The sequence below is a fragment of the Amblyraja radiata genome, chromosome 2, assembly GCF_010909765.2.
Source record: "Amblyraja radiata isolate CabotCenter1 chromosome 2, sAmbRad1.1.pri, whole genome shotgun sequence".
Taxonomy (NCBI): Eukaryota; Metazoa; Chordata; class Chondrichthyes; order Rajiformes; family Rajidae; genus Amblyraja; species Amblyraja radiata.
In genome coordinates this window covers 17,741,487-17,813,575 of record NC_045957.1, presented here as the reverse complement: position 1 = coordinate 17,813,575, position 72,089 = coordinate 17,741,487, and the positions used below count along the sequence as shown (strand labels likewise).

The following is a 72,089-nucleotide window of genomic DNA, read 5'->3' as shown; positions in this document are numbered from 1 at the left end:
CCTATAGGTTCAAGGAACAGAATCTGATCTTCTGTCTAAACACAGTCCAGCTCTCAGGATGGGGTGGAAGATTGCAACCTTCACGTGGTCCGCCCTGTTTCGACTAATGCAATCAACTCGACGTGCACACACGGAAGATCAAATAGAACAAGTTGTCCAACAACTTTAGGCTGTGCACGCCACACGAAAGAAGAAGAAGAAGCTCTCAGGATTCAAGAATGATTTCAACATTTTGGATAATCAGCCTTTCCAGTTTGCATTAGAATTGGCCATTTTGGCAAAAAAAATCATCAAACTGTAATATTAGCTCTTTTTTTTAAATCTCCTTGCAGATGCTGTCTCACCTGAATATTTCCAGCATTCTCATTCACTGCAAATTTCTGGCATTTGCAATGTTTTGCATCCTGCAGTTCCAGCGTTGCTCCTTTTCTTGCTCCTCTGTGCTCACTCATCTGCTAAATATCCTCCAGAGTAATGAGTTATGATAAAGAAGCCTTCCTCACCCTCTCTCATCAGGCCACTATTTGCATCATTTAGTCTTTCTTGATCTCCTTCCTTCAACAAATATTTCCTTTGTTCTCATCAGCTGTCCCAAGTCTCAGCAAGTTAAAATATGTTTGACTTCCAACATTTCTTAGTTTTAATGAAAATCTATTTCTCCTTACACAGATGCTGCCGGACCTAGTATTTCCAGTAATTTCTGATTTTGTTTCTGACTTTCAGCACTTGCATTTTGTTTTGCTTTTCAATACATTTCTTTTTTTCTGTCACCCCCTGTCATAATGTAATTTACACGTATCAAGCTTTCACAAAGTAATAATGACCAAGCATTCCTTTAATAAGGAGGGACCAATATTTTTCAGGTATATGGAACAAGCTGCCAGAGGAAGTAGTTGAGGCAGTTGCTACAATAACGTTTAAAAGACACTTGGACTGGTACATGAATAGGAAAGGTTCAGAGCGATATGGGTTAAGCACAGGCAAATTAGAATAGCTTAAATCTGGCTTGGGTGCAAATGGCCTGTTTCCATGCTATAGCTCTCTAACACTCTGACTATGACTTTATTACTCAAATTAACAGGCCCCTGCTTTTCCTCAAGGTATGGCATGGCAGTTTTAATGTCCATCTGTGAGAACCAACAGGGCATCACTTTGACATTTCATCCAAAATACAGCATCTCTAAGAGCACTGCATCAACTGAGTATTCGCGAGGCGAGAGTGTTGGCTAGATTATTTCTAATTTAGAGACAAGAATGCTTCCAACTGAGCCACAGGTGGCAGTACAATAGTGGAGATGATTCTGTGGACTACTCAAGCTGAAATCTTTGACAAATCATATTCATTCAGCATTTTCCTGGAAAGTGGGGCCCGTTGGGAAGCCTGGTCCCCCAATGCAACCCATTCCCCAATGCAATATTCCACCACTCACCTGGTCCCCCAACGCAATATTCCACCACTCACCTGGTCCCCCAACGCAACCCGTTCACCCAACGCTATATTCCACCACTCACCCATAGCTCCTAACTGCGCAGACATGGCTCATTTCCCCTCATCCCCCAGCACTGCCTCCCCCTCCTCTTCATGTGTGGGAGGGCAGGGAAGGGGGTGTGGTGGGGGGGTGTGGGGCGGGAGGGAAGGAGGGGAGAAGGGGAGGGTGTGTGTTTGTGCGCAGGGGGATGTAGGAGGGTGGGGAGGGAGGTGTGTGGGCGAGGAGGGCGGTGTGTGGGCAGGGAGAGTGGTGTGTGGGCGGGGAGGGGGTGTATGGGCACGGACGGGTGTGGGGCCGGTGGGGGGTTTGTGGTGGGGAGGGGTGTGGGGGCAGAGGGGGCTTGTGGGGGGAAGAGGGTGTGGGGTGGGGTGGGGTGGGGTTGTGGGGGGGAGGGGTGTGGCAGGTTGTGGGGGAGGGGGTGTGTGGGCGGGGGGGGTTTGAGGGGGGAGGGGGTTGCGGGTACGGAGGTTGTTGGGGGAGGGGAATGTGTGGGCGGGGGGCGGGGGTTGTGGGGGGAGAGGCGTGTATGGGTGTGGGGGAGGGGGGAGGGGGAGGTGGGGAGGGGGGAGAGAGCTCGGAGAAAAGACGGAGAAGAGCCATGAGGGGGAGGGGGGTATCACGGGAGGGGGGGCAGGAGCCAGCAAGGGGGTTCAGAGGGGAAGCTGGAGCTGGCAGTGCGATGACTCACAGCGGGCGCTAGTCGCTGGCCGTTCTCGTCCGCCAGGATCAGAGTGTCCACTTTCCGTTTGCCGACATTGGTGACATCTCAAACATCTTCGACTTTGCGGCGCTTCCGGTCCCTCCAAAAATTGTGTCCGGTTGGAGACCTCCGCCGGCCATCCTCAGCTCCAGTAAGGATGCGATGGCGCAGGAAGGGGCGGACCGTCCCGGGGAGTAACAGGAAAAGAGACCAATCTGCGCGCCGCTGACTGGCAGGAGAGGAGATCGATGTGCGCACACGCGGTTTTTAAGGTTTTTAAACCTCGCTAACTTTTACAATATAGCACCGATCGGAACAAAACTTTTCGCACTACAGCACAGGTGAACGGTGAGTGAGCTAGCAAAAATATTGTAGCGTTATCGCGTACCGTGTTTGCGCAGATAGAAAAACAACGCAAACCGGAAGAGCATAAGATCAGAGTTTTAGAGATAGATAGATAGATAGATAGATAGATAGATAGATAGATAGATAGATAGATAGATAGATAGATAGATAGATAGATAGATAGATAGATAGATAGATAGATAGATAGATAGATAGATACTTTGTTAATATGTAACTTTACTCTTGGGTTTAATGTATTGTTGTTGCTTTTATTTGTGTTAGACAATAGACAATATTTTTTTTAAATTATTATTAAAGCTTTATTACAGACACAGGTCCATATAACACATCAAACAGAAAAACAAGAAGATACAAAAATACATTAAAAAAATTGCATATTAGCCTATAAAATATACAAGCTATTGCACCAATGCAGTCTTAGCCTAGAAGTGAATCTATAGCAGCTTTTCAAAGGGCTGACTAGGGCTTCAATTATATGGTTCTCTGACGTCCACTCGACACATAAAACTAAACATTAGCTGTCTTAAGAGTGCCTCACAGGTTGGCACTCTAGTGGACACGAACAATTGACTGGTACTATGCCACCTAGGGACACAAAGCAGCATCCTCATTGCATCATTGACAATAGGTGCAGGAGTAAGCCATTCGGCCCTTCGAGCCAGCACCATGGCTGATCATCCACAATCAGTACCCCGTTCCTGCCTTCTCCCCATATCCCCTGACTCTGCTATTTTTAAGTCCTATCTAGCTCTCTCTTGAAAGCATCCAGAGAACCTGCCTCCACCGCCCTTTGAGGCAGAGAATTCCACAGACTCACCACTCTCTGTGAGAAAAAGTGTTTCCTCGTCTCCGTTCTAAATGGCTTACTCCTTATTCTTAAACTGTGGCCCCTGGTTCTGGACTCCCCCAACACCGGGAACATGTTTCCTGCCTCTAGCGTGTCCAAACCCTTAACAATCTTTGGAGTTGGAGTTTTGTATATTTCTAAACTATAAAAAACTTGCACAGCAATTACTAAATGAGCTATGGTTGGTTTCTGTTTTAGACATAATGAATGCTCTGCCCAACTGATTAATCACTATCATTAAATGTTCACTGGCCAACTGACTGCTGGTTCTATTACAATCACACTCATAAACTGGTTCATTCGCACTCAAAGATTTTCCAGCCACTTCCAGAAAATTAACTTTTCTCCCAAGTATAAAAGTTGGTGCACCAAAATAACATTTATTCCTCTAATGTTCTTAACATTTATGTTAATAGCTACAATATATGAACAGTTTTTGAATATTATTTCTTGAATAATGTAATAGGATATGGTTATACAATGTAATTTTATGAATGGCCAATGTTCTTAGAAAGTACCTTTCACCAAGATTTTTCTTTAAAAGGAGTAAAGTATGTGAAACAGATAAGCCAGTTTGTTCAAATAGTTTGTGAAAGAATTTTATATATCTATTACTACATTAATATTTCACAAGATCATTTATTCCCAGAATAAATTGTTGCCAACTCACTCCTTTCTTTAAATGTGCAAATATTTGTGATGTTTTTGTGACATAATACTTAAAATGTAGTGCAATGCAGACCTTATGGTGGGTGTTAATAGAACAATGCTCTTGTTATACGTTGAAAACAGTCATTTATCAGTATTTGTCATTTAGATTGCACATACTAAAAATAACCTAATTTCAACAAACATTGCTGAGAGTTTTGGTATTAGTAATAATTTTCAGCTTATTATAAATAATATAAAATGTTTATTAAATATTTAGCTATTCAGGGTAAAGGCTCACTATGGAAAATACAAAGCCATTTTTGAGAACCTAAATTATCTAAGAGAAGTGATGTAATTTACATGCCATTATGTCCACATAGATGACAGATGAAGAATAGAAAGATATTGAAACTCTCTGCTTTGCCACTCACTTAAGAGTTTGATGAAGGATAAGCACTTAAAAGTGTCAACCAATGCCCTTAGGACAGGGAGCTGGATGAGTGCACCCAACTAAAAATAAAATCCAATTATCTAAGCCTGCACAAATAGACATACTTTATTTTACTTTCAGCCATGTCATCTCCACAAGGTGAACTGAACTATGTACGGATTCCAGTGTTGAAGACAAGCAAAGGGACCCCAACTCTTTATCATTCCTTTGGAAATAAAATTCTATCTTCCCATTTGGAGTAAAATGAAAACAGAATCTAGTTGTTTATTTGTCTGGTCTGTAATTCAAAACAAGATAAATAGAGTTATATCATGTTCATTTCAAACTTTTGGAGTTTTGTGGTTCTATGCGATAGATTTATACTGTTCTTTGAATTTTATTGAGTTGTAGCTTGCAACACTTTAACAGTAGTGCTGATTTTTAATTTTGGACCGATTTTGATTGCTCCAGCAGAGGTGAGAGTTTGAAATTTCAGAAATTTCCAAAATGAATACCCAGGATGCTTTAATTCCAGTCCTGCTATAAATTTCACCAGCCAGCGTGCTACCCATTGCAAACATAAAACTGCAAAACAAAATTGTATGTTCCAGAGACATGGTTCAGACAGCAGAAATCTGGAGGAGTCTGATGAAGGGTCTCTGCCTGAAACATCACCCATTCCTTCTCTCCAGAGATGCTGCCTGTCCCACTGAGTTATTCCAGCATTTTGTGTCTATCATTGCTGGAAGGACTCAGTGGTCAAGCAGCATCCGTGACGGTAAGTTAACTTCTCGGGTCGAGACACTGCATCAGGACCACCTTTTTTCAGATTCCAGCATCTGCATATAGCAGGACTATCTGCAGTCACTTTTATCTTCAGCCAGCTGCTTGAACAACCCACAAGAATCGGGTAAGTGATGGTACACAAGATCAAAGCAAGGAATGAGTTAGTTTGGCAACTATCTAGAAACAGAGAAACATAGAAAAATAGGTGCAGGAGTACCTGTGAGCCAGCACCGGCATTCAATATGATCATGGCTGATCATCTAAAATCAGTACCCCGTTCCTGCTTTTTCCCCATATTCCTTGATTCCTTTCGCCCAAAGAGCTACATCTAACTATCTCTTGAAAACATCCAACAAATTGGTCTCCACTGTCTTCTGTGGCAGAATTCCACAGATTCACAACTCTCTGGGCGAAGAAGGTTTTCCTCATCTCAGTCCTAAATGGCCTACCCCTTATTCTTAAACTGTAACCAATGGTTCTGGACTCCTCTAACTTCGGGAACAATTTTCTTGCATCGAGCTTGTCCAATCCTTTAAGAATTGTATATGTTTCTATAAGAATCCCCCTCATCCTTCTAAATTCCAGTGAATACAAGCCCAATCGACCCATTCTTTCATCATATGACAGTCCCGCCTTCCCGGGAATTAACTGGGTGCACTTACGCTGCACTCCCTCAATAGCAATAATGTCCTTCCTCAAATTAGGAGACCAAAATTGCACACAATACTTCAGGTGCAGTCTCACCAGGGCCCTGTACAACTGCAGTAGGACCTCCTTGCTCCTAAACTCAAATTATCTCGCAATGAAGGCCAACATGCCATTAGCTTTCTTCACTGCCTGCTGTACCTGCATGCTTACTTTCAGTGACGGATGTACAAGGACACCCAGGTCTCGTTGTTCTAATCTGACACCATTCAGATAATAATCTGCCTTCCTGTTTTTGCCACCAAAGTGGATAACCTCACATTTACCCACATTATACTGCATCTGCCATGCATCTGCCTACTAGCCCAACCTATCCAAGTCTCCCTGCAACATCATAGCATCGTCATTGCAACTCACACAGCCACCCAGCTTCGTGTCATCCGCAAACTTGGAGATGACACATTAAATTCCCTTGTCTAAATCGTTCATATATTTTGTAAATAACTGCGGTCCCAGCACTGAGCCTTGCGGCACCCCACTAGTCACTGCCTGCCATTCTGAAAAGGACCCGTTAATTCCTACTCTTTGCTTCGTGTCTGCCAACCAGTTCTCTATCCATGTCAATACCCAATACCATGTGCTCTAATTTTGCACACTATTCTCTTATGTGGGACCTTGTCAAAGGCTTTTTGAAAGTCCAGATACACTACATCCACTGGCTCTCCCTTATCCATTCTACTTGTTACATCCTCAAAAAATTCCATAAAATTAGTCAAGCATGATTTCCACTTCATAAATCCATGCTGACTTTGGCCAATCCTGTCACTGCTTTCCAAATGCGCTGCTATAACATCTTTAACAATCAACTCAAGCATCTTCCCCACTACCGATGTAAGGCTAACTGGTCCATAATTCCCCGATTTCCCACCCCCTCCTTTCTTAAAAAGTGGGGTTACATTGGCTACCCTCCAGTCCACAGGAACTGATCCAGTCGAGAGAACATTGGAAAATGATCACCAATGCATCCACAATTTTTAGGGCCACCTCCTTGAATACTCTGGGATGCAGACCATCAGGCCTTGGGAATTTATCTGCCTCCAGTCCAAACAGTTTACCTAACACCGTTTCCTGACTAATGTGGATTCCCTTCAGTTCCTCCCTCTCACTAGATCCACAGTCCCCTAATATTTCTGGGAGAATGGTTGTGACTTCCTTAGTGAAGACAGAACCAAAGTACTCTTTTAACTGTTCTGCCATTTATTTGTTTTCCATTATAAATTCACTTGTCTCTGATTGTAAGGGACCTACATTTGTCTTCACTAATCTTTTCCATTTTCCATACCTAAAGAAGCTTTTAGAGTCAGATTTTATATCCCCCGCAAGTTTTCTTTCATGCTCTTTTCCCCTCTTAATGAACCCCTTTGTCCTCCTCAGTTGAGTTCTAAATTTCTCCCAGTCCTCCGGTGTGCTGCTTCCTCGTTTGTGCTGCCATCCCCGTTTTATTTTTTCGCCAGACAGGGATGAACAATATTTGGAGTTCATCCATGCGGTCTTTAAACTTTTGGCATTGCATCTCCACTGTCAACCCTTTAAGTATTATTTGCCAGTTTATCCTAGCCAATCCCTGTCTCATACCTTCAAGTCTCCTTTCTTTAAGTTCAGGACCCTAGTCTCGGAATTAACTGTGTCACTTTCCATCCTAATGCAGAATTCCACCATATGTTTCCCAAAGGCTTTGCACAACAAGATCGCTAACTAATCCTTCCTCATTACACAATACCCAGTCTAGGATGGCCTGTCCTCTAGTCGGTTCATCTACATATTGGCTTAAAAAACCATCCCGTCTACATTCCAGGAAATCCTCCTCCTCAGTGCTGCTACCAATTTGGTTGGCCCAATCTAAATGTACATTAAAGTCACCCATGATAAATACTGTACCCTTTCTACACGCATCCCTAATTTGCTTGAAATTGTACTCTTGTATGCACCACAATGAAAGGCAAGTGACAGAATGTGAAGATTTACACTTGTGATTCCATTCCATTTTTAATCTTCTTTGTCATTGTGTAAGCATTGGTGTTAAATCCACTTATGCTTTCACTCATGAAGCCAGATCAAAACATCAGTCAGGTCCTAAACATGTCAAAACATGAATTTATGTTAGAAAATGTCTCTGCCAGTTTTAGGCTATATTTGCTGCCTTCTGAGAACAGTTTGTGAAGATTCAACCTGTCACCAAAGTGACTTAGAAACTTGAGCAATTTTATTTCCATGCCTAATTGACTTTCACCGGACACATAAGTTCATCAGTTCTCAGAGCAGAATTGGGCAGAATTCAGCCCATCAAGTCTACTCCACCATTCATTCATGGGTGATCTATCTTTCCCTCTCAACCCCATTCTTCTGCTTTCTCCCCATAACCCCGGACACCCATACTAATCAAAGACAAAGACAATCATAGAAAGTCTAGCATCATCATCAGCGGTACTTTCTACAATGTTCAATTTATACAAAGATTAGGATTTATTGAAAAAATTGTCATGCAAACTTTGACTTGGTTTCTTCACATAATGTGATGAATTGAACTTGATTGTGTTGACAGAATGAAATGTGTTGATCAAAGCAAAAGAAGGCAGTGCCATAAGATCGGGGGGAAATAGGAAAATACAAAATGAATTTTAGATAAAATTAACCAATGTGGTTTCATTTAATTAAATTTGTAATGATAGAATAGATGAAACTTTTAGCAAACGTTGCAAATTTTAACCAACAGCAAATGTGATAATGCTAAACTCTCATTTATTATAAAATTGGGGTCCATTGCAGGTCTGGGTGAGTCAGGCCATTCTTTCTCTCCAGAGATGCAGCCTGTCCCGCTGAGTTACTCCAGCATTTTGTACCTATATTCGTGATAATACTAAAAGCTGAGTAGATATGTAAACACCTATGTATGATAATATCGTTGCATCACTGAACAGCAAAATAAATGCCACTCCATTTTGGAGTTTCGACATCAAAGTTCTAGGCTTCGGTGTCATCAGTCACTCCTAAAAATCATAGCATGTTAAAACTCCAATAATCTGTCACCTGATCAATTTGAAATTCTGATGATCTGACATCGGCCTCACTTATTATGAAACAAAGTCCTGGATTAACTCAGCGGGTTAGGCAGCATCTCTGACCCGAAACGCCACCTATCCATGTTCTCTGGAGATGCTGTCAGACCCGCTTAATTACTCCAGCACATTGTGTCATTCTTTTGTAAACCAGCGTCTGCATTTCCTTGTTTCTGCCTCACTAATTAGTTTGGAATGTGAACCAGGAGTCCAGATTGCAAGCAGTGTGTGGAGCCAGAGCCAGGAGACTGGATTGCAGCCAGAATCAGAGTGCAGACTGCCGGAGCCAGGGTTGTGATATTGAACGCCAAGGGCCAGAAACGTATGTAAATCTGTAGCTGGAGCCTAGGTATGCAGAGCTCTTTCATTTCCTGCCTCTTTTAAACTCAGGTGCGCTGGAAAATCTATTATGTAACATGTAGAAAAAGTAAAATTAAAAATGTTTTTGGCTATTAATAGGTGTGACATCCAATAATGTGGAATATCTAAGCCCCCAAGGTGTTGAGTATATGTTTTACTGCAGTATTCTTTTTTATCTGAAGGAATAGCTAGGTAGGGAAAAAATGAAACACAAAAAAGAACCCTTACTACATACACCAGCTTCCAGAATGTATTATGTTGATTGTTTATTCTTGAGAAAGTGGGCTGAATATATTCATTAGATCGAGGACAGACCTTTAAATCAACATATGGTTTAATTTAAATAAAACAAATAAGTTGACAGTCAAAGATAATAAGCAAGAATATTTCAATTCACCTGTATGCATAAAATAATAAAAATGCTCCTGTCTGTCTCTCCTATAAAAATGGAGTATTACGTTATATCCTATGAAACATACTCTAGCTTTTAACTCGAAACCCACTTTCAACACCAAACCTAGTTCAACAATAATTTTTAATGTAAATTAACGCCAAAAAAAAGGCAACACGTTGGTGCAGCAGTAGAGTTGCTGCCATACAGCCCCAGATACCTGGGTTCAATCCTGACTACGGGTGCTGTCTGTACGGAGTTTGTACATTTTCCTCGTGACCTGTGTGGGTTTTCTCCAGGATCTCTGGTTTTATCCCACAATTCAAAGACGACAGGTTTGTAGGTTAATTGGCTCTGTATAATTGTAATTGTTCCTAGTGTGTGTAGGATAGTGTTCGTGTATGGGGATCGCTGGTAGGCGCGGACTTGGTGGGCCGGAGAGCCTGTTTCCACTCTAAACTAAACTAATTACCAGGAGAATATGGCAATTCACACAGGTTGATGCAGATGGCCAGACTTAACATTTAAGGGAAATAAGGACCATCACAAGAGTGAGAATCACAGCACACATAGTGTCATAAGGACAAAAATAAAGTAAAAAATGTAACTGGTCATTTTCTGGAACACCAAGCAGTTGCTGGAAATCATGGGAAATAAAGTAATTATAACTTATTGCTCTTCCAAAGCAAAACAGCTGTTTCATTAAAAAAAAACAGGAATCTCTGTCTGAAGTAGCCCAAGTCTGGTTAAAAAAAGAACTGCCAGAAATAGAGAGTTACAACAGCAAATTCTTGGTCCTTCATGTAAGCCTGAGCTTGTTCTAAACCTGACAAACTACGTCCTAACTCTTGATATACCCTCTGCAATCCACTATTTCATTTTTTGATCTTCTCCCATCACCCTTAGATAAAATATCCCAATTTGCCAGTTTCCCCTTTCGCAGATTCTGCTGCACAAATGCAAATATTCAGAACTGTTTTATTTTCCCACAGAGAGCAGTTTGCACTAATACATTTAAATCCAATACATCAATCATCTCTGGGAATGGATTCATGTCTTCCTGCCAGAAGTTCCAGTCGACATTTCTTTTTAGCCTCCATGACTAGAACTAAATTTGGATTGTTCAATGGAATTAACTTTGATTGTGAACTGCCAGATATTATCAAAAATCAAAGTAAAGCACATTATTCATAGTATTTTAAAGATTCTACATTTTTCCACAATTGTATGACAATTAGGTCTGAGTCTGTAGGTTGTGGAGTTAAATCCAACAGTGATTTGGTATTAAAATGTCCAGGTTGATGTTCCAATGCATTGCTGAGGATGTGCTGCACTATCGGAGATGCTGTCTTTCAGATCGGCCCTTTCAGGTAGACATAAATAATTGGATGGCTGTATTCAAAGAGAAGGAGAGACAAATAAACCATAAGACCTTAAGACATAGGAGCAGAATTAGGTCATTCAGCCTATCGAGTCTACTCCGCCATTTGATCATGGCTGATCTATTTGTTCCTCTCAATCTTATTCTCCTGCCTTCTCCCCGTAACCTTTGCTTGTTCATACTCTGTCCAATATTTATCTATCACTCAATAGCATTAAACTGTATCTCATCATGGAGGGTAATTGCTGGGCACAAATTGGCTGCTGTGAATTCCATATTGCAGCATTCACTACACTTCAAATGCATGGCATAGTGTGGACATTTCATTATGTCCTGAGGTTATGGTGTCTGTCTGTCTGTCTCTGTCTGTCTGTCTGTCTGTCTGCATCCCATCCCTGTCTTCCTTCCTTCTTATTTTAACCTAGTCAGAATGGTACATTGAAATAATATGCTGGAGTAACTCAGCAGGTCAGGCAGCATCTCTGTATAGAAGGAATGGGTGACGTTTCAGGTCGAGAATCATTTTCAGATTGAAGAAGGGTCTAGACCCAAAACATCAACCTTCCTTCTCTCCAGAGATGCTGCCTGGCCTTCTGAGTTACTCCAGCATTTTGTGTCTATCTTCAGTTTAAACCAGCATCTGCAGTTCCTTCCTACACATGGTACATTGAAAGACTGAGAGAAGTTTAGACTGAGCACATTTATGAAGAAGGAACCACTTATATCACTGCTCTCATAAAACAGTGCAGGAAAGTGACTGTTTAGTGAACTGCGTTTGCTAACAAGTTCCAACCTACCAGCAAATTCAAACGCAACTCTGTTGAGAAACAAGGAACTGCTGATGCTGGTTAACAAAAAAAGACACAGAGTGCTGGAGAATAACCGAGAGTTACGGAGAGGGGAGCAGTTAAGTCATTTCTGTTGGTCTTTGTGTTTTCAAAGTTTAGGGATAAGGACCATGACGCTGTATAAGGGTTGTAAAAGTTGCCACCTTTGTGATTTAGATCCCAGTTACATGGGAATAGTTGGCCTTTTTAATTCACGGTTGAGCTATGAGTGGTGGTTAGGCGGTTTTAAAGCATGGTTGGACCTTTGCTGGGGGGTCCTCCTGTAACGCTCTATTGGTTCCTCCATTTGAAATGTGTTCGATAGAGTATTTCTAAACGGATAATTAAATGGCAATAACGCGTGCGGGTTTGTCCTGTCCTGATGTTAAACTTTTTCAAGAGTTAGGCTGGAGTCACGGATGATTCTCATTCTAAACAGCCGGTGTCGACCTGCCTCAATAGAGAAATGTATGCAGAAATGCATCGAATCCTCTGGTGCAGCATCGCTGGAAATCTCCCTCGCTTCGGAACGTTTCACTCGCTCAACTTTTTAATGACGAGTTAATTCCACACCGCAGGGTCTGAAATTAAAGAGTTTCTCATCGTTGAAATTCCGGCGACCTTCCGCATTTCGTACAATGTCGATATTGTTTAATGTTGTATCATTAAATATATTGGGTTGCAAACAACATTTTAAAATAGTTATTTTGTTTCAGTTGGCTTCATCAAATGGTCGCACCTGGCCTGCTCTGTCTGAGGCTGACCTTTTGGCTGATGTATCGCTGATGTATAGAGGCACAATCTTTCTGCGGACGTTGTTGAATGATAGAACATTCACTTAACTAATCGGACTCTTAAGTACACTCTTCAAAGTAAAGTGACCCTAGAAAAGACAGTGCAATTCTACAAATGTTAAACGGCCACGAATTTAACGACGAAGCCACATCACGCGGGTGATGTAATGAAATGTTGGAGTAAGTAGGGCGTTCCAGGTGGATTGGGGCCGGGCGGCGGGGGTTTATCAGTGGGGAAAACCTGAAGTACATTGTTACATCGGGGGCGTTCCACCCTTGTGCTGAGATTGCATACCAGAGAAAGCGAGCCATCAAATTTAAATTAGCGAAATTAAATACATATAAAAATAATTAGACCCAAAGCTATGTGAGAGTTTATGGATTCTTTTTTTTGTGGAATAGCTGCAAAAGATAATGGAACTGGATTAATCTGGGAAATCTCTCGACCTGATGGAAACCCGGCCTCTTCAAACTTCACAAAAATGTATTAATGGCGAGCGGTAAATTATGGTCGACCAGATCACATTTTAAGGATTGTTGGTCAAATCCTGTAATCAGCCAATACTTTTAAACTTATGTTAAGTTATAAAAAGTTAAACTGATGTTCTTTGACCTAAATATAATTCTTTCCTCAAAACCCTTCTGAATCTCTGGTGTAATCTCTGCGGTTCTGCATAAATTAGCTATGTAAACTGTGAGAATATATGTGTATTCTATGAAAATGTAGACGGGGTGGCCGTTTTAGATAGAATCTGTGATAAGTTATTAAATATAATTTTGAACCTCTCTCCTCTAACTCCGTTCCCACACTATACGTCGCTGTTGGTAAGGGAAGTACTTTCAATGTAATGTTCTGATTCCCTGGATCTCATTTCACTGCCGCTGATAGCATTCATCAGCAATATGCTGCTAAAACAAAATATGCAACTTAAACCTGATCATAACTGGGCTGTTGAGAGCGCTGGGGAGGAAAGTGAAGGATTACCCGGAGCCTTGCAGCACACATCCCAGATTGTATTGTCATTGAAGACTAAGCCTGTTGGCAAACTGTACTTCAAGCTTCAGATGACAGGGCTTTTCAAGACAGGCAGATGGAAAATATGAAACTTAAATTCTTCATGAAAGATGTCGTTGTTGAATGAAAAGCGCTGCACAGAGAAATAATGTTATTCCCTCCATTAACGATGCGTGCTCATTTTATAGAATATGGCGAGGTTTCAAGATAAGAAAAGTTATTTAAACCCCAGATGTTTATTTACACGGTTGTGCGAGCCGATCAGCCTTTATGCACATTGAAAATACCATCTATAAGATTCCGAACAGCAGACCTCAGTTTTTATATAACCCACTTTTTGCACTTCAGATTAAATATAATTGTTATTCATGAAAGATGTTTCCTGGAAGGGTCCTAGGGACTGCTGATTTCTGAAGACTAAACCGCGGCGCCATCCAGTGAATGCAGATTATTAATTAGCCTATTCAAATCCGTGGTGATAGTTAGATTAATCCCAATCAATATTTAGCAACAATAAATATTTGTTCCCTACTTTCCGTGGGGAGGCGACTGCCTACAATATAAAAAACACACACACACACTGGAATACATGTTTATTCTCTCGTGAAAATACAATCGAAAATGGCATGTGGCAACTTTATGTGTCAACTTGGCTAAATAAAAATAAAAGTTTTTTTCATCTCGGGCCCTAAAATAATACCCAAATCTTAAAAATGATTATTAAGACATTTAATAAGACATTGACACATAGCCAAGACCTTATAACATGCTGCCCTCGAAAACTTTCATGCATGATGTTTGATATTGTGGTGTTGTTATATTAAAGTATGTTTTTCCATGGATCCCAGTTTCAGGGATGGGGAGATGGGGCTGGAGCGCATCAATTGGTCTGTTGAACGCGTTGAAGCCGGGTTGCAGTTTGTCCCGTGGCCAAAGGCAATAGACGCGTTCGCTTTGCGCTGCGTGCCCCCCTCTTTCCCCGCAGAGGTAACCCCAGCCGGTGGGAAGGGTGGGAGGTGAGTGCTGACGAGCTGGCCCGGGGGTAGGGCGGGGGTCAAGGGGAGATTGTGGCCGAGATAGGAGCGAGAAGAGAGAAAGCACCCGCCCCCTCTGGGACTTGTCATCGTGGTCTCCGAACCCCTCGCTGAGGGAATCAGATGGGCCGGCAGCTGGATCCCATGAAAGCTAAGATGAGTTGGATCAAATGCTGGGAGACAGGTTGGGCGGCCCGCTGTCTGAATGCGAGGAATACAGGCGCCACCCTGTAACAGCAGCCACAGGTATGCCAAGCAGCTACCCTTCATTCCCAGCACTGACGTTTGAACAAGTCTATTATTAACTGTTACCTACAGTGGAATCAAAGAAGCTTTTTTTTTTCCCTTTGGGAATGGGGGAAGCGATGTCAACGACTCCGCAGGTTAAAATAAGTAGAGGGTTTCTAAACCAGTAGCAACGAACTGAGTTGGGAGTGTAATTATATGATCGTTCTCTTTTTCAGAACACTACCTAATATGTAACAAGTCAAGCCCATGAAAAGTCCCTTCTCAGAGACCTCATACAATCTGTTCTATGGTCGACTATCTTCAATTATATTTATCTACTTCTAACGGTACAACATATGCGAAGTGCTTCACGGGTGTGATGATAAAAAAAAACGAAACCTCCTGAAGTCGTGAAAGATTCCGATTTGAAGGATATATTTCTATCAACTTTTTGGGCTTAATTATTCCATCATTTATTCAAAGATTCTTCTCCCAACATAAGAAAACCGAGTACACTTTCAGCATTTGATTCCCTTCATGGGTTTCAGCTTTAAAGTGAACTTTCCCAACCAAAAAAATCGAAGGTTTATACACCTGAAACCAATAAGAAAACTTTCTTTTAACTGCTTTACATTTCCCTCACAATGTTATCTGGTGAAAATTAAACATGCTCTTTCTTATTTTATTTCTCAGTCATGACTTAAAAAGAATACCTTATTTCCATGCAATAAACAACTTATTGCTTTTATATAATCTTTATGGTGCTACCTAATCCAGAAAATAGTAATGCAATTTGGTCAGAAAATTGGAAATTATCAGAAATTTTCTGTTTTCAAGCAACATAAAGGCATCACATTAGATCACAAGTTCCAGGAAACTTAGGTATTAATTTAAATAATTAATTGTCGGACAACAAAACCATTCTTCAGATTGTTTTCACAAGTAAACCATTAGTGCTTGCAATATCTATTTATACTACCCATGTCTAATTTTATGCAATTCTGCTGGGACTGGTCATTATTTCCTGGGTTCTTTTCTTTGGTGTATGCTGTTTGTTTTTTATTGGTGTGGGACACTGGTGTCATTGGCAAGCCCAGCACTTATTGCCAATCCCTAAATGCTCTTGAGAAAATGATGAATGTGCTGGCTTTGTTAATCCCACAGTCCTACAATGCTTCTGGATAGGGAGTTAACATAAGAACATGTTGTTAAAAATGTATTAGGTGATTTAGCGTGCTTAAAGGTGTGGATAAATCCCCATGGCCTAATAAGGTGTATCCAGGCTACTCCAGGAGGCAAAGGGCAAGCAACCCAACACAAATCTCTGAGGCAAACCATTGGTTAAAGGAGATGATTGTTGGGACTCAGAGAGAGATTTTCAGTTATTTAAAATACATTTGGACAGGTACATGGATAGGAAAGAGGAATATGGGCCAAAAGCGAGCAGGTGGAACTAGTGTAGATGGGGAATCTTGATCATCGTGGACAAGTTGAGCTGAAGGTCCTGTTTCTGCACTGTATGACTATATGACACTGGCCACAGATCAGAAACCAGATGTCTGACGAACTGCCAATGGTGCCCCATTATTCAAGAATGGCAGCAGAGATAAACCAGGTAATCGAACATCAGTGACAGGAAAGTCAAATACTCTGTATAGGAATCACCTCCATCTAGAAAAGCAGAGGATGTTCAGCAATAATCAACTTGGCCTACTTGAAGGAGGGAATCGTGTCTGATCAATTTGATTGAGTTTGATATGGTTTATATGGACTTTGGTGGGGTCATGGAAGGAAGGCTGATACAAAGGGTTCAGAGTACCTGAGCAATTCAGGGTAGAAATGACCATGTCACCCAGTGCGCAACAGGAATATCGCATCAACACAGCTGTGGTTGATCTAAATAATGCAATTTAATGCCATATCTTCAAATCTCAGATACAGCAGCCTCTCACCCCATCCCATTACTTCCATTGGTGATAGAAAATGCCTGCTATGTTAAGTTATTAGCCACTCTTTGTTCAAACCACATGGTCTTGGCAGATAAACAGATAAGGCAAGTCTTCACAGATTATGTTGACTACTTCTTCGGAATGAAATGACTTCAAACTTCAACAGAACACTGTTGCTGCCAGACAAGGATGCTCCAGTCACAATTCCATCAGGAATGCAGCAAGAACAGGAGAAGTAGGAGATGCCAAACAGACCAGGGCAACATGGCAAAATAGGAAGATGGGGAGGGGGGCATAAATGTAGTAAGAATTTCAATTCATGTGTTCAAAAGGGAACTGCAGATGCTGGAATATCGAAGGTACACAAAATTGCTGGGGAAACTCAGCGGGTGCAGCAGCATCTATGGAGCGAAGGAAATAGGTGACGTTTCGGGCCGAAACCCTTCTTCAGACGAATTTCAATTCAGTCAGGTAGTTTAATGAGCCTTGGTCAGGAGCTATGTTTTAGGTGACTGCCTCACTGACAGAGATATACCATATGTTCAAACCACAACTACAGTTGTAGAACAGGACCAGAAACAGTGTTACTGGCAGTTGTGAACGCCACAGCAGTCATCGATTTTCTGTCCGCCTATACCTTTCCAATCTGGTGCAGGGAAATTTTGTAATATTTCACACTGCATTAAAGAGATTGTTGGTGCGCTGAGCAATAATCGGAGTAGGACATGTTTCCTTCTTAACAGAGTGTGTGCATTCACCAGAATTGAAGCTCCCCAATATGTAGGGTGCCATTGACCATACACTTAATATTAAGGGTGGTATATTCAAATGAAAGGAAGTTCCATAATCACAATGTATCCGTGCATGGCTTGCAGATATACCCAAAGATGCAAAAGTTACTTCCTAGTATCAAACAGTAGCTATATAATATTTTAATTTTATCTTTGCTGTGCTCTCTCTCTTTCGTCTCCATGTCAGACCAAAAAGTAACTATGGGGAGACATCAATTCATCACTTGGCTCTTGATTCCAATGCAAAGCTATTGACTACAAAAAGAACATGCCTGCAATGAAGACTATAATGCAATCTAAAATTCCATGTAGCAGATCATGATTTAGCTGCCAAGGTTGTTCAAAAGACATATTGTATTTCTTAGAACAGTAGGTCCAAATTTTTATGGTCATCTGTTGTACACTGCATGACCTGACAATAATGCAAGCTCAGCCCTTGCTTGGAACAGGACGTAGAGGAGGAGGACGAAGTGAAGAATAAATGTAAGGAGCCCATTTCTGGATGACCAGGAGTTCCTTTTGACTGAAGATGGGTTCCGACCCAAATCGTCACCTCTTCCTTTTCTCTTGTGATTCTGCCTGACCCGATGAGTTGCACCAGCACTTTGTGTCTGTCTTTCTTTTGACTAAACTGGACATGACCAACTATTTGGCCTGCAATTCAGTGCCCTTAACTCCATTTTTCCAATACAGTACAACCATCATCTTGCTTTCCATCTGTTGTTAATCATTCTCATTTGACCACAATAAAAGCCAAAATCAATCTGAGCTCATACATCTAATCAAGAACGAAATCCAGCATCTGCAAATTCTTGTGTAACTTTTGTGCCTACGTTCAGTATGTTTTTGTCTGTCCTGGTGGTCCTGCACAGAGCATCTTTTTAGCTGTCTGAAAAAAGACTATCTGCAGCATCAGGAGAGATTAAAGACTGAGTGGGAGTTAAGAAGTCAGCAGATCACAAACAAGAAATTGTGGGTTGAAGGAACAATGGGGGTAGATGATGCTGATGATTATGGCAGGGAGGTAGCTCTGTGAACAGCAACAGTAAAGAAAATTTGCTTGAGGGGGCAGGAGGAGCATTCCATCTGATTCATAACTGCAGCTGTATCTGATGCAGCCTACTGCACCATCTCCATTAAGCTGCAATAACTTAGTTTAGTTTTGAGACACAGCACGGAAACAGACCCTTCAGCCCACCAAGTCCATGCCGACCAGCAATCCCTGCACACTAACACCATCCTACACACACACTAGGGACAATTTATAATTTTACCGAAGCCAATTAACCTACAAACCTGTACATCTTTGGGGTGTGGGAAAAAACTGGAGCACTCACCACGCTGGTCACGGGGAGAACGTACAAATTCCAGAGACATTTTTCCATAACTCAGGATCGAACTCAGTTCTTTGGCACTCTAAGGCAGCAACACCACCTTCTTCTTCTTGCGTGTGGTGTGCACAGCCTGAAGTTGTAGGTCAACGTGTTCTATTTGATTGTGCGCGCCGGGTTGATTGCATTCGTCGAAACAGGGTGGACCACGTGAAGGTTGCAATCTCCCACCCCAGCAACACTACTGCTGCACCACCATGCGACAGTCTGTGCTCTAGTCCAGGAAAATTAGCCAGCAAGCATTAGTTGAAACCGTTCCAATTTGTGCAGGAATTCTAGCCTGGTTTCAATGTTACAATGAAATGCCACTCCTCTCCAATTTAAGGCATTAGCATGATGCAAAACCAGCTCTGCAAATGGGGGCAAATGTGTAGTCTTTGGGTTGTGCTGTCTTTTGAAATTTTTAATCCATGTGGAAGATCAACTGTCAGGCCACGGCTATCCAAGCTTGGCTCATCTGCCGCGGAACATGAAGAGGGATGCTACGGGGCCCAGACCCTGCTCCTTCATGAGAACCAGAGAATGGAGGGAGTTGGCGACGGCGGACCCAAGATCAAAGGGCAGGTGGGTGGACCCGGGGACTTATCCCCAGCGCCCTCAAGGTTGGCCGCGGGAAGCATCTCCAGAGCACAAAAGCTGAAGGTGGTCAGGCGAGGAGAGGGATGGCGATTTTCTGGACGATCTGGATCGAGGCAATGGCTGGAGGCCCTGCAGCTAGGACAATGGGCCTTTGTGACAAACTGCAGCTTGGGTTTACTAAATGGCGTCAAAACCTGGTAACCCTTGTATACTGTCTCAGTGGACTATGTACTTTGTACATAATCTGGGATTGTGTTTATGTATAGTAATAAATTACTGAACTGTATGCAAAAAATGAATTTCCCTGTACCTCAGTACATGTGATAATAAAGAACCATTGACCATTGAGTGACCTGATCATTTACTTTGTGTTTCTAATATCAACACCAACACACTCATAGTTATTTCAGAAATGAAATCCTTGGTTTTAACCTACTGTTGATTTGCATTGATTTGAAAGTGAGGCATGATTTAAAACAGGCTCCTAGCTGATATCTTGCTGAATTACAATTGGGGTTTATTTTTCATCATCATCAGAAACCACGTCTATGCTACTGAATTCCATGGTGCATGCCCTTCTTCTTCTTTTGTGTCCATCTTCCATGTTTCAAATGTTGACATCGCTCTCATCGTCCATCCTGAAAAGGACGCAAGCTTCCGGCGACAATCAGTGGGAGCCATCACTTGTTGCAATAGATGATGGTGGTAGCAGAATTAGCTCGGGATACTTCCAGTTTCCAGCTCCGCGACATGGACGCTTCTGCTATGTGGGTAAATTCGACAGTAACCCACTCCTCCATGGGACTTTTGCTCAAAGGGAATGCAGGTCACAGACAGGTGGCAGTAGTTGAGATACAGCGCGGAAACAGGCCCTTCGGCCCACCGAGTTCACGCCGACCAGAGATCCCCGTACGCTAACGCTATCCTACACACACTAGGAACAATTTCCAATTATAGCAAGCCAATTAACCAACAAACCTGTATGTCCTTAGAGTGTGGGAGGAATCTGGAGAATACCCACCCAGGTCACAGGGAGAACGTTCAAACTCCGTACAGATAAGCACCCATAGTCAGGGTGGAACCCGAACTCTGGCGCCGTAAGGCAGCAACTGTACCACTGCGCCATTGTACCGCCCGTGTGGAAACTCTTTGCGTGCTTGTCCCAGAGGAGGACCTATTATCATCTGATACAATCTCACTACTCTTCTAAACCTTTCTTCCACTTGTAAATCTATCTCTTTGCCTTTTGTACCTGTGTTTGACTTATTCATTGTATTCATGGATTATATTATTTGATTTGGTGGGATAGCACGCAAACAAAAGCTTGTTGCTGTACCTCGGTAAATGTGACAATGATAATAAAAATTCTAAACAAAACCAAAAAATATCGTCTGTCCAGTTACTGGAAGTTCTATGGAAAATTAGTAAAATTAGTGTAATTCAAGTCCTGGGTGAGTATGACACATAGCATAAAGCCACTGCTCATTTGGCATGAAGCTGACAATCTCCCTCAGAGAGACCATAAGGAAATATTATTAAGCACTAAAAAAGTCATATAAATAAGGCTTTGGTGCAGTCTTTTACAAAGCGCGCCGTGCTTCAGTGTCTTATTCCATTATTAAACAGCATTCTTACTGCCTATTGTAACAATGAATTGGTTGTTTACGTGGAGTTCTAAATGATGTTCTGTTTCCAACTCCAGTTTTCTTATCTCCCCCCACCACCCCCCCCCCCCCCCCCATCCCCCATCTTCAACCAACCACAATTAGCCTGATGAAGGGACCCGACCCGAAACATCACCTATCCATGTTCTCTTGATATGCTGCCTGACCCGCTGAGTTACTCCGGCACTTTGTGTCATTTTTGTAAACCAGCACCTGAAGTTCCTTGTTTCTACCCTGTCCAGAATCTCTGTTTTTACTTTTGATTTCCGGACTATTGCTTTTTCTTGCTCAATATTTTGCTTTTGCAGCAGGATGCCTATTCTGATAGAAAGATAAAACATTTGGACTTTTGGGAATCAAGGGTTGTAGGATCAAGCAGTAAAGTGGAGTTGAGACTATCAAAATCGTTAACTAATTGAATGGCTATTCAGACTTGTCAGGCTCTATAACCTACTCATGCTCTTTTTTCTAACGTCCTTACATAATTGCCCACACATCATGTGGTGGTATTTTTTCGGGCAATTTTCCCAATCATTACCGTGTTTAATGTAATATCTGCAGAAAACCTGAACAAATAAAACAAAGTCAGCAGATCTTCTGTTGAAATTATACCGGAATTTATTTTTATTTCTTTACATGTACACTCAGCACCTCCTGAATTGATTGCTTTGCTGGGTCATTTCAGAGGGCAGATAAGAGTCACCACATGGGCAGGTCTGGAGATACATATTGGCATGGCCAGCTAAGGCTGGGAAATTTCTTTCAAGGATACTTTTAGACTAGGTTGATTTTTAACAACAATCTGGAATTTTCACATAACAAAATAAGAGTGATAATAGCTATTACTAATACCAATTTGCTTTAAATTTATTTCATGCAATTGGTGGGATATAAGGATGCCTCTGCATCAGTAGCCCATCCCTGGATGCTTATCCAGGAATTCAATTACAACACTAGTGCATTAGTGCATCTGAAGTTTAATCTCCAAATTTCTAATCTTAACCAAATTGCATTTAAATGTATCATGAAGGTGAAATTCTTCCACAGAGAAGTGGAGAAGAAAATCAGCACACAGATTTGTAATAGGACAATGGATGCTTGCAATGGATACTTTCAAGAGAGAGCTGGATAGGGCTCTTAAAGATAGCGGAGTCAGGGGATATGGGGAGAAGGCAGGAACGGGGTACTGAATTTGGATGATCAGCCATGATCACATTCAATGGCGGTGCTGGCTTGAAGGGCCGAATGGCCTACCCCTGCACCTATTGTCTGTTGACAGCCTAATAAACATTGTTGACCGGGCACAGGAGCAAGTACAATGCTCGGCTGAACCATAGGTACTAATTTCAATACAAAATGCTTTGCATTTGCTTGGACAGTAGAGGTAAATGTGCATACATTTTACATACTTACTCTGTAAAGATGATGATCACAATTAGTAACCAAAAAGCACAGACCTCGTGCTGATTAAAAGAACACCCAGCCTCTACCTTAGGCCTTCACATTTTGCCAGCAAATGCATAGACATTTAATTGAGTCAATAGGATTGTGTTCTGCAGCACCATTGATGGTTCATTTTTATTTATAAATCCAAATCTGAATTATTCACAATTGAATTCAAAGTCACATGAGGCTAGTGGACATTGTAGTGCTTAACATTATTGTAGAGCACCATAAACTACCTAGTTCCATAAGGCTGATTTTACCTCTTAGATCGATATAGAGAGGTACTAGATAATATTGGCAGCACAGTGGCGCAGCTGGTAGAGTTTCTGCCTCACAGCACGGGTTCAATCCTGAACTTGGGTGCTGTCTGTGTGGAGTTTGCACATTCTCCCTGTAATCATTTGGGTTTCCTCCAGGTACTTAGATTTCCTCCCACATCTCAAAGATGTGCGGACTTGAAGGTTAATTGGGCTCTGTAAATTGTCCCTAGTGAGCAGGGAGTGGATGAAAAAGTAGGAGAACAGAACTAGTGCGAACGGGTGATAAATGGTCGGTGTGGACTCGGCGGGCTGAATGATCTGTTTCCATGCTGTGTTGCTAAACTAAACCAATGACTGAAATTTGGAAGATAGCGCAAGACATCTTTCAATCGTTCAGGAACAACAAATAAGCATTTGCATTCCTGGTTTCCCATCCAATAAGGATCTGTGAATATGATGATGGTCCTGCATGAAGCAATCCAAAGAGCAAGTTCAAGCATTTCTAGTTGCTGTGAAGAAACAAAGTACTATTGCAAGTCATGCTGAACAAATGCTGTGACCTGCTCAAGGAACACTTCCATGGAAATTTTGCTGGGAATGGTAATGATGATGAAGGAGATGGTGATTTGGTCAAGGTCAGAAACAGGTTTGTACAACCACAGTAAAGATGCAATGTCAAACATGCTTCAATTATTTCAACAAGGCAGAAAAGTTAAGACAAAGAACAAAATGATGGTAAACTCAGCACGTCAAGCAGCATCCGTGGAGGCAAAAGGTGAACGTCAATGTTTTGAATCAAGACCCGACATAATGACTGAGAGGGAAGAAGAAAGACTGCCAGTGTATAGAGAGGGCGCAGGGGTGGGATAGAGGATGGCAGTTGATAGGGAGGGACCGGATTGGGCGAGGAAATGGGGAGAGGGGGATGAGGAATGTGAACAAAGAGGGAAGAAAACTAAGGTGACAGGTGTTTGTGTGTGAAAGGAAAAGAACAGGGGTGTAACTGAAATTGAAAAAATATATTGTTCGGTCCAGTGGGTTATAAGATACCCCAGTGAAATATTAAAGGCAATTGGCTCACTTTGCCATATCCTTTTTACATAAAGATACTTTATTCACATCCAGTGACCACGCATTAGTGAGTTAGCCTTTTTGCCCACCACATCCACACTGACCTATGCGCACCTATCTGTATTCATTCTATTTTCCAGCATGCCTGGTAGTCTTCTCTGCCTTGGCAATTTAAGTATTCATTTAGACACTTTTTAAATGCTGTTCGTGACTCATTTCCACATCTCTCTCCAGCAACCTCATATTGCAATTCTCTGCAAGCTCATCACTATCATTATAAGAAACATAGAACCTAACAGCACAGGAACAGACCCTTTGACCCACAATGTCAATGTCAACTAAATAAGATGCCAGTTTAAACCAAATCCCATCTGTCTATGCTTTGTCTATAATTCGCCATTGCTTGTCTATAGATGTGCCTTTCTAAGTGCCTCTTAAACATTGCTCCCTGATTTGCTTCCACCACATCGCCAGGTAGTACACTTCAGTCTGTGGGGGAAAAAAGCCTTATAAATGTCTACATTTTCTCCGACTTACATTAAAGTTATGCCCTCTAGTATTTGATATTTCCATTCTAGGAAAAAGACTCTAACTACCCCATAAATATCTCATAATTTGATATCCTTTTTCAGTATTCCTTCAGCCTCAAGCATTCCAGAGAAATTAAATCAAGTTTGTCCTTATACCTTTTCCTTATACCTGATACCCTTCAATCTAGGCAACAAGTTAGTGAATGTGTAGGAAGGAACTGCAGATGCTGGCTTAAACCGATGATAGACACAAAAAGCTGGAGTAAAAGTGCGACGGGCAGCATCTCTGGAGAGAAGGAATGCGTGACATTTCGGGTCATGACCCTTCTTCAGACTCTGGTTTGCTTGGGTAGGCATGAGTAAAATTGTTTGTAAACTTAAATGACAATGACAAAAAAGAACATCAGGCATTGCTGGGATCTGTGCAGCCTATTTCAACTTTGATGAAGCTACAAGCGTTGACATTTGGGAGCACAAGTGAAAAGCTAAGGATCTATAAGTTCACTATGGAGTGCTCCTGGGTGTCATGTGTAGATGTGCAGTTCAGTTTGTGTTGCCTATCTGAAGCATATAAATGTATCCCTTTTCACCAGTTCCTTGTTCTTCCTCTTTGCAGTTTCTGGCTGCCAAGTGATGTTCTCCATTATGACCATTCTGACAACCATTATCTCTCTGAACCTCTGAACCCCTGCCACGCCAACACAATCAACCACACTACATGCCTTTATTTTCTATTAGTGAGCATAGGGGAAACACCTTTGTCAATAAAATTGCAACTAGAATCTTTCCAATTGCAACTTTCCTCCCTACCCTCATCTACTTGTTGTTCTTAGCCAATGAGAGCATGAAGATGAGTGTTATCTGGGTCAATTTCCATATGCAGAGGACAACAGCTTTATTGGTCTTTTATACCTCTCAAATTTCAATCTCTTTTTTATATCACTCTAAGTTGTCAAATTGGCCGCCCAATATCTCGGCTCACAATGCAGCACAGGGCAGTACAGTGGCGCAGCGGTGGAGTTGCTGTCTTATAGCACCACAGACCGGGGTACTATCCCGACTCTGGGTGCTGTCTGTAAGGAGTTTGTACATTCTCCCTGTGACCATGTGGGTTTTATCCGGGTGCTCCAGTTTTCCCCCACACTCCAAAGATGTACAGGTTTGTAAGTTAATTGACTTTGGTAAAATTGTAAATTGACCCTAGTGTGTAGGACAGTATGGGGCGATCTATGGTTGGTGCAGACTTGGTGGGCCTAAGGGTCCATTTTCACACTGTATCTTTAAACTAAAGTTTAATTCATTCATTTAAATATTTGAAAGACTGAAGTCATTAGAAACATAGAAATTAGGTGCAGGAGTAGGCCATTCGGCCCTTCGAGCCTGCACCGCCATTCAATATGATTATGGCTGATCACCCAACTCAGTATCCCATACCTGCCTTCTCTCCATACCCTCTGATCCCCTTAGCCTCAAGGGCCACATCTAACTCCCTCTTAAATATAGCCAATGAACTGGCCTCAACTACCCTCTGTGGCAGAGAGTTCCAGAGGTTCACCACTCTCTGTGTGAAAAAAGTTTTTCTCATCTCTGTTTTAAAGGATTTCCCCCTTATCCTTAAGCTGTGACCCCTTGTCCTGGACTTCCCCAACATCGGGAACAATCTTCCTGCATCTAGCCTGTCCAACCCCTTAAGAATTTTGTAAGTTTCTATAAGATCCCCTCTCAATCTCCTAAATTCTAGAGAGTATAAACCAAGTCTATCCAGTCTTTCTTCATAAGACAGTCCTGACATCCCAGGAATCAGTCTGGTGAACCTTCTCTGCACTCCCTCTATGGCAATAATGTCCTTCCTCAGATTTGGAGACCAAAACTGTACGCAATACTCCAGGTGTGGTCCGCCATATCCTTGTTCCCCATGATCAACTCACCTGTTTCTGACTGCAAGGGACCTACATTTGTTTTAACTAATCTCTTTCTTTTCACATATCTATAAAAACTTTTGCAGTCAGTTTTTATGTTCCCTGCCAGTTTTCTTTCATAATCTATTTTTCCTTTCCTAATTAAGCCCTTTGTCCTCCTCTGCTGGTCTCTGAATTTCTCCTAGTCCTCTGGTATGCTGCTTTTTCTGGCTAATTTGTACGCATCATCCTTCGCTTTGATACTATCCCTGATTTCCCTTGTTATCCACGGATGCACTACCTTCCCTGATTTATTCTTTTGCCAAACTGGGATGAACAATTTTTGTAGTTCATCCATGCAGTCTTTAAATGTCTTCCATTGCATATCCACCGTCAACCCTTTTAGAATTAATTGCCAGTCAATCTTGGCCAATTCACGTCTCATACCCTCAAAGTTACCTTTTTCTTTAAGTTCAGAACCATTGTTTCTGAATTAACAATGTCACTCTCCATCCTAATGAAGAACTCAACCATATTATGGTCACTCTTGCCCAAGGGGGCACGTATAACAAGACTGCTAACTAACCCTTCCTCATTACTCAATACCCAGTCTAAAATAGCCTGCTCTCTCGTTGGTTCCTCTACATGTTGATTTAGATAACTATCCCGCATACATTCCAAGAAATCCACTTCCTCAGCACCCCTGCCAATTTGATTCACCCAATCTATATGTAGATTGAAGTCACCCATTATAACTGTTTTGCCTTTGTCGCACGCATTTCTAATTTCCTGTTTGATACCATCTCCAACTTCACTACTACTGTTAGGTGGCCTGTACACAACACCCACCAGCGTTTTCTGCCCCTTAGTGTTTCGCAGCTCTACCCATACCGATTCCACATCCTCCAAACTAATGTCCTTCCTTTCCATTGCGTTAATCTCCTCTCTAACCAGCAACGCTACCCCACCTCCTTTTCCTTTCTCTCTATCCCTCCTGAATATTGAATATCCCTGGATGTTCAGCTCCCAGCCTTGGTCACCCTGGAGCCATGTCTCCGTGATCCCAACTATATCATAATCATTAATGGCTATCTGCACGTTCAACTCATCCACCTTATTACGAATACTCCTTGCATTGAGACACAAAGCCTTCAGGCTTGTTTTTACAACGCTCTTACCCCTTATACAATTATGTTGAAAAGTGGCCCTTTTTGATTTTTGCCCTGGTTTTGCCTGCCTGCCACTTTTACTTTTCACCTTGCTACCTGTTGCTTCTACCCCCATTTTACACCGCCTGCCTCTCTGCTCTTGTACCCATCCCCCTGCCACATTAGTTTAAATCCTCCCCGACAGCACTAGCAAACACTCCCCCAAGGACATTGGTTCCATTCCAGCCCAGGTGCAGACCGTCCTGTTTGTACTGGTTTGTACTGGTCCCACCTCCCCCAGAACTGGTTCCAATGCCCTAAAAATTTGAATCCCTCCCCCATTTTTCAAGCCACGTATTCATCTGCAATATCCTCCTATTTCTACTCTGACTGGCCCGTGGTACTGGTAGTAATCCAGAGATTATTACCTTTGAGGTCCTACTTTTAAGTTTATCTCCTAGCTCCCTAAATTCATCTTGTAGGACCTCATCCCTTTTTTTACCTAAATCGTTGGTGCCAATATGCACCACGACAACTGGCTGTTCACCCTCCCCCTCCAGAATGTTCTGCAGCCGTTCAGTGACATCCCTGACCCTTGCACCAGGGAGGCAACATACCATCCTGGAGTCTCGTTTGCAGCCGCAGAAACGCCTATCTATTCCCCAGAAACGCCTATCTATTCCCCTTTCCTGTACTCACCAAATGCAAACACAGTATACCTTGATCACTAAAATGTTCCTAACACAGAACAGAGATGAGATTGTGGATCTTTCTCCCTCCAGACTGCTTGAATGATTTTAATCTGAGCTAGAACTTCTTAAAACAAAAAGTCATTCTCCTTTTACCCTTTCCTCTCTCAACATATATTGATAAGGCTAAGATTACTTAATCAATGGTTATTTTGAAACATGAGCATTGTTGGTAAATTATACTTAGGATATTACTTTTCTGTTATTGCCAATACAATTAAATTGTTGTGAATTTCAAAGACCTTGATTTTCCAAATTAACACGAGTAAGACATTCAGTTTCTCAAGTTTTTTTTCTGTAATTCAAAAGGTTTCAGTCTAATATTCTTGTGTCAAAAATCAGCTAAACACATAAAATCAAAATTTTCTAGGGTTGGTCTGAGTTTCAGTGGATCAAAAATGCATGGCAGAGTTTGGTTCAGAATCTTAAAACAGAGTTCTGCAAAGTAAATTTATCCTACACATAAATTAATGGCTAAACGTAAAGTACAATCATAAATATAATTGGAATGAAGGGTTACAGGATCTATGTATATTGAATGCTTCTGTAGCCATGTATATATTTTATTCTTCCGTTTTGATCTTAATGTTCTCAAGTTAGATTGCCTGAACCATCTTCCTGGGCTGCATTTGATACTCTGTGTAACTGTTTAGATATAGAGATGTCCGCACTTTGATCTAGACTCTTGTCTTCAAAGACCATCAGTCCAAACCACAGCACTCAGACTTCAGATATAATTATTGAACTATCCATTCTAGCTTTTGATGTATTAAAAATAGTATCAAGTATCATTTGACTCCATTTTCTACAATTTTTTGTTAGATTTACGTTTTAGATATACCCTAAAATGCAACAGATTAGATTTCACATCCCCAAGCTTTCTTTCAACATCTTTATGTTAGTTGAGCATATAAATAAGTTATTTTTGAAATCTCTGTAGAAAAACTTTACTGTGTACTCCCATCACATTTTTTTAACACATCTAATAAACATATTACATTGACATAAAAATAAGAAGAAATATTCACCTTCCTTATTCTAAACATTATGAAAAGCTTTCTAGCTATGGATTTCTAATTTTCAAATGATCCACATTCACTGAAACTAGTTTTTTGAAACAATAAATTTAAAACGTCTTTCATAGGTACGACTGTGTACATGGAATTAAATGGATGATTTTCTTAATTACCAAAGACCACAAATTATTGGAATTTATTCCAACCCACATGACACTAGCTCCATGAACAATAAATCCAACCACTATGAATAATCTCACCACATTTTCTGTTACAAAATAGAATTAAATAGCATGCCATGTTCATATCCTTTTCCGCAAGTCTATTTATATATTTTTTTTAATGGAATAAAATATAGTTCCTAGATAACATAGTGATTCTCATTGGTAATACTATTAGCTATCCTTATCTCTAGCTTCTTAGATCCAAAATTATAGTTCCTAGATAACATAGTGATTCTCATTGGTAATACTATTAGCTATCCTTATCTCTATCTTCTTAGATCCAAAATTCATATTTGTATTCTTCCTGCCAAAAAATCAAACTACTTTCTTGCCACTTATGCAACTGTACAAGTATGTTCTCCAAACAGCATTTAAAGGGAAACCTATAAAATACATTGCTATGTACCTGCATTAAAACCTATTTACAAATAATGAATACAGCAAATAAAAGATCTAGATAAAAACATTCCAGGTTCTAAACTAAGATAGTGAATCACATGACAGTTGCTAAAGAGAGAGTCAAAAATCTAGCTTGGACTACCAGGGAAGCCTTTCAAGATATTACTTTAGATATACAGCATGTACACAGGCCCTATGGCCCACAGAATGCACGCTGACCATCGATCGCCAGTTCACACTAGTTGTTATCACACTTTCTCATCCACTCCTTGCACACTAGGGGCAATTTAAAGAAGCCAATTAACCTACAAACCCGCACGACTTTGTGATGTGACAAGAAACTGGAGGAACTAGAGGAAACTTATGCGGTCACAGGGAAAACGTGCAAACGCCATAAAGCTAGGACGCAAGCTCAGGATCGAACCTGGGTCTCTGGAGCATGAGGCACAATGCTACTTGCTGTGCTACTGTGCCGCCCACATATATATGTGTCAAGCGCTCCATAGCTTTTCAATTGTATTTCTGCCCAAAATAAAAAGCTGATTGTTTTGAAAATGCAAATTTTATCTATCAAAATCTTTCTGATGAATTTGAACATGAAAGCAAGAAACAAATGGATTTAGATAAAATATCTTTTGTCAACTTTTTGTCTATGTGGGTGCATGGGCCAATTTGTATTCAAAGCCATGAATAAATTGGCCCAACTTTCATCACAGTTTTGAGGTCAAGGCATTAAAGGCTGTCATTTGAGAAGTATTCAAAGGATGGATAATAGTTGGGCAAATCAAGGGAATGGATGAATACAAGTCTGATGTAAAAAAATGTCATTCCAGTCAAATAATTTATATGTTTATTCACTTTTTACTAATAGCCAAAATTGTAATTCCTGCTCCAAAGCTGAATTTATATCTGAACACAAGAATCGGTTATATCTGAGCGCAGAATCGGGTCTACTACAGTCATCATTAAATCTCATTTGTGGTGAAACAGAACAAATAAATTAGTGGATCCAAAGGACTGTGTAAAATTACAAAATCGCACACAAACAAGAAAAAATAAGGAATCGACGTGCCAAACCTGCAGCTCTGTATGAAATCCTTTGGAATAGAAATATTTTATATATATATATATATATTGTGAATAGTATAGTATAGTATATCTTTATTGTCATTTTCCTGAGTACTCACATACCCAGAGGAAACAAAAAAACGTTGCTCAACCAGTGTCCATTCAGTGTGCAGTAAAAAATAAATAGAAATAAAAATACATATATTATGAACAAATTAAACACTCTACTCAACATCAACAGGCGTTCCGATCGGCAGCAGCACGACAGTGGCTCTGCTGCAGTGTGTCCAGGTTGGTGGTTGGTGCGCGATACTTTGGCAGGGGGCAAAGTCCGTTTATCAGTCTTATAGCCTGCGGGAAGAAGCTGAGGAGCATCCTGTTGGTTTTGCAGCTAATGCTCCTGTACCTCTTCCCAGATGGCAGGATGGAGAATATGTGATGCGATGGGTGGTAGGGGTCTTTGATGATGGAGATGGCTCTGCTGATACATCTCTTCCTGTATATGTCCAGCAGGAAAGGGAGTGGAGCACCAATAATCCTGCTGGCGGTCTTCACAATCCTGTCTAGTTGGTGCCGTTCGTACGCCTTGCAGCTCCCGAATACATCTAAATGAATTAATGATTATTGATCATTTCTGACAGGGCAAATCAAAAATATATTTTCTTTTAAGGTCCCACATTTTACCTTTAAGAAGATTGTCAGACTTATAGTGGAGATCATTTTTATGACAACAGTTATTATAACTTGGATTTGTAAACCAACTGCTGTCAGGGCAATAAAAGGATACCTTTCTTTTTTTTCTTCATTCTATGAATGTTGCTATTCTTTTCTTTAGATTTTGATTTTACCTCAATGTTGTGAAGATTGATAAAAATGCAAGAAAAAAATAGAATGCTTTCAGAACGTTGACAGCTTCTAAAATAATTAGGATAAATACATAATATTTTTTAAATGGGCAATTTCCACAGATAAAATGAAAACTTGTGCTCCAGTGCTCCAACATTGATACAGTTTATGTAAAACCTGGCAACCATTGCACATTTTTATAATGACAGAGTTAATCAACATAAAAGTCATTACATGTAGGTCAAGGAAATCTGTTGGAGCTCATTGTAAAAAGGTACCAGAATGTATAATGTATTCATACTCCAACACATAATTACTAGGATCAAGTCTCATTATTGCGTTAAATTTATCTATTTAATCATTCATAATTTCTTCAGTAATACATAATTCTTGCAATTTAATTATTAGCAAACTGTATTAGTGAATAATTATTTCACGTATTTTAGATTATAGCGTGTGAATTATTATGTATGTCAGGATGTTGAACAATAAATAAAATGTATTTTCCAGGCAGTTTCTTATTATACTTAGTGGACACTGCATTTCCTATACTCAGATAAGACTATAGAATGACAATGTAGTATATCTTATGTTTTTTTAGTTTGAAATATAACATCCCTTCCTATTTGTAATTTGATTTTTTATTCCTTTGTAAAATGTAATTTACCTATACTAAACACAATTTTTATACAATGTTGTGAAGCGGTAGACAATATCAGAAGGGTATGGTGGTACATAGAACACAGAAAAATACAGCACAGGAACAGGCCCTCCGACCCATAATGTCTGCCGAACATGTGCCAAGTTAATCTCATCTGCTTGCATATGATTCCTACCCTTTCATTCCCTGCAAATCCACGTGCCTATCTAAAAGCCTTGTAAATGGCATTGTCATATCCGTCCCCATCACAACCCCTTGGAAATATATTCCAGGCATCCACCTCTCTCTTTATAAAAAAAGGTGCTGCACATGTCCTTTAAACTGCCCCTTTCATCTTAAAGCTCTGCCCTCTAGTCTTTGACATTTCCAACCTTGGAAAAAGGTTCTGACTCTCCAAGCTATCTATGCCACTCATAATTTTATGTATAAGAAGGAACTGCAGAAGCTGGTTTAAACCGAAGATAGACACAAAAAGCTGGAGTAACTCAGCGGGACAGGCAGCATCTCTGGAGAGAAGGAATGGGTGACGTTTTGGGTCGAGATCCTTCTTCACACTTCTATTAGGTCTCCCCTCAATCTCCGGCGTCCCAACCTATCCTTGCAGATAATATCCTCTAATCAAGGCAGCATTTTGGTAAACCTCTTCTACACCTTCACCCCTGTAATGGGGTGACAAGAACTATATGCAATGCTCCAAATGAGGCCTAACCAACGTCCTGTAAAGCTGCATTATGACCTACTGAGTCTTATACTCATTGCTCCGACCAATGAAGGTAACCTTATCATTCGCCTTCTTTACCATTCTATTGACCTGTGTTGCCACTTTCAGGGAGCCATAGATTTGGATCCTAAGATTGCTCTGCACATTAATGCAGTTAAGGGTCTTGTCATTAACTGCATATTTGTCCTTTACATTCGACCTACATCTTAAATTTGCTCGGATTAAACTTCATCTGCCATTTCTTTGCCCATTTCTGTAGCTGATCGATATCCGTTGTATACTTTAATGGCCTTACCCACAGTCCACACTCCTGTAATCTTGGTGTTGTCCGCAAGCTTACTTACCAACCCATCTACCAGCATCTGCAGTTCCTTCCTACACATATGTCTGTCACTTACATACATGCATGAACAACAGAGGTCCCAGCACAGATCCCTGTGGAACTTCACTGGTCTCAGACCTCCAGCCGGAATATCTCCTTCCACCACAACCTTCTGTCTTTGATTAGTAATCCAGTTTTGAATCCACACAACCATACAACTAAGTCACTGTGAATCATGTGCATCTTAATCTTCTGGATCAATCGGTCATGGGGTACTTTATAAAATGCCTTACTAAAATCCACATAGACAACATCCACCGTCTTCGCCTCTTTGATCTCCTCAGCCACCTCAAAAAATTTGATCAAGTTAGTAAGAGACGACTTGCTGTGTACAAAGTCATGCTGACTCCCTAATCAGCCTATTCTCTTCCAAATAGGAGTAAATCCTATCCCCTAGAATCCTATCCAATTGCTTCCTTCCCATTGATGTGAGGCCTATAATTTCCTAGATTATCTCTACTCCCCTTCTTAAACATAGGTACATTAGCTACTCTCCAGTTCTCTGGGACCTCACTGTGACAAGAGAAGATGCAAAGATATTTGCCAAACACCTGCAATCTCCTCTTGCCTCTCTTAATAACCCAGGATTGATCGCATCAGGCCCTGGGAATTTCTCCACCTTATGGCTTTTTGAGAGCACCAATACCGCCTACTTGATTTCAAACTGCTCTTGCATATGTGTATTTTCCACAGAGATCTCACTGTCCTCCATGTCCTTCTCTTTTGTGAATACAGATGCAAAGTACTCATTTAGTACTTTGTCTGTCCTCGGACCCCAAGCACAAACTCCCTCGTTTATCCCGGGATACCCTCTTGTTTTTAATATAAAAAGTGTTTTTTCCTTAATCTGACTTGCCAAGGCCATTTCTTGCTTCATTTTGGCCCTTCTAATCACCCACTTCAGTTCTTTCTACTCAGTATATAGAATGAACTGACAAAATGGGTGATAGTATAAAGTTACAAAACCCTGGAGGAGAAAGAAAATGCAGCTTGATTATCTGATAAAAACCAGGGTAGGAAAGCTGTGGGTTCAGGTGAGAAGGAATGTTTAGGTGAGGGGAAATTACAAAAGACAAAGAGAAAGGACAAGGTAACAAATTAAGGTAACAAAATGCTAATGGGAGTGTTTCAGGCAGAGAAGCATTAACAAAGGTTGGATTATATCTCAAAGTAGAGCTAAATAGAGGGAAAAGTGTCAAGAAAACAAGCTTGAAAGCTCTTTATCTGAATGCAAAATCAGAATTACCTGAACAGGATAAATTAATTGATGGCAGAAACAGCATCCTGGAAGAAGCTGTTCTTTTGTTAGAAGGGGACGGAAGGAAAGACAAGGCTGGTAGTGGCGAGCCAAATGATCTATAGAATGTATAGGCTGGCAGGGTGGAAAGTGAGGACAATGTGAAGCCTATCTTTAAAAAAAAGACACAAAGTGCTGAAGTAACTCAGCAGGTCAGGCAGAATCCTTAGAGATTATTGATGTGACGTTTGGGGTCAGTCTGAAGAAGGTCCCGCCTCAAAACGTCACCTAAACATGTTCTCCATGGATGCTGTCTCACCTGCTGAGTTACATCAGCACTTTGTGTCCTTTTTATTAAACCAAAGGACAAAAAACATTTATTGTCACATACACCAATTGGTGCAGTGAAATTTGAGTTACCATGCAGCAAATAAGATAAACACAATACTTTAGAATTTAGCAAAAACAAGGGGGCAGATTATTATCTCAATGGGGTTAGGTTAGGTAAGGGGGAGGTACAGTGAGACCTGGGTACACCAGTCACTGAAAGTTGGCGTGCAGGTACAGCAGGCAGTGAAGAAAGCTAATGGAATGTTGGCCTTCATAACAAGAGGATTTCAGTATAGGAGTAGAGAGGTTCTTCTGCAGTTGTATAGGGCTCTGGTAAGACCACATCTGGGGTATAGTGTACAGTTTTGGTCTCCTAATTTGAGGAAGGATATCCTTGTGATTGAGGCAGTGCAGCGTAGGTTCACAAGATTGATCCCTGGGATGGCGGGACTGTCATATGAGGAAAGATTGAAAATACTAGGCTTGTATTCACTGGAGTTTAGGATGAGGGGGGATCTTATAGAAACATATAAAATTATAAAAGGACTGGACAAGCTAGATGCAGGAAATATTTTCCCAATGTTGGGCGAGTCCAGAACCAGGGGCCACAGTCTAAGAATAAAGGGGAGGCCATTTCAGACTGAGGTGAAAAAAAAAGTTTTCACCCAGAGTTGTGAATTTGTGGAATTCCCTTCCACAGAGAGCAGTGGAGGCCAAATCACTGGTTGGATTTAAGAGAGAGTTAGATAGAGGTCTAGGGGCTAGTGTAATCAAGGGATATGGGGAGAAGGCAGGCACGGGTTATTGATTGGGGACGATCAGCCATGATCACAATGAAGGCGGTGCTGGCTCGAAGGGTCGAATGGCCTTCTCCTGCACATATTTTCTATGTTTCTATCATAAAGCATAAAAAACATCCCCCCAGAGTGGAATCAACGTTTCCCACTGTGAGGGAAGGCACCAAAGTTCAGTCCTCTTCCAAAGTTCACCCGTGGTCGGGGCCTATTGAGGCCTCTGCAGTCGCTGGAACGGCGGCCCGATGTTTGTTTCAGCCCTCGAATGGAAGAACACTCTCAGCGGCCCTGAGCCTCTGAATCTGGCCCGGAGCATCTTTGGCCCGGAGCAGGCACGGAAATCGCTATCAAAACATGGGGGGGGGACACAATTTCTTGGCGGCAGTGCGCGCATGCGCACACTCACACACGACAGGTTTCGGAGGCTTCAGTCGTGGGCCCTGTGGACGGTAATCTCAGCTCAATCCAGCTCAACTCTGCCTGTCTCGCCGGGTTAACCTACAGCCCTGCCTGGACTGACAAGACACCAGTCCGGAGCCGTGGAGCTAGCACTGCTTCTCCACGCTGGCCGTAAGCCTGGGCCGTCGTTCCCGTAAGTCCAGGCAGGGCTGTAGATTAACCTGGCGGGACAGGCAAAGTTGAGCTAGATTTAGCGTTGCTTCTCTGCGCTGGCTGTGGGCCTGTTGGCACCGCTCCCCGTCTGACTCCCGACGTCTCTGGCCACCCCCGGGCATGGGGGGGGGGCACTCGGGTGTGGACGGGAATGGTCCAGTGGCCGTTCGGCAGCGATTGCAGCGCCGGGGACCTGGGATCGATCCTGGCTGCAGATGAGGCGCAGGTCTGTGTCCAGGGGTGCCGAGAGTGTTTTTCGCTTGTGACCCCATGACCTGGCCATGCAATTCAAGCTCCGCTCTATGATCTTTGCTCCACGGATCTCCCTCCTCCAATCACCGCGCTGAATCATCATGTCCCGCCCCCATTGCCTGCTGACCGACGTCTCTCTCGTCCAATCGGCGCTCGATCAGCAGTCCCACCCCCACTGTCAGGCAGAAAGCAGGAGTTTTAAAATCCGGATTACAAAAAATGGGGGGGGATCGTCCCCCACCTCTCAAAACAGGGGGCGTGTCCCCTGTCCCCCCTGCCCCCAGTCCCCTGCCCCACTATCCCCTACCCCCAGTTCCCAGTCCCCTGCCCCACTATCCCCTGCCCCCAGTCCCCTGCCCCACTATCCCCTGCCCCACTATCTCCTGCCCCCAGTCCCCTGCCCCACTATCCCCTGCCTCCAGTCCCCTGCCCCACTATCCCCTGCCCCACTATCCCCTGCCCCCAGTCCCCTGCCCCACTATCCCGTCCCCTGCCCCCAGTCCCCTGCCCCCTGCCCCACTATCCCCTGCCCCACTATCCCCTGTCCCCTGCCCCCAGTCCCCTGCCCCCAGTCCCCTGCCCCACTATCCCCTGCCCCACTATCCCCTGCCCCCAGTCCCCTGCCCCACTATCCCCTGCCCCCAGTCCCACTATCACCTGCCCCACTATCCCCTGCCCCCAGTCCCCTGCCCCACTATCCCCTGCCCCCAGCCCCACTATCCCCTGTCCCCGGCCCCCAGTCCCCTGCCCCCAGTCCCCTGCCCCACTATCCCCTGCCCCCAGTCCCCTGCCCCACTATCCCCTGCCCCCAGTCCCGTCCCCTGCCCCACTATCCCCTGCCCCCAGCCCCACTATCCCCTGCCCCCAGTCCCACTATCCCCTGCCCCCTGTCCCCTGCCCCCAGCCCCACTATCCCCTGCCCCCAGTCCCCTGCCCCCTGTCCCAAGTCCCCTGCCCCCTGTCCCCAGTTCCCTGCCCCACTATCCCCTGCCCCCAGTCCCCTGCCCCCAGTCCCCTGCCCCCAGTCCCGTCCCCTGCCCCACTATCCCCTGCCCCCAGCCCCACTATCCCCTGCCCCCAGTCCCACTATCCCCTGCCCCCAGTCCCCTGCCCCCTGTCCCAAGTCCCCTGTCCCCAGTTCCCTGCCCCACTATCCCCTGCCCCCAGTCCCGTCCCCTGCCCCACTATCCCCTGCCCCCTTGCCCCCCCCCCCCGGGATTTCTGCCCCTGGTCCGGGGCACATGGCGACGTCGCGCTGTAGCCACGCCCCCTCGCACGGCCACGCATGCGCGCAGCCCGTCAGTGACTCACTCGCTGCCAGCGTTGGTGCTGCTGTGTGTTTGCCGTTGTCATGTCGGACAAGAAGCCGCCCGTAGACCTGGGTTTGCTGGAGGAGGACGACGAGTTCGAGGAGTTCCCGGCGGAAGGTGAGGACGATTCACTGTGGGCGGTTCACCGCTCTCCCACTGGGCTGTACCTCTCCCCGACCTCACCGGGGCCTGAGTGAGGCTGAGCCCGGGGCCTGAGTGACTCGCAGCCCGGGCCTGAGTGAGGCTGAGCCCGGGGCCTGAGTGAGGCTGAGCCCGGGCCTGAGTGACTCGCAGCCCGGGCCTGAGTGAGGCTGAGCCCGGGGCCTGAGTGACTCGCAGCCCGGGCCTGAGTGAGGCTGAGCCCGGGGCCTGAGTGACTAGCAGCCCGGGCCTGAGTGAGGCTGAGCCCGGGCCTGAGTGAGGTTGAGCCCGGGCCTAAGTGACTCGCAGCCCGGGCCTGAGTGAGGCTGAGCCCGGGCCTGAGTAACTCACAGCCCGGGCCTGAGTGAGGCTGAGCCTGGCCCAGAGTGTGTACCTGGACCTGAGCTGGAGCCTGGACCTGAGCCGAGCACCTTCCTCCAGCCTGCACCATTCGGGTACAGTTAGGGTGAAGGTTAAGAATCGGGTGATGTGCAAGGAGCCGATGGAGTTTGGGTCAATGTGTTGTGGAATACAAGTTTGTCGTGAAGGATCCAGAGTTGTAGAGATGATGAGGTGGATTCTAAGTCTAATTGAATTATTAAGTGAACTGGATTAACGTTTTATTTTCGTGTTTTGGACGCAAGTCCCCCGTGTAAGTAAACAATGACGGGTGCAGAGGATATGGGGGAAAAAATTAAAGTGCTGAAAATCTGAAACAACAGAAATATAGCGAATTAAGTAACCGAAAGCTAATGGAAGTTCAAGTTTTCATCAGAATAGTGCAGCGAAGCACAGAATGCAGACAGTAATAAAATAGGCCAAAGTCAGCATGGTTTTGTGAAGGGGAGATCTTGAGGAAGAAATAGCAGGATAGACAAAAGTGAGTGGATGTTTACAAACTTACAAACTTAAGGGGTTGGACAGACTAGATGCAGGAAGATTATTCCCGATGTTGGGGAAGTCCAGATCTAGGGGTCACAGTTTAAGGATAAGAGGGAAGTCTTTTAGGACCGAGAAGGAAAAATCATTTTTTACACAGAGAGTGGTGAATCTGTGGAATTCTCTGCCACAGAAGGTAGTTGAGGCCAGTTCATTGGCTATATTTAAGAGGGAGTTAGATGTGGCCCTTGTGGCTAAAGGGATCAGGGGGTATGGAGAGAAGGCAGGGATGGGATACTGAGTTGGATGATCAACCATGATCATATCGAATGGCGGTGCAGGCTCGAAGGGCCGAATGGCCTATTCCTGCACCTATTTTCTATGTTTCTATGTTTCAGAAAGCCTCTGAAATACGATGCTATATGTGAGACTGTTAAACAAGCTGAGAGCCCATGTTATTAGAGGGCACTGAATGGCAGAAGGCAACGTTTTTTGTTTTTTTTTGAATACCTATATTGTCATTCAAACCTTACGGTCTGAACAAAATTTCGTGCCTGCAGTCATACATACAATCATACAATAATAAACAACAATAAACACAAATTAACATCCACCACAGTGTATCCTCCAAGCACCTCCTCACTGTGGTGGAGGCAAAAATCTTAGGGTTACTGTCTCTTCCCTCCTCTTCTCCCTCTGCGCTGAGGCGATTCCCCACCGGGCGATGGCACAGACAGTCCCGCGGCTCACCGAACCCCGCAAACGGGCCGGTTCAAACACCGTGGTCGAAGCTGCCGCCCTCCAGTCCAGCGTACGCAGCCGCTGGCCCGCGGCTGAACCCAGGACTCAGGTCACCGCCGTCCCAGCCACCGGAGCACCGTTCCAGCCCCAAACCGGATCGCCCTCACGTGAGTGCCGTTCCTCCCTCGAGCGGGGCCACTCCGACGGGAGCGCCATTCCACCTCGAGCTGGGCCACTCCGACGGGAGTGCCGTTCCACCTCGGGCTGGGCCACTCCGACGGGAGTGCCGTTCCTCCCTCGAGCTGAGCCACTCCGACGGGAGTGCCGTTCCACCTCGGGCTGGGCCACTCCGACGGGAGTGTCGTTCCTCCCTCGAGCTGGGCCACTCCGACGGGAGTGCAGTTCCACCTCGGGCTGGGCCACTCCGACAGGAGTGCCGTTCCTCCCTCGAGCTGGGCCACTCCGACGGGAGTGCCACAGCCCCTCACGAGAGAGTCTCAGCCCCTCGCCAGGCCGCCCTCACGGGAGCGTCACAGCCCCTCACGGGAGCGCCGTTCCAGCCCCGAGCTGGGCCGCCCTCACGGGAGCGAGCCCAGAGCGAGTCCTGACAGGCTGCCTCCGGAGCCTCGAGGTCGCCAGCTACGCCATTAGGCCTCAGCGCAGACGGAGGCAGAGAAGGGGGATACGACAAAAAAGTCGTATTCCCCCGAAGGGAGAGACAGCAAGCCCCGTTTCAACCCCCCCCCCCCCCACATAAACACAACCTAAAAACCTTTCTGGTTGGCTGCCAGTGACCAGTGGTGTTATGCAGAGGTCGGTGTTAGGGCTGCTACTCGCGTTGTATATCAATGACTTGGATGATGGAATTGATAGCTTTCTGGCCACGTTTGCAGATGATTCAAAGATAGACGAAGGGGCAGGTAGTATAGAGTGAGCAGAGAGTCAGCAGAAGGACTTGGACACGCTGAGAGAGTGGGCAAAGAAGTAGCAGATTGAATACAGCATAGGGAGGTTTCACGGCAGTCGGGTCACGACCCATGACCCGTACTGTTGCTACGCTACTCCAAATGGATTACACGCGATGAACTGCAGGTAGGCACTTACCATTGTTTCCAGCGTAGCGGGCCCGTTAAAACCCGCTGAAATTGTCAATTTTTGCGCTGTAAATAATTATGGAAATCGGGATAAGCGTGTGAGACATTTAGCCTACTTCAGAATTCCAAAAGTGAGGAGAAATGACGGTAGATAGAAACAAGAGCTGAAGGGACAACAACAGCCAGAGTGCTTGACGAACATTGGCCGTTTGCTCACTGCATTTCATCAACTAAGGCATTATTTGTGTTTTTTCTTGATTCCTTTGGTATCTAAAAAGTTTCAGAAGTGATAAATCTGGCTGTAATTTTTTTAAATCATATTTTTTAAATCAATTTTTTTAATAACTTCCCGGAAGTGACGGATGTCTCCCAGTTGGATTTAGCGGCTCCATGCGTCGAGCCCTATGACCCAGTGACCTTTCGTGCAACCACTCTATAGCAAATTGGAGTCATGCATTTTGGCCGTAGGAATAAAGGCGTAGACTATTTTCTAAAGGCAGGAGAAAATTCAGAAATCAAAGGTGCCAATGAGTGCTGGTGTAGGATTCCCAAAGAGTTAATTTGCAAATTAAATCAGTAGTAAGGAAGGCAAATGCAAAGTTAGCATTAGAGAGGGGTAGAAAATATATAAACAGGGATTTAATGCAGAGATTTTATATGGCACTGGTCAGACTACATTTGGCCCATATACCTTCAAACATTTCCTATCCATGGACCTGTCTAAATGTCTTTTAAAAGTTGTTATAGTGCCTGCCACAACTTTTCCTCTGGCAGCTTGTGTCATATACCCACCATTCGCTGTGTGAAGAAAAGTTGTCCCTCAGATTCCTATTAAATATTTCCCGTCACCTTAAACCTATGTCCTCTGGTTCTTGATTCCCCTCCTCTGGATAAAAGATTCTGTGCATCAACACTATTTATTCCCCTTATGATCCTGTGTACTTCTCTCTATAAGATCACCTCTCATCCTCCTAGGAATACAGCTCTCCCTACAGCTCATGCTGCCTGTCCTGCTGAGTTACTCCAGCATTTTGTGTCTATCCTTGTCAATCTTCTCTGCACTTCTGACCACCTTATCTATGTGATGCCAATTTCAAGGAACTGCAGTGCCCTCCATAATGTTTGGGACAAAGAACCATCATTTATTTATTTGCCTCTGTACTCCACAATTTGAGAATTGTAATACAGGTGCACAACCTTTTATCCGAAGATCCAAATAACGAAAACCTCCGAATAGCGGACATTTTTTCGGTCCTTGAAGAAAGGTCCTTGAAAACGTTCACCGAGGGCGGCCCGCAGAGGTGACAGCGGAACCTCCGGTCGGTCCTCGAAGAAAGGGGAACTAAATCCCCATTCATAAAAGAGAAGGTGAGGGTATATTGCGCGGGAGGGTTAATAATTGACAATATGCTGCTGCCTGCCCGCTGAGTTAAAAAGTTCCCACGGTAGACTCACGATACACAGTGTATCATGAGTCTTGCGTGGGAACTTTTTAACTCAGCGGGCAGGCAGCAGCAGCAGATTGTTGCTGCCTTCAGTTTCACCCCACCTACACCCCTCTGCTTCCCGGCCATGTGTGTGACCCCTTCCCTCCCCTCTCCAGCTCCCCGCCCATTGCACCGGCGCGGGGGCTTTGCACTGTCTTCATGTCGGCGATGCTAGCAGGTCAGTGCCAATCACCGGAGACGTCAGGACCAACGGGACACCGACCCCCAGGCCCACTGCAAGCACGGAGATCCCAGAGACCCACAGCCAGCAGCAGCCCAGCCCCGTTCCAACTCCAGAGGAAAACTGCAAACTGGCCGGAGACATCAGGACCACCAGAAGCCGCTCCCCGATGGGCCGCTACGGCGACAAGTGGCAGTTCGCCCACAGCCCCCTCATCGGGACACCGACCCCCAGGCCCATTGCAAGCACGGAGATCCCAGATCAGCAACTCCAGCCCCGCTCCAACTCCAGAGGAACACGCTCCCCGTATGGGGAGAAGCTGATGGTGTGCAAGGTACGTCTTGTTCTTGGGGTTGCGCAGCTCGGGCTGTGGGCGAACTGCCACTTGTCGCCGTAGCGGCCCATCGGGGAGCGGATTCCTCTGGAGTTGGAGGGGGAGGGGGGTATTGTGCTGTTTGATCGCCCCCTACTATCCCAGGGACAGGGAGACAGGACGTTCACCGAGGGCGGCCCGCAGAGGTGACAGCGGAACCTCCGGTCGGTCCTCGAAGAAAGGGGAACTAAATCCCCATTCATAAAAGAGAAGGTGAGGATACATTGCGCGGGAGAGTAGGAATCCCAAGACAAAGTTGAGTGAGCGTTCACCGAGAGTGGCCCGCAGAGGTGACAGCGGAACCTCCGGTCGGTCCTGGAAGAAAGGGGAACTAAATCCCCTTCATAAAAGAGAAGTGGAGGGTATATTGCCCGGGAGGGTATATCGCCTACCTGGAAGAAACCAGACATTTTTTCCAGGATGTCGTCTGCACACCAAAGCTCACGTTTGGCGCCAAACGCACGTCGCCTCTGCTGCACACGGATATAAGAGTGTGAAAATGTCGCCTTAGGCCGCCTAAGGGCATGTAGCCCCGCTAGGGTGACATGAGTGCGAGAGGTGATTCAATGCTGCGGTCACATTTACAAATTCAGGAATTCATTCAACACACTGCATTTCATACAGACATTTATTCTGCAAGAAAAAAATACATTGAAGACTCAAACTCGCGACCGAGGAACTGCCGGGATCAAGGCGCAAACTCGCGACCTTGCGGATATGAGCCGAGCACTCTACCACTGAGCCAGCCATTAAAATCTACGCTAAAAAAATTCCATTCCGAAGACCGACAAATTCCGAATTACGAAAAGTGTCTGGTCCCAAGGCTTTCGGATAAAAGGTTGTGCACCTGTAGAAAGAAAATCACACGTGGTTAAAATGCACATTGTCAGATTTTAATAAAGGCCATTTTTATACATTTTGGTTTCACCCTATAGATATTACAGCAGTGTTTATACATAGTCCCCCCATTTCAGGTCAAAATAATGTTTGGGACACAGCAATTTCATGTAAATTAAATAGCCATGTTTGGTATTTTGTTGCATATCCTTTGCATGCTATGACTGCTTGAAGTCTGTGATTCATGGACATTACCAGTTGCTGGGTGTCTTCTCTGGTGATGCTCTGCCAGGCCTGTATTGCAACCATCTTTAGCTCATGCTGGTTTTGGGAGTTAGTACCATTCAGTTTTCTCTTCAGCATATAAAAGGCATGCTCAATTGGGTCCAGATCGGGTGATTGACGGCCACTCAAGAATTGACCATTTTTTAGCTTTGAAAAACTCCTTTGTTGCTTTAGCAGTATGTTTGGGATCATTGTCTTGCTGTAGAATGAACTGCCGCGAATGAGTTTTGAGGCATTTGTTTGAACTTGAACAGATAGGATGTGTCTCTACACTTCTGAATTCACTATGCCACTACCATAGGGCTGCCAACATTGGGTGAGAGTTGAGAGTGAGAGATTGTGAGGGAGCGTAGCGACCAAGGGTGTGAGGGTGTGGGAGGGGGGTGTCCCCCCTCCTACGGTAGGGAGCTTTTCCATTTTTCAGCTTGAAAATGTGCAATCTGGCGCATACTGTAGTGAGTCTTTTAACTTACTTAACTTGAATGCAACATTTATGCTTCAAATTGGATTAGGTATGAATAAGGTTAGGCTAAATTACATTCCTAATTACATTCCACAGTAGAGCCAGGCTCTGATCAACATGTGCAGCACATGAATGACCTTAGTATATTCATGTATGGAAATTAGATTATAATTCATCCTGTTATGCTTATATATAGAGAGAAACAAAAACATAGAAAGGCAAGAGGAGTCAAACTTCCATCACTGTACTGCACAAATAAATCAATCAACCTTATTATAGAAACAAGATGAAAATAATGCCACATATTCAACCTTATGGTTCAATGAAATTAAGATATATATGTAAAACATATATGGAAACAGGCCCTTCTGCCCTCCAAGTCCACACCTACCAGCAATCTACCATACACCAGTTGTATCCTACACGCCAGGGCCAATTTACAGAAGCCAATTAACCTACAAACCTGCACTTCTTTCGTATGTGGGAGAAACCAGAATATCCAGAGAAATCCATGTGGTCACAAGGAGAATGTACGAATACTGTACAGACAGCACCCGTAGTCAGGATCCAATCTGGGTCTGTGGTGCTGCAAGGCATCAACTCTACCGCTGCGCCACTGTGCCACCCCATTCAATTATTTGTTCTGTAATATATTTATTATGGTGTCACGACAATAAAGATGAACACATGATTCTGATTTCTGCCCTTAGTTGGATAACACACATCTCCAGTCATTGTGTTTTATGGCTGGTTTTCAACCTCTTCAGTCTGAAGGTCTCGACCCGAAACATCACCTATTCTTTCTCTCCAGAGATGCTGCCTGTCCTGCTGAGTTATTACAGCTTTTAGTGGCTATCTTCAGCTTAAATTACTCGTTCTTTACGGGAAACCCGCCGACAGAAAACTATTCTCATTGGTGCGTGTGGAGGAGCGTGGCTTTATTTATTTATATATTTTAAAATATGTTTTTTGAGCGTGAGAACTTCTGTCATCAGCGTGGGAGTGTGAGAATTTCATCAAAAGCGTGAGTCTCACGCTCAATGCGTGAGAGTTGGAAGCCCTGCTACCATCAGCAGTTGTATTATCAATGAAGGTAAGTGAGCCAGTACCTTCAGCAGCCATACATGCTCAGGCCATAACACCCCCATCACCGTCACAGATGAGATGGTATGCTTTGGATCTTGGGCAGTTCCTTCTCCCCTCCATACTTTGCTCTTGCCATCACTCTGATATAAGTTAATCTACATCTCATCTGTCCACAAAACCCTTTTCCAGAATTGTGGTTGCTCTTGTAAGTACTTCTTGGCAAACTGTAACCTGGCCACCTATTTTTGCGGCTAACCAATGGTTTGTATCTTGCAGCGTAGCCTCTGTATTTCTGTTCATGACGTCTTCTGCAGACAGTGGTCATTGCAGGCAGGAATGGGGTACTGATTGGGGATGATCAGCCATGGTCACACTGAATGGCTCGAAGGGCCGAATGGCCTACTCCTGCCCCTATTGTCTATTGACAAATCCAGTCCACACTTTACTCCTGATGAGTGCTTCTGACCTGTCGGACAGGTGTTTGGGGATTTTCTTTATTATAGAGAGAATTCTTCTGTCATCAGCTGTGGCGGTCTTCCTTGGCCTGCCAACCCTTTGTGATTAGTAAGCTCACCAGTGCTCTCTTTCTTCTTAATGATGTTCCAAACAGTTGATTTTGGTAAGCCTGTTTGGCTGATGTCTCTTAACAGTTTTATTCTTGTTTCTCAGTCTCATAGTGGTTTATTTGACTTCCATTGGCACAACTTTGGTCCTCATTTTGATAAACAGCAATAGAAGTTTCCAAAGGTGATGGAAAGTGTGCTGAGAGCTCTCTTATACCTGCATTAAGGAAGCACTTAAACACACCTGTGCAATTACAAACGCCTGTGAAGCCATGTGTCCTATGTATAATCACAGCTGTCATTTCTACATGGTGAAACCAAAATGTATGAAACTGGCCTTTAATAAAATCTGACAATGTGCACTTTAACCACATGTGATTTTTTTTTTCTATTACAAATCTCAAACTTTTCTATTACAAATCTCAAATGCAAATAAATAAATGACGGGTCTTTGTCCCAAACATTATGGAGGGTGCTGTATATACCTGCAATCCTAGATACCTCTGCTCTGCAACACTCTGCAGAACCCTGCCATTTATTGTAAAGTTTCTGGCCTGATTGGTCTGCCTAAAATTCAATACCTCACATTGAACTGCATTAACCATTCCTCTGGATATCACCCCTACCAACAGGAAGAAGGTACAGAAGCCTGAAAGCTAACGTCCAGGTTCAGGATAAGCTTCTTCCCTGCAGCCATTAGGCTATTAAACACTACAACCTTCTGAAGAAGGGTTTCGGCCCGAAACGTCGCCTATTTCCTTCGCTCCATAGATGCTGCTGCACCCGCTGAGTTTCCCCAGCAATTTTGTGTACCTTCGATCTTCCAGCATCTGCAGTTCCTTTTTGAACCTTCTTCTGCAGTTGTATAGGGCTCTGGTGAGACCACATCTGGAGTATTGTGTGCAGTTTTGGTCTCCTAATTTGAGGAAGGACATCCTTGTCATTGAGGCAGTGCAGCGTAGGTTCACGAGATTGATCCCTGGGATGGCGGGACTGTCATATGAGGAAAGATTGAAAAGACTAGGCTTGTATTCACTGGAGTTCAGAAGGATGAGGGGGATCTTATAGAAACATATAAAATTATAAAAAGGACTGGACAAGCTAGATGCAGGAAAAATGTTCCCAATGTTGGGCGAGTCCAGAACCAGGAGCCACAGTCTTAGAATAAAAGGGATGCCATTTAAAACTGAGGTGAGAAAAAACTTTTTCACCCAGAGAGTTGTGAATTTGTGGAATTCCCTGCCACAGAGGGCAGTGGAGGCCAAGTCACTGGATGGATTTAAGAGAGCGTTAGATAGAGCTCTAGGGGCTAGTGGAATCAAGGGATGGGGAGAAGGCAGGCACTGTTTATTGATTGGAGACGATCAGCCATGATCACAAAGAATGGCGGTGCTGGCTCGAAGGGCCGAATGGCTTCCTCCACCTATTTTCTATGTTTCTACGTAACCTCAAATAAGCTCTGAACTACACAGACTATTATGTTATCATTGCACTATTATTGTTCGTTTGATTTTAATGTGTACGTATGCGTATACACACACGCTGAACTTTGTTCTCATTTATTTTATTGTTTACAGTGTACTATGTTTACATATTCTGTTGTGCTGCTGCAAGTAAGAATTTCATTGTTCTATCAGGGACATATGACAATAAAACACTCTTGACTCTGCCTACTTGCCCAACTGATCAAAATCCTGCCGTACCTTTGATAACCATCTTCGTTATCCACAATACCACCCATTTTAGTGTCATCTGCAAACTTACTAATCGTGCCCTATAAGTTCTCATCCAAATCGTTGATGTAAACCACAAACAACAATGGGCCCAGCGCTGATCCTTGAGGTTCACCATTAGTCACAGCCCTCCCAGTCTGAAAAACCTTTCATCATCACCTTCTGCTTCCTCCAATGAAGCTAATTTTCTATCCAGTCGGCTTGCTCTCCTTGGATCCCATGCGACCTAACCTTGGCAAGGATGTCCTTCCTCAAATTAGGAGACCATGCATACCATGCAGAACCGTGACAAATGCCTTGCTGAAATCCATACTGCAACGTCTTACATCGTCAAAAAAACTCAGATTCATGAGACACAATCTCCCACATACAAAACCGTTGCTGACTATCCCTAAACAGCCCTTGTATGTCTGAAAGCATGTATATCTTATGTATATCTTATACCTCAGAATACTCTGGTAACTTTCCGACCACCGATGTTTGACTTATTGGCCTATAGTTCCGAGGCTTTTCCTTGCAGCCCTCGTTAAATTAAGGCACAACATTTGCCACCCTTCAGTCTTCCAGCACTTCACAGATATTTAATGATGTCTCGTATCGAACACCTCCTCAACGGTTACACTGACTGCCTTAAAACACTTCCATTGACTGTCTCAAGTTCCCCGGTCCTCATGTCTTTCTCCACAATAAAAATATAGGAGAAATACTAATTAAGGACTTTTCCCATTGTCTTGTGGCTCCATGTAGAGATGACTGCTTTGATTCCTGAGGTACCCTTTTCTCTCTGGTTATCTTTTTTCCCTTAATGTATTTATAAAATCTCTTTGGGGTGTACTTTAATATTATCTGCCAGAGCTATCTCCTGCCCATTTTTTGCCCTCCTGATTTCCTCCGTTAGCGTGCTCCAGAAACTCCTCCAGGGCTGCACTTGATCTCAGCTACTTGTACCTCTACCATGCCTCCTTATTCTTGACCAGACTCTCAATTTCTCTAGTCATCCAAGCTTTTTTATGCCCACCTGCCTCGCCCTTCACTCTCACAGGAACATGCATGCTCTGAACTCTTGTCAGCACAGTTTTAGAAGCAAATGTATTGATCTCAAAGAGCAGGTTTCCACAGCTTCTAGGATAGAGAATTCCAAACATTCAGTACCATATGAGTGAAGAAATTTACCATCCTTTTGATCTATGGCACAGCTTATTTTGGAGACACTAGGAACACAGATGCAGGAATCCTATGTACAACACAAAGTGCTGGAGTAAATTGGTGGGTCAAACAGCATCTCTGGAAGATATGGAGGTCTGAAGAATGGCCCTGACTTGAAACATCGTTTACACATGTCCTTCAACGATGCTGCCTGACCTGCTGAATTATTACAGCACTTTTATGTTCTATCTAAGAATTTTGGGTTTTTTCCACACGGGGAACACAAAATGGGGAGGCAGTGGTGTTTCCTCAGGTCTCGAAGAGGTCAGTGTAAGGGCCACTACTTTCGCAAAATTTCAAAATCCGAAGACCACTCCATGCTGGCTATCTGGGCAAAGGTTGGCTAACCGATGGCAGGTGACATTTAAACCGGAAGTGTGAAGTTCACATACATACATGCAAGCTCCCACACAGTGCAGGAACAGAACGACTTGTGAGCAGAATTTTTTTAAAGTAGTAGTGCCTTTTGAAAAAAATAATTAAAGTATAGGGGATCTTGGAGAATTGCATTTACTTCTGGTCACATCGCTTGGGAAAGATGAGAGACCTGGCAAAGGGACCGAAAGGAACCATAAGGGATTTCTGTTAGTGTTTGAGGAGAGTTGTTCTTGTTGGAAGAAACAGTTTGATTGGTGTAAGAAATCATTACAGATTTAAAGAAGGTAATTAGTTGCTTCCATTGTCAGGATAAATAGACGTTTCAAGGACCAAGAGACACGGATTGAAAAGTAAAAGACATAAGATATGGGTGAGAAATATGAAGAAAATTGTGAGTGGTGGTCTGGGATTCACTTTGTAATTGTGGTAGATGCAGAATCAGTTGGGCCTTTTAAAAGAAATTGAATAAGCAGTTGAGGGAAAATAGTTTAAATGGCTAAGGGAAAAATATAATAATTTGACTGAGTTCATTACTCTACCAAGAAGCAGCATGGACTGGACGGGCTGAGTAACCACCACCTGTGTATTAACAATTCTGATTCTGAACCCAGGGCCTTCACATTCTGGTTACCAACTGAGCCACAGCTGATGCCTAATAAACACCATCACAACACATTTAACTTGCCGTTTATTTCCCTGCTGCTATGGGGTCCTGTTGTGCGCAAGTTGGTTGCTGCATTTGCCAACATTGTGAAAATCAAAAATAATCTGTGAACACCTTTTTTCATGTCCTAAGAAATGTGCCATGTAATAAGCTTGTTAATGTTAAGAATGTTTTACAGCCATTTAATACAGCTTACATTGTTCTGGAATTTATTCCATTGTACACTTAATTTTTTTAAATTCAGATCAATTTTTGTTTGCTGATGACACTAAGTGGGAGAAGCTCCTTTACAAATAGCTTGTGCTGCTTCCCATCTTTGGCTGGTAACATTTCTAAAATTAAAAATCAGTGTAGTTTGAATTGTACATGATTGTAGTTTACACTTAAGTTTGAATTGTTTGCTGTTCTGCGACTCATCAGCATCGGTAACTACCAACACTGTGGTGTGTTGGTGTTATAACCTCTAATTTGGAAGCAAGGAATTTAAAAAAAAAAACGCTTTGCATTTTCTTGGTTTTCTCTGATTGAGAAGTAAAATTAATCACAAGTAAATGTGTTTTTCTGAGCAGTAAATTAGTATAATGATTGCCAAATGGTTATTAAAATTTCAGTATCTAACCAGTTTGCCCCAAGCAAAGAATTAGACTGGTATTTAGTCAGGTATTTAACGGAAACCAATTTTTCTCAAATCAAGCAAAGAATTCTATAGCAGCACTGCAGTGAAATAACCACAGTCTCTTGCTTCATAAACACCTTTATTCCCCGTGATTACTTATAGTATTAATTTGTGCTGTTAATGTTAACATAATATTTTTCATGTTAGCATGTTAATTTAACAGACCATATTCATAAATCTAGATTGAAGTCAATTTATTAAAAATATTAGCTTATTGCTAAATTTACCTAAATTTACCTCCTAAATATTGAATTTGAAATCTCAATCTTTTATACAGCACATTAGGTTATGAATTTTCTGTTCTATTAAGACTAATAATGAAGTGGACATTAGTGAAGCCATGGCAGTCTGAAAAAGGGTCCCGAACCGAAATGTCACATCCCTTTTCTCCGGAGATGCTGCCTGACTCACTGAGTTACTCCAGCACTTTGTGTCTATCTTTAGTGAAGCTTTGTTTACTGTCATAGTGCTATTCAGAACGGAAACGCCCCACTTCACGCATCTCATCCATGCTGACCAAGTTGCCTTACTGAGATATTCCCACTTGCCTGCATAAGACCCATATCCCTCCAAAACTTTCCTATACACATACCTCTCTAAATGTCTTTGTATGCATCTCTACCACTTCCTTCTGGCAACTTACTCCATTATATGCACCATCCTTTGGAAAAAGTTGCCCCTCAGGTCCCTTTAAGTAATTCCACTCACAACTTAAATGTATGTACTCTAGTTTACCTCTACTACCCAAAGTGAAAAATGGGGGTATTCAGGGCTCTCACAACTTTTTTCCCCTGTTGGGGATCAGTACAGGATGAATGGGGGGGGGGGGGGGGGGGTCAGTACACTGGATCAGAGGGTCTGTGGGGGATCAGTAAAAGATGAATGGGTAGATCACTACAAGATGGATGGGGGGATCGGTGCAGGATGAATTGGGGGACCAGTTTAGGATGGATGGGAGGGTGGCAGAAGAATCAATGCGAGGTGGATAGGGTGATCAGCGCAGGATTAATAGATGGGGGGGAGGGGGGCGGTAGATGGGGAGGGGAGCATAGAGGATGTCAGTGAGAACTGAATAGAGGCTGGAATGGGGATCAGTGCGGGATGGAGAGAAGGGGTCTCAGGATAAGGGGTGGGTGGAGGGGGGCGTACAAGAGAGAGAGGGGAGGTGGGGAGGAATGAAGGTCAGCGCTCCTCGGACAACATCGCCCCGCTGCCTTGGCCGTCCCTGTCCACCGCCAAGTGCCGCCGCCAAAGGGGGAGGCGGTTGGGAGCTCCTCGCCACCGCCTCCCCTCCTCCACCAGCCAACAGCAAGGTGTGGGGCCGAGCTGTGCAGTTCAAAGATCCTATAGCTACAGACGGCAGAAGTAGGCCTCCCCCTCCCTCCCTCCTCCCGGCCTCTGCGTGCGAGAGGGTTTGTTTTGAAAGCGCCGTTGGCAGAGTGGTACGCAGCGGCTGCTATCAGGGCGGGCAGGGTGCGGGAGGAGGAGGAGATGGAGCGGCGGTCGCTGCTGCTGTTGTGCGGGGCCCGTCATTCACTCCGACCCTTCGTCACCACGCACCTAGTATCTTTGCCCCGCAATACAGCCGACACGAAACGTCACGTTCCTTTTCTCCTGAGATGCTGCCTGACCCGCTGAGTTACTCCAGTTTTTTGTGTCTAACTTCGTTATAATTCAGTATATGCAGTGCCAAGCCGGGCAAAATGAGTTGGCGTTTAGGTTGCCCGGCGGCACTTTGTGTGGTCAATGGCACCCGGGCAACCGTTAATTTCGAGCCCTGGTATTCTCCTTATCTATGTTCCTTATGGTTTTTATTAGCCTCTAATCCTTGAGGGGAAAAAAAGTCCTAGGTTATCCAAACTCTCCTTATAAATCAAATCTTCTCCAAAATGTCTTGGATGTACTATTTCAACTTCTATTCCCATTTCTGTTCCCAATGCATTTAACACGGCATGGATAAAAGTGCTTCGACACATTCAGTTTATGGAGTCTTGATTCAAACACTTTGAAATATTTTGGTGCCATCATTAATATTGAAGGTACATTTATTAATATTGAATTGGTACATTTGGTGCTACTGATGAGGTTTCTTTTACATTTGAGACCAAGCTTAGACATGATGACCATTTCGCTGATCACTTTCCTCTGTCTGGCTTGGCCTGCTGGATCTCCTAACTGCTAACCATTTTAACTCTCCCTCTCATTCCCATACCAACCTTTCTGTCCTTTGCCTCCACTGCCACACACTAACTGGAGAACAACCCCTCACATTCCACTTGGGTGGACTATTGCCCAACGGTGTGAATATTAAATTCTTCAATCTTGGGTAATACCTTCCCCCTCTCTTTCCTGTGCCTCTCCCAACTCGCTGTGCACCCATTTCTACTACCATCCCGGAGTGGCCAGGGTGCGACATCCTTGATTATGCCAATGGCCTTGCCGAGGCAGCATGAGGTATAAATTGAGTCAATGGAAGGGAAGTTGGTTTTTGCGATGGTCTGGGCTGCGTCCATAATTCGCTGCAATTTCTTGTGTGGTCTTGGATGCAGCTGTTCCCAAACCAAGTTGCGATGCATCCTGATAAATGGCTTTCTGTGGCACATCTGTAGAAATTGGTGAGAGTTATTGGGGATATGCCAAACTTCCTAAGTTTTCTAAGGAAGTAGTAGTATTAGTGTGCTTTCATGGTCATTGCTTCAATATGAGTAGTCCAGAAGAAATTTTTCGTGATGTTGACTCCTCGGAACTTAAAGTCTCAATGTAGAAGATAAGAAATACACAGGAATTGCCCCATGGCCCTTTGTACCTGCTTAGCCATTCAATGAGATCCTGACTGTACAAACGTTATTCCTTGATTCCCTTATTCAAATATCTATCCATCTCTATTTTCAATATTCTCAGGATAGGTAGGTAGGTAGGTGGATGGATAGATAGAAATTCTTTGTTTTGTATACCATACACAAAGTATGCAAAATCAATACTTATATGGCAACGACAAAGGCACTCCTTATTGATAAAGATTTGCTACTCGGTGGGTGAAGACATTTTCTTTCCCCTCATTCTTGAATGACAGCATCTTATTTTGAGATTGTGACCATTCAGGGGATATACCCTCCCTGCATTGCAACAGGTCGATGGCAGGTGCCAACTCCCTGGCCCTTCACTTATCCGTAGAACATCTGGATAATAAGGACACCTATGTCAGACTCCTGTTTATAGACTATAGCTTCACCGTTAACATGATAATTCCAATCAAACCCAATTCCAAATTCCTTGACTGTGGAGTCAGCACCCCCTCTGCAACTGGATCCTCAATTTCCTGACCCACAGTCCACAATTATAGATAGGTCGAAGAATAGGTGCCAAAACATTCACCATGTTAATTCTCAACATCAGAGGCCTGTATGAATGTGTTCTCAGTCCCTTACCATACTCCCTCTACACTCAATTGTGCAGCCAAATTGTGCTCTAAATCCTATTTACATGTTTGTTGATGACAGGTAGTGGGTCAGACATCTAACAATGACAAGATAGAATACAGGAATGAGAAATTTAATGTCTCTACTTTATTTAAGAAAGGAAAGAGATTTACTAACATGATGTCACAAAATGCGCACAACCATGGCAGATGATGTGCTGGCCGTGGTTGTGCGCGTGTGCAGGGGGAGGATTGCTGGCCGTGGGAGTGTGCATGTGCAAGGCGGTCGGCTGTGCCGGCGAATGAGGAGCGGGCGGAGAACCGGGGGCGGAGACGGATGACGGGCGGAGACAGAGAGTGACAGAGAGATAGATAGAGGGGGGGGGGCCCGCTCAGAGTTGAACGATAGGTGTCCCGGGTGCTTGCCAAGCCGGGCAAAATGGCATGGCTTTTAGGTTGCCCGGCTCCACTTTAGGTCGCCATTGGCACCCGGGCAACCGTTAATTTCGAGCCCTGCTATGTAAAATAATATTACAATCGCTCCCTTTTTAAAAAAGAAAGACGGGTATTTTGGTGATATTTTCTCTTTGGTTTGACCCTTTTCAAATGACTATAGATTTTGTGAAGGTAGCTTTTCTTTTTCACTTCACTCTTTTAGGTACTGTTAGATAATTCCATGTCTCATCTGCTCATCTGCTTTCATTTAAAAGTAATACATAAAGCAGCTCATTTTGTGTCTTTTTTTGTTGCAGGCTGGACAGGTTTGGATGAGGATGAGGATGCCCATGTCTGGGAAGACAATTGGGATGATGACAATGTGGAGGATGACTTTTCTAACCAATTAAGGTAATATTCACTACTGGCTGTTCCCGGTTAAAGTTCCCAGATTTCTGGACACCAATGTATACGATTGAGTTATCATAATGTTAAAATCAAATGTCTTATGTACATGCCCACGTTAATTCCTACCGATGGCTGAACTAAATTCCCCCACTCTACAATTTTAGTAATTGTTCATCAGTCGCGTGTGTTTATGCATAGGAAAATGTAATGGTATTGGTAAATTACTCGTTGAAGCTATATAGGGTTATATTGGAGTTCTGTGTTGTATAGGGAGAGTATAAAAATAAAAGAGAAGAAATATAACATAGCAAAAATGAGCGGGAAGCCAGAGGATTGGGTAACTTTTAAAGAGCACCAGAAGATAACTAAAAAGGCAATACGGGGAGAAAAGATGAGATACGAAGGTAAGCTAGCCAAGAATATAAAGGAGGATAGTAAAAGCTTCTTTAGGTGTGTGAAGAGGAAAAAACTAGTTAAAGCCAAAGTTGGAGCCTTGAAGACTGAAATGGGTGAATTTATTATGGGGAACAAGGAAATGGCAGATGAGTTGAACAGGTAGGTACTTTGGATCCGTCTTAACTAAGGAGAACACAAACAATCTCCCTGATGTACTAGTGGCCACTAAAGGTCCCACAAAGGAGATTAGTGGGCAAAAGTAGACCACATGGTATTGCGTGTAAGGTGCTGACATGGATAGAAAATTGGTTGGCAGACAGGAAACAAAGGGTAGGAACATGAACCAGGGGCCATAGTTTAAGAATAAGTGGTAAGCCATTTAAAACGGAGATGAGGAAAAACTTTTTCACACAGAGTGTTGTGAGTCTGTGGAATTCTCTGCCTCAGAGGGCGATGGAGGCTGGTTCTCTGGATGCATTCAAGAGAGAGTTAGATAGAGCTCTTAGGGATAGCGGAGTTAAGGGATATGGAGAGAAGGCAGGACCGGGGTACTGATTGTGGATGATCAGCCATGATCACATTGAATGACGGTGCTGGCACAAAGGGCCAAATGGCCTACTCCTGCACCTATTGTCTATTGTATATCTAGGAGAATACACCATACAAATGAAAGTTGCTTTGAGGAACAATACTTTCTTATAGAACTATTCATAATCTTAAGGTTCATAATCTACTATTTGTATAAGAGATATTACAACATGTAAGTGGGAACGGCACCACTTTGAACAGACGTTAGTTAAATATATTGGATACTAGACCAAGGGTAGACCCGTTGGGTCTGCTCCCCCAAAGCAACCGCTCCCTACCCGTAGCCCCCACGGGAGACGTGGTCCTCCAACTCTGGTTTTAAATGGCGTCTTTGAGGCGAGATGCGGGCGCCAGCAGCCGTTATGGTCGCTGGCCAGCAGTAGGCGACAAAATGAGTGAGTGGGGGGGGGGGGGGGGGGGAGAAGGATTTGATTAAAAACGTGTACTTAAACACGAAGAAATGTAATGAGGAGCGGATACTTAGAAAGAAAAGTGAAATCTCTACCGAAATGGAAAAGATCTCGGCGATTGAGCGTCTGGATTCGGCGTGGCAATGAATCAAAGGCAGGCGGACGGCAGGCGGCAGCCGGACGGCAGGCGGCAGCCACAGAGTTTTAATAGTATAATATAGTAAGTATAGTATAGTATATAGAAGATAGATAGATAGATAGATACTGCTAAGGTTTGCAGTGGTGGGTGAAGGTATCAGAAAAATAGAATGGGGAAATAAATAAGGCAAACTTGGTTAGCTGAATGGCCTTGTGTGCTGTGACATTTGTTATTTAAATTGCAGAGCAAATTAATTTATTTTTATCTTATTTTGTCCTGATGTAAAATTAGTCTTGTGAGTGAAGTGTTTCTAAATTGAAAATCTATCAATTGGGATTGTGGGTTTGCTTCTTTTTATGGTGACAGCATACCTATTTAATGGAGAAGATTTTAAAGGGAGCACTGCTTAAGAAAGAGTCATATTTTCACCTGCAACATAAAACTCCTGTTGAATTTCTATCATGTGGGTATTCCACATCTTCAACATGATCCCATGATATCACATCTTCTAAACCTCACTCCTGCTTTCCATAGAGAACACTCCCTCTGCATCCCCTAGATTTACTTATTCCTTCCCACCCATTCCTCCCTTGGTACTTCCCCCTGCAACCAGAGGAGATGTAACATCTGTCCCTACATCTCCTCTCTCACTTCCAACTGTGGACGCCAGCAGTGCTTTCATCTGGTTCACAAGCACCTCTTCAAAACTTGTCTACTGCATTTGGTGCTCCTGATGTGAGCTCCTTTACATTGGCGAGACTAAGTTGTAGACTAGGTGCCCGTTTATTGAATACTCGTCCTTTATCCACCAAGGCCTGTTGGATCTCCCACTTAGTAATCATTTTAGCTCCCCTTCCCATTCCATACCAATCTTCTGGTCCTGGGCTGCCTCCATTGCCCAAGTGAGGCCACAAACAAACTGGAGGAACAGCAATTCATATTCCGCTTGTGTAGCTTACAATCTTCATGATGCAGCTCCATAAGACTTTGGTTAGGCTGCATTTGGAGTATTGCATGTGGTTCTGAATGCCCCATTATAGGAAGGATGTGGAGGCTTTGGAAAGGGTGCAAAGGAGGTTTTCCAGAATGCTGCCTGGATTCAAGGGTTTCTACAAGGAGAGGTTTTAGTCTGGGACGGTGGAGGTTGAGGAGAGGCTTGATAGAAGTGTATAAAATTATGAGAAGCATATATCGGGTAGACAGTCAGAACATTTATTCCAGGGTGAAAATGTTCAACACTAAAGGGCATAGCTTTATGGTTGGAGGGGGGAGTTTAATGGAGATGTGCAAGGCAGGTATTTTATACAGGTAGCGATGGAGGCAGGTGCAATAGTGGTGTTTAAGAAGCTTTTAGATAGGTACATGGAAGTGCAGGGAATAGAAGTATATGAATCATGAACAGGCAGATGTGATCAGTTTAACTTAGCATGTTTAGCACATGTGGGCTGAAGAGCCTGTTCCTGTGCTGTTCTATGTTCTAATCCAATGGTATGAACAATGAAATCTACAGTTTGAGGTAATACTTGCTAACTCCCCATTTTTCCCATTTTCTCTCCCCACTCCCCCCAAAGGTATGGCCATATTTCCCCCACCATCTCGCATCCCTTTGCCCCAATTGCTCCAATCATGTACGAATCAAACCCTCCTCACTCCCCGAAGTCCCAGGCTATGTCCTCCCTCCCGCCCCCCCCCCCCCCCCCCCCCATCTCAAGCTTTCTCCCTCCTACTCCAATCAGTATGAAGAGTTACAACCCAAAATGTCGTCTGTGTATTCCCTCCACAGGTGCTGCCTGACCCACTGAGTTCTACCAAACTTTGCTTTAATGTGGACTGTCTTTAATCAGCTGGGTCATTCATGTAGAGTTTTTTTTTTTAATATTAATTTTATTAGAAGCAATTGTACAAGGAGAAAGTAATCGACATAACAATTATACAATTTTCGTACAGCTTCAGTTTTAACATTTTATAAACTAATAAGTAAATCGGAAAAAAAAAAGGAAAGAAGGGAAAGGAAGAAGAAAGGAAACAGAAAAGAAAGAATTTCGAAAAAGAAAGAAGAAAAACCCCTGAACTAACGACGACGTGGAAAAAAAAGCGGCCATATATCCCACTACCCTTCCCTACGCCTGCTCACCCGACCCTAGAGTCGGGTTTGAATTTGTGTTCAACCATTCTGTTGTTGAAGAAATTCAATGAAAGGAGACCATATTTTGGAAATGTATCTAATTTGTCAGACAAAACCAGCCTTATTTTTTCTAAATGTAGTGTCTCGGTCATTTCTGTGATCCACAACTTCACTGTGGGGACTGTTATCTTTTTCCAGAATTTAAGTATACGTTTTTTCGCAGTTATTAAACCGTAGTCAAGGAAGCGTCTCTGGAATATCGTTAACTTAGGGCAGCCCTCTGACATTCCACATATTATTAATTTTGAATCTGACTCCAATTGAATTTTAAGTGTTTTTGAAATGGTATTGAATATACAGGATACAGAAGAATGGGTTCGGGAAGCTTCTTGGAAGTAACATTTATCACATTCATGCAGAGTTAACAGTATTAATGGAAACTGGTTGGGGTTAAATCAATTTTTTTTCAGTGGACAGAAAACTGGTGGTGTTGAATTAGCTGCTGATTTCGCTATTTCAATTAAATAATTTGAACAGCGTGCAAAACCTTCTGCAATTTCACTGGTATTTTTCTTTTCTTGTAAGTATAAAGGAAAAATTACTGTTACTGAAAAGCACAGCTAGGGTTGATTTTTAAAGCAAGAGACCCTGGATTGGATTCTTCTGCCAGTAATAATCCTGAATGGCTGTTTCCTGAACTTCAGACCCAAATTGATTTGTCTCTGGAGATTGAGGTTGGAGTGATGAAATATTTCCTGTCAAGTGAAAGAACTGTTTATCTATTTTGATCTAAAAGTGAAAGAGAGAGTACAATGCATGCATTGTTCCCTTAGTACTTTTCAATAAAAACGGCACATAATTTGTGGTTTTGCATTACATTTCCCCTAAGACAATTCAATTTTTCAGCGTAATTTCAGTGTAATTTTCAGTTTTTCATTTTGAAAGTATTTCCCTATTTTTGATCAGTTTATAAAATTTAATCTGTAAATGTTTCTCTGTTTTAAAGTTGGTTCACGTCTAGACTTTTGTGATTCAGAGAGAATGATTTGTCTTGTCTAGGTAATTTGTGGTGGGAATGAACAGAAGTGTTCAATTTAGTTCAACTACCAGTTTTATTCCAGCAGTTTTGTATTCCTGTCCTTTAAAAGCAAGAGTTCAACTGGCAAACAAATGTATTCAGCAGCTAAACTTTCTGGTCAATCTGAAGCATTAACTCTTCACCAGATGCTGCCCCACATGAATGTTTTCAGCATTTTGATTTTATATAATTTTGTAGATAATCGTCTCCTTCGATAGACACAAATATTAGTGTATTTCCAACATTTTATTTAGAAATTAAAGAATATTCTTATGGCAATTTCTTGCTCTCTTTGGAATTTCTGTGCAAATATAAAGGAAATCAATTGATATGAGGTTAATGCAGGCAGGTGCTTCTGAGATAAAAGATCGGCCTTCATTGAATAGTGGAACAGGCACAAGCAGCTAAATGGCCACCTACTGCCTCCAATTTTCTAATCTTTCTCATATGGATTTAAATAGTCAAATTTAAATCCCATCTGCCAAATTTATTTGAATGAATTCCAGCCTACCTGTCGAGCACCTCTTTCTTTCCCTACTTATGGCAGGGTCTGAAGGTTTACATTGGCCTTGTCAGAGTACTCTGAATTGTTGGAAGCAAGTCATCCTCTATCTTGAAGGCAAGTCAAATTAGGACACAGCATGTTTCCCTTTATTAAGGAGAAATAAAAGCAAAGGAGGGAATATAGTGTGTATACGAAACTAGATTCCACAAGGTAATGAGGTGGGGGCACCAGTTGCGTAAGAATTGCTTGAAAAAAAGGTGCATTGCAGATTGAAACATTCTGGTCCAGCACCCTGACCTGTGCAGGACCGCAGATATTGCCCCTAATAATTTTCCTCTGGGCAGGAGAGCTGATCTTTTTAAATCTAGACGCTCCTGAACCATGTAAACATTCTCTTAACTGCTCCTATTCTTGAAGTTTCCACACGTCTGAAACTATCAACTGATATTGCAAAAGTTGTATTGGTTAATTAGCTACAGATTAGTACAGATTTTGCTTAATTTTACATCATGGTTAGAATTAGATAATTCATCAGATTTGTACCAGAAACCCAAAACACGCCGGACGGACCACAGGAGTTGCTGAAACACAGAATGATGGTCCAGAAGGTTAAAACCTGTAGTATTCATGCATAAATGTTTTAATTGCTGAACTAAGTAGCATTGCAACTACAATTGCATTACAATTCTTTGTTTTAGTGTAGAGGTACAGCATGGAAACAGATCCTTCGGCCCCATGAGTCCACGCTGACCATCGATCACCTCTTCACACTAGTTCCATGTTATCTTACCTCATCCATTCCCTGCACCAGGAGGAACATTTCAGAGGCCAATTAACCTATAAACCCACACTTCTTTGAGATGTGGAAGGAAACTGGGGCACACGGCAGAAACCCAAGTGTTCGCAGGGAGAATGTACAGACTCCACACGGACAGCAGCTGAGGTCAGGATCGAACCCGGGTCTGGCGTGACTTGGAGGTGAACCTGTTTGAATGCATCTGCTGCCCTTGTTGGTTGAGGTAGTGGGTTTGGGAGTAGCCTGGGCGAGTCACCAGTGCAGTTTTTTGAGGTGGAGAGGAGGAAAACATGTAGGGTTTCTGGTCAGTATGGTTGGCTGGGGAGTTGGGAATGGCACTGACTATCAAGTGGAGGTGGTTCAACTCTTGTCAGAAGATACAGCAGAATATAGATCAGCTGCAAAAATTAGTGAAGAAATGGCAGATGGAGTTTAACCCAAGCAATGTGAGGTATTAAACTTTAGGAGGTTGAATGTGAGGGGATAGTTTACAGTTAATGGCAAGTCCCTTAATAGCATTAATATGCAGAGGGATCTTGGAGTCCAGGTTAATAGCTCAGGGAGGAACAAGTTGAAAGAGTTGTAAAGAAGGCATATGGTAGGCTTGTATCATTGCTTGGGCCATTGAATATACAAGGTATGAAGTCATAATGAACTCTGTAGAGCTTTGGTTAGCAGTCATTTGGATAATTGCGTGCAGTTCTGGTCACCCCATTACAGGAAAAATGTGGAGGCTTAGAGAGGTATTTTACCAGAATGCTGGCTGGATTAGAGAGCTTCAGTTTTCAGGGAGTGTCAGAGTCTTACAGCATGAAAATAGGCCTTTCGGCCAACTTATCCCATAAACGCTAGTCCCAGCTGCCTGTATTTGGCCCATATCTGTCTCAACCTGAGGATAGACACAAATGCTGGAGTAACTCAGCGGGACAGGCAGCATCTCTAAAAAGAAGGAATGGGTGATGTTTCTGGTCGAGACCCTTCTTCAGACTGAGAATCGGGGTAGAGGGAGTCTAGAGATATGGAAGAGTAAGGTGTGAAAACGACAGATCAAAGCAGGCGATGAAATATAGGAATGGTTCATTGTTAGCTATGAGGAAGGAGACATACAGGAGGCATACAATCAGTAAAATTAATCAGAAGGACAGTGAAGCTATACGGAGAACTAGGGTGGAGTATGGACGGAGAGAAATGGAAAGCAAGGGTTACTTGAAGTTAAGAAAAATCAATATTCATACCGCTGGATTGTAAGATGCCCAAGTGAAATATGAGGTGCTGGTTCTCCAATTTGCAATTGGCCTCTGACAGTGGAGGAGGCCCAGGCCAGAAATGTCAGTGTGGGAATGGGAGTGGAGTTAAAGTGTTTAGCAACTGGAATATCGCCTAGGCAGAGGCGGACTGAAGCAGAGTGAGGCCCCACACAAATTGGAGGAAAGCACCTCATATTTTGCTTGGGCAGCTTACAACCGAGCAGTATAAATCTTGATTTCCCTAACTTCAAGTGAAATGGATGAAGAAGGTCTCGCTGGTGCACCTTACGAGTGGAGTCGACAGGTCCGTTGCTATTTCCGACATCTATTATAAGAGACTTGTTAAAAGAATGGTTTACTGTATTGTCTTTGCAAAAATAGTTAAGAGAGAAGATCGTGAGCATAGTTGATTCTTTAACGGCGGAGGGACCGGAAAGAGTGCTCGGTACTCGCGAAGCCATCTGTGGCCGCTCAGGGAATTTCAACTGAGCTCTTGTAATTTTTTCCAGTTAATAGGGTTGGGTGGACCACCAGTTGCCGGAAAATAGGTGTTCATTCAATCTGTAGTAGTAGCCCTGGTGCACAGCATAGGGAAGCTCTGATTCATCAGCTGCAAGAGAACAAAGAAGGTAATTGGGCAGAGATTTCCAACCTATGATGTTTAGCCTGATGCTGAGAGGTCAAAGATACCTTTAAATAGGAGATGAGGAGGAATTTCTTTAGTCAGAGGGTGGTGAAACTGGAATTCATTGCCACAGAAGGCTGTGGAGGACGTCAATGGATATTTTTAAGGTGGAGATTGACAGATTATTAATTAGTACAGATGTCGGGGTTATAATGGAGAAGGCAGGAGAATGGGATTGAGGGAGAGATTGATCAGCCATTATTGAATGGTGGAGTAGACTTAATGGACTGAATGCCTAATTCTGCTCCTATAATTTATAAACTTATGTCAAGGGATTTGGAGTCTATGATGAGGCTACTACCTCGTACCTATATACCACTGTGCTGCCGACTCGGGTGATCTGCCCTGCTACTGGGACAAGATAAACCCAACCATTATGGTGGAGCAGTCTGGCACATTGTACGGTATGATTCTGTAAGTATAATTGTCAGGCTACTGCCTCACCTGGCTGGAGGACAGTTCTGCTAATTTTATCCCCCAGCTGTGAGATATTTGAGGGGAATTTTGCAGTATTCAAATTCGGTGCCTTAGTCAGTACCAGTTGATAGGTGGTCTCTGTTCACTTTCTGTTTAAACGTAGCCCAACGGAGTGGCTTTACAGGCCACTTCAATGGACATTTAAGAGGTAGTGAGTCTGGGCTACATACAGGTCAGACGGGGTGAGGATAGCAGAATTCAAGCCAATTAAGTTACAAACCTGCATGTCTTTGGAGCGTGGGAGGAAACCGAAGATCTCTGAGAAAATCCACGCGATCACGGAGAGAACGTACAAACTCCGTACAGGCAGAACCCGTAGTCAGGATTGAACCTGGGTCTACTGGTGCTGTAAGGCAACAACTCTACTACTGTGTCACCATGCCGCCCTTGGAGTATGAACTACTGTTTAGCAATGATGTACTAATGAAAAGCAGAAGAGTTGGGATAGTTATGGAGGAAGGGAATAGAACCTGGGAACTATATGCTATATATTGTGGATCTTGGATGTTCTCTTCAGCAGAAGGCAAACCTAAGGGTATTTTCTTTTTCATTGCAGGGCTGAACTAGAAAAATTTGGATACAAGATGGAAACTTCATAGCAGAACCAATGATACCAGACTTGAAGATGTGGAACAAAGAATTCTATAATTGCTTTAAAATAGTTGTGGCTGAAAGCATGACATCAAGGAGAAAAGTTGCACAAAATTCTGATGCAATGGACATTTTTTGTTCTCTTGAATTTTGTTTTATTTTCCTTAAATAAAAATGTTGAAGTGTAACATAGACTGTGTCTGAGTTTCCCCATACTTGATTATGGTCATAGCATTATGGTCATATTTCACAGCATTTTGCTGTGGAAAAATTCTACATCCTAAATTGTACAGGTTTCACACAAGTTACATTTTGAGGTAGAAAGGGCAAGAATTTACTTACTAATGATTTGGCGTTTGAGGTGACATTGATAGTATTTTTAAAATGCTGAACTCTGAAGTGGACCGAGTCATAAATGTCATTTTAGAATTACTTTTGAAGATTAAATGATCCACCATTTCATTTTAACATTGAACAATTTATTTACATCACTTTGAGCAGATCTGGGTGTTCAGCTTTAAGAAAATAAAATTCAACTTGACTAAGCTTTTGGTTACCTTGTATTTCACCCTTTGATTTGACACATCTTGTCAATTGGTTTGACATTGTCTTGGAAGTTGTTTATATAAGTTCCAAATGACAGGTACCATATCATTCATCGAAAAGGCAGAATAAAGTATTACATTTGATTAAATAAAGTAAATGGGTATAAACTGAAACCAACTTCAGAATCGATGATGGGAAGCACTATGCACATTTACTATTTGGAAGAGACAATTTCTGAATTGTTTTGTACTTGTGATTATTTTATTCCCCATATCTCAAAAAATAGTAATCTTTGGCAATCTATTGGGATAAAGGATAACTTCTCCACATTTTCCTTCGAGATAGCTGATGAGACTGATGTGGGAAGAACAGTCTTTAACAGTGGAGGTAGTTGAGGCAAGTACTGCAACAGCATTTAAAAAAACACTTGGAGACAGACATACATGGATATGAAAGGTTAAGATGGATGGTCCCCTTATTCTTTGACTTTCTAACACTTTTGCACAAGTATTGACTAATAACTTCAATATTTGGTGATTATTCAATTTTTGAGTCTACAATATCTGGGGATATGAGCAGATAATTTTGAATCTGTATTCATTGGATGTAATCCAGTGCTTTGAGAAAAATAAATTATGTGAAAACAAGGAATAAAACACATGCTGTGGCATTCACCAAATTGGTATCTCCAGCTAAAAATTGTCAATCATCCTTTCTTCAGAAATGTTAGCCTCTTGTTTCTTTCTCAATGTTTCTATTTTCCGAAGCATCAATTATTAGCCTAATGTTGAAAAAGTAAAAAACAGCAAATTAGATCCAAATCCGGAATCATCCTTTAGCTCGTATTCCCGTCTTGTCCAATAGTTCAGTCAAGTTCCTTCCCTACCCAATTCTTTGGTAATATAAAATGCAATATTATGGTAAATTATGTGATGACTAAAGTAGTTGCCAAACTGGATGAATTATGTAAAAACTATTCACAGTATTGAGTAGCATGAATGTTTTTCATTAGCTTTAGATATTTCTGGATTTTGGCTGACTTACTGCTATCTTAAATTATGTTTTATGAAATTTGAGATGCTGTCACAAGTTTTGGACCAAATTAAGAACTTCAAAGCTATCTAAGCATTGTATAAATTTATTCAGAAAATTGTCAATCTGATTTTGAATATCTCATCGAAAGGGTGCCCAACACCAATCTTTATGGCATTTCTTATCAGAGCAGACCGCGGGACTGCCCCCTCCCCAAGCCAATCATAAGCCCCCCTTGTCTGCAATGTTTCTGCACTACTAGCGGCAGGGGGTGCGGGTGGTCTACCCAACTATTACTGTTGATTTGCTCAGCTCACCCAGACATTGTTTGGGAACATCTACTCAAGCATTGCTGTGTTTTGTTCACCAACACAGCCTTTCCCATGCACTGATCGCAGGTGCGAGGAGATAAACTTGTTTTCGAAGACCCTGGAATATATGTCTGTTAATTTCACTGATAACTCCATTTCACATTTTAGCAGAAATTGTCAGCTTAACCCTTACACTACAACATCTTTCCTCTTCCAAGCCCACAATCAGTTCATTGGTCTTACTGATATTGAGAGCCAGGATGTTGTGCTTGCGCCATTTGGTCAGTCGGTTGATCTCAGTTCTATACTCTGTTACTCATCACTCATCAATTTGCCCCAACAACGGTGGTGTCGTTTGCAAACTTGAAGATGGAGTTTGCACTCTGTCTGGCTATACAGTCATGAGCATAGAGTGAGTAGAGCAGGGGGCTAAGCATACAGCTTCGAGGTGCTCCCGTACTGATTGTTATTGAGGAAGAGGCGTTTCTGCCAATTCGAACAGACTGTCTTTTGATGAGCGAGGATCCAATTGCAGAGGGATACACAGAGACCCAGTTCCGTGAGCTTGATAACCAGCTTTTTTTTTTTTTTTTTTTGTCTCAAACATATTTTATGTGATTACGTACACGATACAAAAACCAAAAAAAAAACAAGACCGTAGTGACATACCCACCGCTATATTACAAAATCACCAAATTATTCAGACACTGAATTCCAAACAACTATGTTACAAATATACTAATAAATCCTAATAACTACTATACAACCCTGGTAAAGGGGCAATCATCTGGCTCGGGCAAAGCCCTCTTCTGCCTTGGCCAACCGGGACATCTTCAGCCCTGGCCACTCCCTAGATCCCATCACCAGTTCTTTGGTCACTGACAGCAGAGCCACTCCTCTCCCTACGGACCCTAGGCTCCTTGCCCTCCGGATCCTGGCTACATGGGACGCTCTACTGGTCCCCCTTCCCTCAACAGGAATGACTTTGATGTCCTCAACTTCTCCCCCAATCTTTGAACTTCGCAGACTACTACAATCTCCTCGACTCTTATCCACCCCCTATAATTGCTCACTAACCTTGTTCTCCATCATTGCACCCCACCTATCCTCCTTGATTTCAAAGTCTCCAATGGTCTACTACTAGCCTGGGACCTGCACACTACTGGCTGCTTTACTGGGCAATTGGAAGTTAATATGCCAGTCTGGCTAGCTGTAGGGCAGGAAATCTGCTGGTAGGGGAAAAAAATGAAAGCCAGCCAGTGGTTAATTTCTGCTGAAAATCTGGGAACCCATACTTCCTGTTCCCGATCTGGAAATACTTGTGTTCCTGTATTTGATTTGATTTCACTTAATTTCAACTTTAATTGCAACTTTACAATGATAGTCACATCATTCAGAGTTCATGCCTTCATGTAAATATAAATTTGGCTACAAAATTGGATCTACATTTAAAATAAAAGAGTCCAACTCTGCAGATGGACCGTAAATGCAAAAAAGAATAATTACTCTTAAATATATTTTTTCATTCAGTCGCAGTGTGACTGAGTCAGAAAAAATGTAATTAAATGTCTAATTACTTGTGTGTGGGTTAGGGTTGGTACTCTTCTGAATCAAATGGTTGTGGGTTCAAGTCCACCCCAATGGTCGGAACACATAATCCAGGCCACCAGCTAATTGTATTATTACGAGTTTAGTACTATTGCCATCTAACTATAAAGCATTAAACTGCCTTCCTGTCTGCCCCCTGTGGTGGATAGAAATAGAATTCCATGGTACTATTTGGATGTGAGCAGGCAAGTGCTATATTTAAGAGGGAGTTAGATGTGGCCCTTGTGGCTAAAGGGATCAGGGGGTACGGAGAGAAGGCAGGTACAGGATACTGAGTTGGATGATCAGCCATGATCATATTGAATGGCGGTGCAGGCTCGAAGGGCCGAATGGCCTACTCCTGCACCTATTTTCTATGTTTCTAAGTTCTCGATTGTCCAATATTTATGCATCAACCAAACCACACTCAGGCCTTACTTGATCGTGGCTCATTGGCATTTGTGGGACTCTTCTGTCTACAAATTTTAGAAGATGGCTGTGTTTCAATTAGATAATTGGCCATGAGAAGTTTGTGACATCCTGAGATTGATGGGGTGGTTATTTGGGCAGTGCACCCAGTACCGAGGAATGGTTATTGGTGCATTGTGCACCAAATAGTGGAGTTATTAGTTGCACGCGCATGTTCAGTGCTGACTGTTACTCAATACTACTGAATGTATATGTACGGATTTGAACTCACAATTTCAAATGATTTTTGCTTACCTTCATAATCAGATGTAAAACAAAATGAACATTACCTACCTCATTGCACTGCATAGGAGCTAATGCTGGGTGCACAAATTAACAGCTAGTATTCCAGATAAAGCTATGATCACAGCTTTGATCTAAGCTGCTGTTTCATTGAAAAGGTCCTTAAATGGACCCGTGTTATCTGGATATTTGTTCACTAGCATTGTGAAAACGCGTTTTGTTTGGTTATCTGTCAGTACATGATTGCAGCCATTTAGGCCAATGCTTTAAAAATATGATTATGAATGCAGATCAGAAAAATTGGTTTCTGACATTTTTTTCAGAATTTCATTGTCACAGTCCTTCAACAAACCTTGATACAGCACACAATTGAGTGTTGGTTCATTTCCTTCCATTCAAAGGAATTAAAAAAGATCACAGCTTGGTAAGAGGCATGCTGCGGATGTTGGGTTTTATCACAATGATTTTGCTGGGCCCTCTGAAACAAAGGTGTTCTCAGCATGTGGTTGCTGTTTTCTGTTGCTCTTCCGACCTGCCCACTCCACAGTGAAGCAAGTGTATTCTCAGGCCACACAGCAGGTGGCTATTCATTATTTGTGAAAAGGTATTTTGTATTCTGAGAAGCTGAGCCATTTAAAAGGAGTTGTGAACATTAGCTCTGTCATCCTCCTGTTTAATGAGCTGCAGTTGATGTCACTTAAGAATTCTCCACGAAGCACCTTGCACGACTTTGCTAATACTTCCTCCTCCTTTATAATTTAAAGACGGACTTCCCTATGCCTTAAGGAGGACGCTAACTCCTAACAACTTAACTGCTGAAAGTGTAGCAAATGAGTGTAAAATTTCTTTTTTTAAATTCTCTACCCACAACCGATAAGTGTGCACGCATGATTTAATCCAAGAGATAATGTAGAGATGGGAGGGTGAAAGGCATGGTGTTGTATTGTGAAGGAGAGAAATATATTACCGTATTGTGTAGTTCTTGCGTGTCAACAGTATACCAATACATGTCACATCAACATTAAAACATTAAACATTTTATATTAAAGTGGCTCAACTGTATTTACAAATAATTCTGTAGATAATAATACATCTTAAACATATAAAATGTGAAGAGGCACTATATTAGGACCAGGACGAATTGGCTCCCTTGTATTTATTGTAAATACACTGAATCTAACTCTAAAAAAATAAAATTAAGAATAAAGTGAACGCACTGGATATTAACAGAAAGTAGATGTGGGAATTTATAAAAATCTGATTCTTGGTTTTTGAAACATTGTGTAATATCTCTGTGTTTATCCATAAAAGATTACTTAATTGCTTGAAAACCATTATGAGATGGATGTCTTGAGGACACGTAATAATAGCACATATTAGTGCATTTAATTTTTTGTTTAAGATTAGTACTAATGAATGGCAGAAATTCATTAAAGTGGACAGCTGATGCTAAACCTATAATTATATCATTCTGTGTAGGAAAGAACTGCAGATGCTGGTTTAAATCAAAGGTAGACATAAATGCTGGAGTAACTCAGCGCGACAGGCAGCATCTCTGGAAAGAAGGAATGGGTGACATTTCGGGTCAAGACCCTTCTTCCGAATGATGTCAGGCGAGTGGGTGGGTCAGAGATAGAATGTAGTCTTAATCCTGGTGAGCTTGCTCCACTCGTGGAACTCTGCCCTGATACCTGTAACTTTTTCAGCTCGCCTAGGCTCTCAGGTCGCGGTGGGGGCCTAGCCACTGTGTTTAAGAAGAATTTCAACTGCCGCCTTCTGAACACTGATCAGGTTTCCAGTTTTGAACATCAACTGATCATAGTTGGTCTAATCTGTCCGCTTTTAATTGTTCTTGTGTATCGCCCACCAAAGATGCATAAGGACTTTATCTCACAATTTGGTGATCTTATTGCTAGCTTGTTGCCCAAATTTGACCAGGTCCTGATTCTTGGTGACTTTAACATTCACGTTTGCTGTCCCACGAAGCCTCTTGTGAGTGAATTTATGAACCTGGTTGAGTCCTTCAGTCTGTCTCTACTCACCACTGGACCCACGCACAGGCTTGGCCATACACTAGACCTAGTGCTTTCGTCTGGTCTCCCAACTTGTAACACAGATATTATTGATGCCTGCCTATTTGATCATATTGCTATTATATTTGATATATCTCTGCCTTTCTCCCCCTCAAAATCCCATCTCCCTGCTCGCTACTCCTGCTACGTTAACTCCACGACGGCCAGTAAGTTATCTGAGGCTCTCATAGCCGCCCCCGACATCTGCACTATTGAGGCGTCCACCCCTCACCTCAGTACCGACGACCTAATTTCTTTATTCAATACTACCTGCTCTTCCGTCCTGGATTCTGTTGCTCCTCTTAAAATGAAAAAACCTAAGCCTAAAGGCGAGCCGTGGCTCAATGATACCACCAGAGCCCTAAGAAGAGAATGCAGAAAATCAGAACGTAAGTACAAATCTGATAAGCTTCAAATTTCCTTTGAACTCCTGAAAAATAATCTTGACAAATACCAGGAAGCAGTAAATTCTGCAAGAACTAAATATTTTTCTACCCTTATCTCCAAAAACGCGCAAAATTCCAAGGTCCTTTTTAGCACCATCACCATCATCTGTCCTGCCACCAGCACCAGCCTAACTGGGTCCCCTGCTAAGTGCGAGGAATTAACCACATTTTTCACCAGCAAGGTAGAGAATATAAGAACGAATATTTCCCCTCCCACCTGTGACCTGGCTGTCTCATTGGTCTGCTCTTCAAAATTAGACAGTTTCCAACCCGTTACTCTACCCTCCCTTGTAAAACTGATCACCGCCATGAAACCTACTACCTGCCCCCTCGACACTGTCCCCTCTGCCCTCCTAAAGGACGTCATTACAACAGCTGGTCCCAGCACCCTCGCCATCTTCAACAGCTCTCTGGCCACTGGCACTGTACCTACCTGCTTCAAGCATGCGGTGGTCCAACCACTCCTGAAAAAACCTAACCTCGACCCCACCTTGCCAGGCAACTACAGACCCATTTCTAAATTTCCTTTCCTATGAAAAGCTCTTGAAAAGGTAATTTTAAGTCAACTTATACCTTACCTTCACCAAAACACTATCTTGGAAACTTTCCAATCAGGTTTCAGGGCTCACCATAGCACAGAGTCTGCCTTGCTGAAGGTACACAATGACCTACTCCTCACCGTTGACTCCGGCGTCTGTGCAATCCTGCTCCTTCTTGACCTCAGCGCAGCATTTGACACTGTCGACCACATCATCCTAATTGACCGTCTCCGGTACGGGGTTGGTATTGATGGCACTGCCCTGAGCTGGTTCATCTCCTACCTCAAAGGTAGGAGTTTCTCGACTAACATAGGCAACTCATTCTCCTCCCCAGCTAATCTCTGCTGTGGGGTTCCACAAGGTTCCATCCT

General features: G+C 43.0%; 1 protein-coding gene across 2 annotated transcripts; it reads left to right on the top strand.

Annotated features, from left to right (window-relative positions):
* Window positions 1-38,321: 38,321 nt before the first annotated feature.
* On the top strand, window positions 38,322-64,665 carry sem1 (SEM1 26S proteasome subunit). 2 transcript variants are annotated; one of them, XM_033042357.1, is made up of 3 exons: window positions 38,322-38,506; window positions 55,347-55,440; window positions 64,440-64,665. In XM_033042357.1, exons 1-3 carry the CDS (start codon window positions 38,431-38,433, stop codon window positions 64,480-64,482), a joined length of 213 nt encoding a protein of 70 aa, XP_032898248.1. In that variant the 5' UTR covers window positions 38,322-38,430; the 3' UTR covers window positions 64,483-64,665. The 2 variants fall into 2 exon arrangements, with proteins under 2 accessions (XP_032898248.1, XP_032898242.1); XM_033042351.1 differs by lacking the exon at window positions 64,440-64,665 and adding an exon at window positions 63,679-63,795.
* Window positions 64,666-72,089: the final 7,424 nt, after the last annotated feature.

Coding starts and splice junctions, on each gene's coding strand:
- sem1 (XM_033042351.1), top strand. CDS start 38,431: ATGTCGGACAAGAAGCCGCCCGTAGACCTGGGTTTGCTGGAGGAGGAC. Junction 38,507..55,346: donor CGAGGAGTTCCCGGCGGAAG/GTGAGGACGATT, acceptor TTTTTGTTGCAG/GCTGGACAGGTTTGGATGAG. Junction 55,441..63,678: donor GACTTTTCTAACCAATTAAG/GTAATATTCACT, acceptor ACTTATGTCAAG/GGATTTGGAGTCTATGATGA.